This window comes from Cebidichthys violaceus, unplaced genomic scaffold (genome assembly GCF_023349555.1).
Source record: "Cebidichthys violaceus isolate CVI_PGR_0920_01 unplaced genomic scaffold, fCebVio1.0.p SCAF_3, whole genome shotgun sequence".
Classification (NCBI taxonomy): Eukaryota; Metazoa; Chordata; class Actinopteri; order Perciformes; family Stichaeidae; genus Cebidichthys; species Cebidichthys violaceus.
Genome location: NW_027176483.1, coordinates 14,135,285 through 14,207,373, shown reverse-complemented (window position 1 = coordinate 14,207,373; position 72,089 = coordinate 14,135,285). Strand labels below are relative to the sequence as shown.

General features: G+C 40.1%; 2 protein-coding genes across 3 annotated transcripts in view; both read right to left on the bottom strand.

The window, feature by feature from the left end:
- The window catches only part of pdhx (pyruvate dehydrogenase complex component X), a 25,665-nt gene extending 9,182 nt beyond the window's left edge, over positions 1-16,483 (bottom strand). Inside the window, exons 1-5 of the mRNA XM_068723742.1 lie at positions 16,331-16,483; positions 13,824-13,907; positions 11,332-11,432; positions 5,543-5,739; positions 4,799-4,897 (exon numbers count right to left, since the gene is read on the bottom strand). Of these exons, the coding sequence (XP_068579843.1) occupies positions 4,799-4,897; positions 5,543-5,739; positions 11,332-11,432; positions 13,824-13,907; positions 16,331-16,469 (620 nt within the window). The 5' untranslated portion in view covers positions 16,470-16,483. The remainder of the gene's footprint in view (positions 1-4,798; positions 4,898-5,542; positions 5,740-11,331; positions 11,433-13,823; positions 13,908-16,330) is intronic.
- A 3,962-nt stretch (positions 16,484-20,445) lies between these two features.
- On the bottom strand, positions 20,446-27,630 carry ehf (ets homologous factor). Of its 2 annotated transcripts, none has more exons than XM_068723252.1 (9): positions 27,459-27,630; positions 25,249-25,384; positions 24,520-24,777; positions 23,377-23,421; positions 23,187-23,231; positions 22,990-23,085; positions 22,861-22,899; positions 22,585-22,780; positions 20,446-20,980 (listed from the first exon to the last, which is right to left on the bottom strand). In XM_068723252.1, the coding sequence occupies exons 2-9, from the start codon at positions 25,346-25,348 to the stop codon at positions 20,881-20,883; spliced, it is 879 nt and encodes a 292-aa protein (XP_068579353.1). In that variant the 5' UTR covers positions 25,349-25,384; positions 27,459-27,630; the 3' UTR covers positions 20,446-20,880. The 2 variants fall into 2 exon arrangements, with proteins under 2 accessions (XP_068579353.1, XP_068579354.1); XM_068723253.1 differs by having other exon boundaries at positions 23,023-23,085.
- Positions 27,631-72,089: the final 44,459 nt, after the last annotated feature.

The following is a 72,089-nucleotide window of genomic DNA, read 5'->3' as shown; positions in this document are numbered from 1 at the left end:
CCAAATTATTTGTGTCAATCTTATTTGGGTCCATCTTTGTTGAAGTGCACATGGCTGATTCCCACCCAGTATGCCCCTGATAAACAGATGAGCTATGCTATTTCAAGCCTTTGGAAAACTTTTCCTTGTCATCCTGTTTTCTTCCTTTCTGCAATTTATTATTGATGGCTTGATTTCTACTGAGGAAAACTAAATCAAACAAATTTCTTTCTGCATGAAAAGTGCTGTCATTTATTTTTTTACTTCGCATTGACCTTTTTAAATGAAACAGCAATTGTATGAAAAAAGAAAAGACACTGGCATAGCTTATGACAGTACAATAATACATAATTAACCCATATGCTCCCACTCACCGAGCTTATAAGTAGCACGCTAGTTTTATCTGGTTTGTTTTTGTGTCAGGCTTGTAGAGAGAAGAAACTTTTGGTTATTCTCCAGTGGATGGGCGTCATGAGAATAATTTGCTAGTCACAGACAAACCCCATCAGGATAAGGCTAGGCAGGATCGGGTGTCAGGTGCAGCAAGGGACATGGTTATTCAAAACCTTGGCTTCATTATCCTTGCCACTGGCATGATGAGCCATGGACATCCCTACTTTTTCAAAAAACTCATTTTTTTGGTGCATAGTTACAAGATACATTTTATATCTCAGATGAGGATGAATTCCCCACTTAAAGATGATCCCAGAGCTATCTTAAATTATTAGAAGAAAACAAAAGGAATTTAAATGAAATCAATTATATCACATTGGTCAGTTAGATATAATAGTGAACATTTTACTCTTCTACTGCAACATTTTCCACATACAGCATATTTCGAATATGCCCATTTACAGCCGTTTAATAAATGTAGTAGAGGAAGTGACAATTTGATTTGATAGACAGGGAAAGAGAAAAGTTTAAAAAAAGGAGGGAGTCAAAATGTACTGAAAGATCTGCCCTGGATTTATTTCACCCATTAATTTTGGTCTTAGCATCCAAAGAGGTGGGAGGGGCAGGTATCAGGTGCGCAAGCTTGAAGCTGTCTGGTTCCAGTTCAGTGCACTGGGGTCCTCCTTCCCACACACATCCAGTCTTTTGTCTGGAGCAGCTGCCTCTGACCTCAACATGTAGCCAGGAACCGTCTGGGCCCCACAGCTATGTCCCTCTCTGAGCCGTTTCTTTTTATTTCCTCTAGCACACTAACTCCTCCCTCTCTTTCACTGATAGGAGTATTTGTTTGTGGAGGGACTGAAGCAACTTGGAAATCCCCCAGCTAACCTGAGAGAACCACATTGACTGCATTAATGATTACAGCCCACCATATAAAACACAAAAAGCCTAGCATAGAGGTTATATGTGACTTCAACTTTGAATGCTTGTAAAAAAAAAGAGCAAAATGCTGATATGCCATATATATATATATATATATATATATATATATATACACACACACACATGCCACCATATTCTTTAATGAGAATAAGTCAAATCAGCAGGAGCCTATAGTGGACACTATGACGCTATAGATACCGTTTGTGTAGCTCGTTGGCATGTACCTTTCACACCAACCATTTACACCCCTACTGACAGCCAAGGCAAAAGAGCCTCTGAGAGACTGGGAGAGTGAGAAGAATATTAAAAAGGTAACGAGGCAGCGCACACACACAAAAGCACCAACACACATGAATCAACTTTGTCTTCTACTGCCCCCTAGGACAAGCTGAGATGGGGAAAAAGGGTGGTGTAGTCATGGATCTGCTCCATTGGACTGGTGTGTGTGGTCTGCCTTTTTCAATCATGTTAAAAATACAACATATGAACAATCTTAAATAGAAATTTAGGAAATTGAAACAACCCATTATGGCTGAAATGGACTCCAGGGTAAAGAAGACTATGCTTTATATTTTTTAAATAACATTAAGAGAAGATTTCGATTTTTGTAAAAGCACTGGAGAAACAGCAAACATACACAGTAAGAACATCTACAACACATTTGCATAGCAAAAAAAAAGAAGAAATGTGTCAAAATCATTGCTTGAGGAAGTTGGCAGCAAGATGTGCTTTCGAAACACTGCAAGACATTCCAAAATATAGCAACACAATATGACAAATATGGCAGACTCTGACATGCCACTGGAAAGCAGTACCTCTTTTAAACAGGAACAGGCTAATACTCTTACACTTACGTGTTTTACTTGTAACATACTGCATGTAGGTTTTTTGTGTGTGTTCTGATTATGTTTTAACTTCAGCTAAAGCGCAGCTCTCGTGATGTGCATGCCAGGGTCAGCGATCAAGACAACCTGTCTTTGTTAATGAATACCTGTGTTGGTCAAGGTCAAACAAAACTAATCTTTTTTGGGCCAGCCCCCATTCATGTGTGGCCATTTAAAGTACTAAACTTTTATGCAGAAAGGGCATAGTGAAATAAAGAGATATTTTAATTACATATGTTGCAAATAAAGTCATCAATTTGATATGTTATTACTGAATATCTACATTTATGCTAGACTTGTTTTTAAACTAACACACACATCCAAAACAGCTGCTTGTGGCATGGCTACAAGAGGCTGGCGGCTTAAATTTAACAGGCTCTTGTTGACGTTTCAAAATGTGTATCTTGCTTTAACTAATGGAAAACTTCATGCTTAATACGTGAAATCAGGAGTTTTTTTACACACATTTTCTACTTAAATGGCAGCGTTTTGCCTGCATTTACACAGGGTACATTTTGTAGTGATGTGACCTACGGTGAATTAAAAATCACTGAAACCTTCACCCATCACTGTGCTTGCCTTGCCTCTTGGATAACATCTCTATTTATGACAATAAGGAGAGAAAAGGTGGTAATAGAAATGTGTTTCTTTGAACCCCAATCTGTATTTAAACCTTGCTGTGGATTATGTAACATGCTATGATCTCATCCCTGGGTTGCGTGACCTATTACTATTCATGCCCACTATAGAGGGGCCTCACTAGAGCAGAGGGTGGAATGGGAGGGGTACCGTTCCCTGGTTTCAGTCTTATCTGATCTGCCAAAGGACAAAGGAGGGAAATCGGGTCTATTCTGCCCTCTCTTGAAGGAGCTAACCCTATGTGAAACTATTCTCACCAAGGAGATTTGATTTCCAACAAGAACAGGACTGTTCAGTCTCACAACATAGAAGCTAGTCTTTAGGTTCAGCTATTCTGGGACATCAAATTGTCTAAAAGGAAATGGCTCAATCACACCAATACAGAAAATGCACCAACTTGCTACTTAACAGTCCCAAATATTTCTACAATGTACATTTTTCTTTGAAACTATCCTCAATAGACCACTTCCTAAAAACATTGGCCAAGGTCTTGCTGGACCATATCTGTCACTGGCTTACCTGATGTTTTGAAGACAAACTGGCCGATACATTTCTAATGGAATTTTTTAGCAAGCAGCCATCTGAGAGAAGGACACAGTTCACTCTGATTTCTGCAGAGCTTTGTGTAAAACATCACACCAGAGCACAGATTACTGATCATTTACTGTGCTTCATTGCTTCGATCTTAGGGAAAATTTTAAAAGGACATTTCTTTTTTGTTATTATATTGGATACCCTACATATTACTGATGTATTAGCATGTTTTCCCAAATAATAAACATTTGTATTTGTCAGTGTCCATTCCTGAAGTTATGTATTCAACACCCTCAAATGCACTTCCCAAAAGGAAAAGCCAGAGGAAATAATACACTTTTCATTTCCAAACTAGGCAATGCCTTAAAAGTGAAGCTTTGTATACTTCTTTTTTTGTCTGTGGCTTGGCCAGCAAACTATTTTGAACAGCACATCATTAAATTTGGAAATGTCTCTTACACACTGTTTTTTTGTTAAACCTCCTGGCAGGCAGAGTCTCTCAGCTACCTTCCTTCATGCAAATCTTTAGTTCACCGAGCCAGCATGCTAAATCAAATAATTGGGATATAATTAAAACTGCATTACTAATTAAACAATTTAAACTTCACAACCTAGAAATCATGTTGACACGCAGAACACATGTTCATTAACCTGGACAACTGATTACAGCTTAATGCCAAAATAACAAGCAGTGTTCCCTTTTTGCTATTTAAGAAAAGAAAATTCAAAATTTGCTTGAAGGGCATATAACATGCTTTCTTAGTGGTAAAAACACTTCTAATTGGTATTTATAGTTTTAGATTTATAGATAAACAGATTAAAATGTGTTTTTTGCTATATTTATTAAAATGTATGCATTAGGAGAAAAGGCTTTGCAGAATTTCTACGCGTTGTCATTCTTCACCGTGTTTGGTTTATAAAGCTTCATATATCTTTTACTCTCTGAAGACCTCAGAAGACATATGGTCTGCGTTTCTATGGTCACCAGTGGGTCCTGGAGACTGAGTTGCTATGGCGACCGAAGTTGCTTAATGAGATTCCCCAGCAGGGTGTTATGTGGGTAACGAGAGTATTCAATCAGGTCCCTATTGACAGCAGGTAACCATGAGAGCTGTGTGTGTGTTCACAGCTTTCTGTAGTGTGAATTCGCCACATAACAGGATTAAAGTAGCTGAAATCTTGACCCCCTTAGTCACATTAGTTTTTTTCACTTATCTAGTTCATTCACACTGCCTACACTGGTGCTATAACCTACCGTGCTCTGACTGACATCTCTTTTCCTCAGAGATACGTCGGTGCTACGTTGGCCACAAGGGGAATCTTCCAACCTGTGCCCTCAGACCTATTACAATGCTAAACGATCCCATACTGCTGACAAATCACTTCCTGTGCAAACAAATAAAGCAAACCCATTTGTCCATACTCACTCCTTGGTGATGAGTCCTCTTGGTCCAGTTGGTGTGGCCAAATTTGGGTCTACACCATGGGTGTCCAGAATATGTCTTGCTGCTGGACTCAGACGTAACCTGGACGAGAAAGAGAGCGTATTTACGATATAGTTTTGAATTTTGTACTTTTGCTTTCTATCTTTATTTCTTAAGTCTTAAAGAAAAGAGTAAAAGCAAAAAGGTTATTTGAAGCATTTCAGTCTAGCTTTATGATATCACTGACCGAGTGCTCAGAACACATTTTAAAAAGGACCTCTTGCTTATTCCAGATACTATCTAGCTGACTTGACTGTCTAATAGAGCCCATTCCTGTATCTATCGCCTGATAATCCCCCTTTCATCTTTCACCCATCAAGCTGATGCAGCCAAGGTGCAAATCTGAAAATGTGGACGGGCTCAGCGTAATATGTTTGCATAAGAAATAGGGCCCGTTTGTTCGGGGGCAGCTCTTTTGCGTTCCACAAGAGTTTTTATTGTGTATACAGGGGTAGGTAGGATCTCACACACGTTGGAATATGAACAGAAAAAGATCATCTTATTCAACGTGTTGTATGGTGGTAACTAGGGTAAGACGTGAAATTAGCATGGCTGGTTTACTGAACAAAAGAAAGGATATGTTTTTGTTCATCCTGCATGTATCTTTATCCTTGTTATCTACTGCTTTTCTTGGCTTTGCTGTCCCAGCGTACAACTCAGTGACAAACAGCCTGGGTCGACACTTACGGTCCTGACGTGGCTGGTGTTGGTGGAGGGGCTGGAGACGGAGCAGCAGGAGCCACAACTGGGGCAGCGGATGCATCTGTAGCGGATGGAGCAGCAGCTTCCGGAGGGGGGATCTCAACTTGCTTCCAGTCCTGCCCTTCCTCCACCATGAGGGCAATAAGAGTGCCCAGGCGCACATTGCGACTTCCCTCCTCTATCTATAAAGAGTGTGAGAGACATACTTATACAGTTAAGGGGGGACATTAGCAACACTGCTTCAGTCACTTCATAAGTACAGAGTTTACTAGAATAATGGGGAAGGTCTCAGATATTGTATGATTGTAAAGCACAGAATAAAAACAATAGATGATGTGAAAGTGATGCTGAAGTTAATCAGTTTACCAGTGGTCATTGAAAAGGTAAACATTTTGTCAGCCATTATTAGGAGACCTCTTGAAAAATCACACTGCCTCCTCATTCGCATCAATTTCTATTCTTCCATTTTCTCCCGTTAACTTGACAAATTATACACAACCCAGCTGTGGTGGAATAGGTTCTTGGAGTGCAATGGATGTGTTTTCATGCTGTCAACTATTGATTCACTATCTTGTTGCAGAGTAATCCACTGCAAGCCTCATGCTACTCTCACCAAGCTGTGCAAGGTGTTGTTCCTCAGTCAATATTGATCAGTTTAAATGAAAGGCCAGGCACAATAGACAGGGTTGGGCTGCTACACTTCATCTCTTTTCAAAAGGTATCCACTTAGTGAGCTGCCTCTTGAAGGTGCAGCTCGATATCATGAGAGAAGGAAGTAGAAAGAACGAAGGAACGGCCAAAAAATGGCAAAATAGACCCTGCTGGTGTAACACCACCACTGAGCAGCAAAAACATAATAACCTGCAAATTTCCAACAATTGACCAAATGAAAAAATAAGGTGTGATTTCACAATAAATTGGTGCAAATTGAAGCGCAAGTAGTAAATCAAGTTATCAACATGCTCCACCCAAACCACCTCTCTCTAGCAGGATAGCAAAATCAAAAGCAGCACTCTGATAATCAGATCCACCTGATTGGAAAGAACAGCAGAATATATGAACACCTGCACTCACTGGTAGAAAGAGATGCTTATTCTGGTCTACTTTAGTTCAATGTAAACCTGCAGGTTGAGGCAGGACGTTCTCACAGCAAGGCAAAGCAGCAAAGTGGAACGCTCACAACATAACAAGACTACTTTAAGATAAAGTATTAACCTTAAAAATAGGTCTGAGTAAGTGTGATGAACACAGAACTGCTATGGGAGATGATGGGTGAGTGTTAGCATAAGGCCTCTCAGGGAAATCCGGACTCCTGTACATTTCCACAGAGATCCCTCTCTTCAGGCCCAGAGAGATTTTTCCACTTTGTAGAGATGCTAGAGAAGCAATATACAATAGCCGTGGTATCATGACACCAGCAAAACTGTGATATGTTGTTACGACAGCCATCAATATATCGGTGTGTAACAGAAGGGGAGAACATACCAACAACATAACACAATGGTGCAATATACACTACCTGTCAGCTTGAGAATTTAATGCTGTTTTGCAGCGGACATTATCTTTAGCTCCACCCTCCCACCATTCAGGTTGAGAATTTATTTGGGTAGGTTGACCCCGAGGGAAATGTTGTCAAATATTTATCCTACACTACTCTAGATCAGTCTAAATGTAGACAGTGTTATTGGATGTATACCTATCGGAAAGCATGGAAATGCAATTTGTAAGGCCGTTTTTTTTTTTAAAACATATCAGGTTGAAAACCAAAGCTCTACAGTTAGCTTTACTGACAGAATGTGTAGTAGAGCAATATAACAAAACCGTTCCCAAGAAGTGAAAACATTTTGCCTACATAAGGCAATTGCATTTCTCACAAAAGTGGAAGTTTTGAAAGCCACGACAAGATACAGCATAAGCCACATTTTAATCACAAGCTGCATCAGTGGTTTCATTATAAGGCGCACCACTTTAAATGTAGTCACACACACACACACACACACACACACACACACACACACACACACACACACACACACACACGTTAGTTGCATTAGTAAATGCTTAGTACACTGTAGTGGTGTGGGGCTCAACACTGCCATCAAATGGTGATAACACACCCTGAAACCTGTGGGAAGGATTATGATGCTGTGTGTTGCAAAGCTAGTTTTACTTTGTGCTCAAAGAGCTGCTGCGGACAAGCTAACAGTAAAATCCAATCTACACAGTGAGCATGTGAGATTAGAATGAAATTTAATTAGACAATGTTCAGCATGAAACTCCTCTAAAACAGTTTCTGAGATCACAGAGAGCAAGACATAACACTAAACCACACACTTTGGTGTTTAATAGTATGTTAATATTAAGTATCGTCAGATTATGATCATGTCAGTGTAAAACATGTGCAAAAAAAATACATCGCGCATTCTGTACAATAACCCTAACCCAAACAAAAATAATATGTACTGTACGTGTATTTTTTACAAGGATGGATGACCCCTTGAGCCCTGGGTAATGTGTGATATCTGAACTTTATGTTGCCTGCGGTGACGGCCACAGCAGCAGCCACACTCTGCACCACAGGAAATGATGGTAACTCGTTTCCTGTTTCATTTACTTAGTTTAGTTTCTTTTTAGCGCAACACTTACAACACGCACATACAAACTGATAAATAACTGACATATAACAGACAGTTTTACTAACAATTTTCCAGCTGCATCACACCTGCTTAAAAGAGTGCTGATTGTAACCTGGAACGCTCCTCCTGCATCCTGGAGAAGGGCAGTGTTTTCATTATTTCTTTGGGCAAACAGTGTTTTTGATATTGTTTCTTTATCTTTGCTTAGTTATTAGGTAGCGCTATGCAGACATAGATGGTTGTGTCTTAGTCTATCCCCGTGTGTCTGAATTAACTGACCAATCACTGTATACGTTTCCCCTTTGTCTCAGTTAAGAGCGTCGGTTTGTGCTACTCAGCTCTCGTCTGTTAGTGCTTCAGTTAAGTTCTGTCATGTTTACAGAAACAAAAAAAGAAACATTTAATTATTTTTTTCTACTATGTCTCTCTCTGGTCTACCCGCTCGGTCCCTGTGCTCACAGCCATCCTTCCTCTCATGCTTAACAAAAGTGGGCCCTAAACCATGAAGAACAGTCAAGGGGCTAGACTCAGCCTTTAGCCTTTCCTATGGCAACATTCTCACTCTGAAGTCTAACAGATCTCCAATAGGGCTGTTAAGGGACCTCTCCAGAGCCCATCAGCTAGGCTAATGATATAACAAAGTCAGACTGCACCATGTATGAGGTTTAACCTACTTATTGCAAAACTGTTATCATACAGCGAGCCATACAAGCCCCCTGAGGCTATAAACAGCTTAGTTACAATAAGCTTGGCCTGGACAAGAATAAACATTCATTTTAATTTCAATTAAGAATGTTGGCTGATGTAGCTGTAAAGCCTGTGATGTAGATGCCATAAAGAGTGATTATTCCAGGTTTGTTAGTCAGTTGTTGCAGTGGGCATTAGGATCGTGGTCAAACAGTGTACAGTAATACAAATAGGGCTACAGATCAAACCCTGATTGCATAGTGTTTGACTTGCATTTGATTATCACTGGGCATTTCCCTTTATCTATTCCATATTTTATATTGCTCTCCACTCTGTTGTCTCCATAATGTATCACCTTAGTCCCAACCTCTTTCCCCAATGCCCTGCTGGCCTTTCTTAAAGGAAAATATGAACCGTGAAGTGAATCAATTTAGCATTTGTGCCAACAGTCTACTTGTTATTTACTCTCATTTTGAAATTCTAGAGCAGACTTTTCATCCATTTTTTACCTCAGAATGCTGCATGGGTAGAAAGTGATTCATACTAATTGATTTAGAGGACACTATAGCTGCTACTGTTGGTGATTAAATCTATCCCTCATATGACAGTGTGTGGAGATGAAGAGAGGTGGAGGAAGAAAATGATGAATGGGAAACTGAAAGGTTAGCCCTGCAGAATGTGTTGGATATCTTCATCAATTTATCCCTCTCTTCATTTATCCATCAGTCCTTTCTGCCATGTAACTCATTATATCAAATCGCAAATTCAACCACACTCAAATCAGTCCCCTGGGTCAGGGTAGAGCAACACAGTAAGAGTATGATGAGATACAGTAATCTGTGTTCTCGGTGCTGGTGCTCCTACCCCCAACACCCACATCCCCGATATGAGCAGAATATATCCTCTGTTCTCTCACACCCGAGAGCCATGGTTGGAAATTGGTAGAGGGCCATAGCAGTACTTGACCCCCATAAATAACCCCTGTGGAGCACTGGAAGTCCCACGTCTACTGCAGCATGTCCGGGCATTTGGCCACGGGCAGGTAATTATTGTAGCCTCTAAATTAGAAACCGGCTGGGTGCTTGGCGAGCTCCAATTAGAGACTTTTAAGACCCAATACTCTCTGACCCAGACAAAGTGGATGCCACATTGGCTGTGCCTTATAAGGGCGCACAAATCTCTGAAATATTGCCACTAGCTACTGTTTTTATTATTAACTATACACACACACTCTCTCTCTTATAGGGAGGGGGAGAGAGAGATAGCTAGGGGGCTTATCTAATGCAGACCATCTTTCTCTGCCAGCTTCAGCTCAAAAGCCCCTACCCCCAATTCTTGGGTGGTTGCTATGGAAACTACCTCATCTCTACAGTGGCAAAGACAAGGACGGAGTATAAGGGAATCTGAACAAATGGAAGCAAGTGAAGAGAAAAGCAGGGGGGAAACAAAGAGATACAATCAAATATATCATATAATTGACACTCATCCCTCCGGTAATCAATTGTTTAATTTAGCCATCTCTATGTTGCACATGTAAGAAAGGATTTGGTGTTTGTGATGTGCATTTGCTGGTGCAGACCGGCTCTGCATTTGTTATTTTGTGCAGGTTTCACAAACAGACGGACCCATCAGCTAATTAGACCCTGCTCCACTCGAGCGTCACCAGAATGTGAGCATGTCCAAAATGTACACGGCTAGGGGAACACGTTGTGTTATCAGTTAAGGCGCTCTCTGTGACATGGAGGAAGTGTTTTGTGTTTTTGTGCATCCACGGGAACGAACACAGCAACACTTCACTGCCGTCACGCGGGTGTTTTAAAAAAGGGAAGCTAAAAAAGAGAACTTAAATCTTGCTTAAACTGCGAGGAAATCCTCCCCCTTCTTCTCACATCCCATACTGTATGCAGATGTCTCAAAGATCAGTCAAACAGCAGAAGAAGATGAAACATCTTCATCTTCCTGTTCAGGGGGACGAACATGTGGTGGAGGACTGATGAAAGAAAACTGATCTCTCCGTCTTTGGCAGTCCATCAAAAATTCCACAGACAAACAGCACAATGGGGGAGGGGGGAGTGAAATATTTGTCACTAAAGACGCCTTGTCAAAGCTTTGCTGTCACTGTATAGGAAGAGCAGATTTAACAAGCGTAGCCAATTAGCATTGGCAATGAGGGAACCCTGGAACATTCACACGACTGTTAACAGGATTATAGTCCATGTGAATATAAATTCATTTAAAAAACAGACAGAACCGCAAAACTGCAAACTGTTGACTTCACAGAATTTGAAGGTATAATGAAAGAAAACTGAAGAACACTCTTGTCAAAAGGTCAAATTTAAATAAACAGCATTTTAATATTCCCTCAACCCATCACTTTTGGAGATAAGTATGACTGTATTCCTGTATCTAATCATCTCCTAGATTGGTTTGTGTGTGTTTTCGCTCACTCACCAATATCTTTGCCATGACACCATCATCATTGGACTCCATGGTAACAACAGCCTTGTCGGTCTCAATCTCACAAAGGGCATCACCAGCTGCCACCGGCTCACCTGAAAAAGTAAAGAAACACATCCAAGAACTCCGATATCAAACAAAAACAGCATTTGTCATTTTAAGCACCTAATTCCCAAACCAATCTCATCATTATGAAAGGGTTCTGACCTTAGCTAAAGTGCAAATGACTCATTTTAGTTATGATTGCAAATGCATGAATCATAATCAAAACAACTACTCTTTCACCGGGGCTTTGCGCACATGGAGAAGAAATGTGTTTCCCTAAAAATGAAAGAATTCCATTGATGGGACGAAGAGGTTATGCGAGAAAATATCTGCTCTGGTTTTGGCCTACATATCAAATGAAGGGTCTAATCAATGTTTCATGGGAAAGAATATGAGATACGGAAACACAGCGTGTCTGAAAGAAGGCAAGATCTTCGCCTATCCTTAGAATTCCAGGAGATTCCCTCTGGTTCACCCCATGAGAGAGTAGGAATATATTAGCATCTGCTTAACAATGAAAGAGGAAGGCAATTAGGAGGCATTGGTTCAATCCTTTTATGCTTATATATCAATTTTGTCCAACGCCTGTTTCGTGAAACAACTCAAATGGGGCTTCCAATGGAATAATACACAGACAAATGGACTTTATTGTCTCCTTGGACAAAAAGGAAGAGTAAAAGGAAAAAACTACTGTTGTCAGTTGTACAGCGCAGTCGCACAGGAAATGCTTGTTAGAAATCAATACATCAATGTTGAAGATGAGGCGTGTTTTGGTTATATTGTAGCCCCCAGAAATGTCCAGCCTTTAACCATTGCAGTCAATCTTCATGTAGCGAGTCAAGAGTCGTAGGAGAGGTGTGATTGAATCGTCTTTGTGACATATGTCCATGTGTTAAGAAGCGAGGAGGAGGTGAGGCATAGAAGAGGAAGGTCAGGCTTATGGGCGCGAAGTAGAGGATAGAAAAATCAAGGACAGTACTACAAAAAAAGAAAAAAAAATTGATCTTGTAAAACCTTGAATTAACACTGAAATTAAAAAAAGAGTGTTTGTAGGCTCTGTTTAAGGCTTTAACACTGTATGACCACAGGGGTTAGGTGTGATGTGCAACATTCAATATTAAACAGGCGACCTCCAGCCTTTTCACCTCTGCTCTTCAAGAATACATTATTAACAATACATTATTAATAATACATAGCTGTGCAGGCCAGGGCTACATACATTACCTGCAAATATAAGATGCTGAAATTGTTTTGATGTTTTGAAGAAAACCCACAATGGTTAACTTTGTGGAAAAACAGCTTTACCCTTCCAGCAAGCTGTTATTATTGTATTATTATTATATATATGTATATGTTTGTATTTGTGGTATTTTTGAAATTGGTCCAATATTGAGCGAGAACAAAGCCGCTGAAAGGACTGCAATGTAATTTTATTTGGCAGCTACGCACAGTCAATTTAAGTCCACTAAAATCACTTTTTTTTTTTTGCCAGGCTCAGATTGTCATTATAAGTCTGTGACAACATCATCATTAGGACCCCACAGAGAAATAAAAGGTTTTTTCTTTCCCTTGATCCGGTCTGTTTTGTATTATGCCATTATGTCATTCGTTGCCAGAATACAACGGTGGACACGTGAGAGCGAGCTGGAGAGGAGACTGTGTGGTGTTGTCAGTTTGTTGTGTTGGAGTACAAACAAAACATAGCCTCGTGTTTTCTAAAAGATTTTTAATGTCGTGGCTGAATAATTACATAATTTCAATTTTTGTGAACGCGACGCAAGAGCTGTAAAATAGGTGTTCTACACTAGAAAAACACCTCTTTAAACAAGATTCCACTGTAGAAAAAGTAATCACTTTAACTCAATCTTTTCCTAGGCTCTCTTAAAACCGTATAATGGATTTTAAGGAGTAGGAAAGTAGCTTTCCGGATGTGTTTTTTTTTTTGTTACTGAGAATATATCTGTCCCTTTCTCACTTACACACACATGTACATGTCTCACCCCAAGTCACAGAAGCACATGGCAACACAGCAGAGCAGCCAATCAGAATTCAGGATGCTGCCTCCTGATAAATGATAGTGTGGCTGAGGCGCCCGGCTGAGTTGCTAAGCAGTGATGAATAGTGACTGCCGTGTTTCCTTGAGCCAATTAGCCACCAAAGGCCCTGAGGTGCTTCCAGTGCTCAGTCCTCTGCCTTACAGAGCAATGTGATGTCATTGAGTAAACTATTAGCGCTACAGTTGGTCTATCATTGTGGGGAAAAGACATACTGAGCTGTGTTTAAATCTGATGAGCACAGATGCAGAGGGTGTTCAAATTACATACATCTACAAACAAAAAGCTAGACAAGCTAAACAGTGGATTAAGCAGGTTTTTTAGAGAAAGTCTAGCAGAAACATGTGGTAATGAGAGCTGGGAAATGACGTCTTCGGTTTCTTTTACCTTCCTTCTTCAGCCATTTAACTATGCTTCCCTCCTCCATGGTGGGTGAGAGTGCCGGCATTTCCACTTTGACTGGGCTGACACCTACAGGATAGAAAGAGAATATTGCAATTTACACCAGGGGGTCATCAGGCAGCAAAACTACAGCAGAAATATTTCCATAAAAATCCTATTCAGAGTTTTCCTTCAGCCACACCTTTCAGCATAATCTATGTGAATGTCAAAATAAATCAAGTGACATGGCCAGAAGTAGTGATGTTTGTTTGAGAGCCTCAGGGTTTTCAATATGGGACAACAGGAAGAGACGGTGCCGCTGTGACAGAAGAACGCTGGCGGGTCACTTATGTAATTGTGATCCTCGCTGACACTGCACCAGAGGCTGCAGAGGCACTCATACTCTTGCAGGCCTTTGAGCGACCATGAAAGCCCCCCCCTCCCCCCACAGTCACCAGCTGCAGTCACTCAGAAGCCAGGGTTCAACTGGCGGCTCACAGCGCAGAGGCATCACTGCTTTACTACAACTAGTCCACGGTGGTATAAAAGAACAGTCAGGCATATCGCTCAGACACGGCACAACTCAAAAGGAACATCCTCTAGTTAAATGTACAACTCTATGCTCAGTGAACTGCTCACATAACGCTGACATTTATGATGCATGGAAAGAGAATGTGGTGAAGAGACAATGAATAAGAGAAACAGAGGAGAGAAAAGGATCTTTAAAGTTCTTCAAGTTATACAGTGTACATCAATCCAATTTAATCGCCTAAATGAAGACACAAAATTGCCTGAAACGTGGTCCTCTCAACCCAGCAGTTTCCCCCCACAATTACATGTATCCGACTATAAACACATGTATTCAAGCAACTTAAAATCAAATAACGTAAATTCCACTAAAGAAATACAAATTTAAAAAATCGGGAATTGAAGCTGGCATTAATGTTAAGCATGTCAGCGGCAACGATAAAGACGTGCTTTTTCTCAAATTAGGCATTTTAGTGGCCATGTAGAATTTGCTGCCCTTCGTGTTTCCATTAAATGTAAAGTTGAGTGCTGCTGCCATCTGCTGGATATTTGACGATGTCACAACATTTGCGTATGTTTATAAGGAAGGCTAGTATTTTACAATGGTAATAATATTTTGTTAGCTTCAATATTTACATTTCATTCAGAATCTGAAATGTAAGAATACCAGTAACTGTTAAAATATGTATCTGCCTGTTTATTGTATTTAAGTGTGTGTGTATAACGAACTGACTCTTTTCTCATTAATATTAATTCATATCAAACAGCAGTAAAAAAATGTATTCACACATTATCCATACTTAGCATCAATCACTCCTGTGTGTGTGTGTGTGTGTGTGTGTGTGTGTGTGTGGTATATTGCCACAGAAGTGTACTGCTTTCACAAGTGACGGATCATTTTCCCAGCAGTCTTTTGACATTTAACAGCACTGGAACAGCAATGGAATTCATCACAACTGCATTACATTCATGTTTGCCAGTTAAATATCCCTGTGACTGTGCTTGCTTACTTACTGGCACAGTTTGGAAAGGAGCCATCGTTAATGTAATTAGTTACACCAGCGCTTTGCCTGCTGTCAAACTGTCAGCAGTAAAAATCTTCTGAAATTATGGGCAGCATATTATTTGTCCAAAAGTCATAAATAAATGGCACATTTTAAAGAAGAAAAAAGCACAGCGCGTTGTTGTCAACACCTCCCTGACGTTATCCTCTGGCTTCCTCCAACAACCAATTATTTCTGACCTGGATTCTTTCACTGTGCCTCTCACTAGTGAGGAGTACTGGCTACACGCAGTAAGCTGTTCCTGACTGGTCCTCTCCTAACAGGTAATAAACTGCTAAATGGTGTAACATACAACAGTATTCATGGAGGTATGAACACTGATAATTAACTGAGCTGAAACTTTTACTTCCCAAACCAAAATGTTGTTCGTAGCACCTGTGCTTTCCTACGGAGACGACTCAAATTAAAAAGGGCCTGTGAGTTTATGTCATTGCTCATACATGTTCTAAATAAACTGTATTTAACTGTGCAACAAAGGAACTGAGCCCACTCTAGCGTGAGAGAGTAACCGCGCAGCACAGCACAGGGTGGGATGAAACCATCTTGGACCACCAGACTGACAGTTGACATAAATGGAGACCCTCCGGTACATAACACTGTTTGTAACACTGTTATGCGCATTCACTTGACCAAAGTTAGTCCTTACGTATTCCCTACAATGTACATTTCCCCATCATTTATGGACCCGTATACAGTTCCCGTAATCTGAGGTCAAATAAAACCCTCATTACTCAGGCAGGAATGCGACATGCCAGTCTGCCCATTCAAAAGCAATGTTATTAGTTATAGTGTTAGGAGAAACAACAACAAAGCTACCAAATGTAACGTTAATGTTAAACGACTGATTGAGGTAGAAAACGATGACAGCAAATGTCAGCGGCTGCCAGCAGAGAAGCTGACAACAGCATAATGACCACTCACCGAGGATCCACGGTGACCGAAAGAAGTGTCTGACATTCTCCTGACATGGGTGCGTGGCCCATAAACATCTGTCAAAAGTACTAGATAATCTAAGGCCGAATAAAATCCCTTGACGACCCAGACGCAAGGAGGCCGCCATGTTGTCGTCCTCAGTCGGTGAGACGTGTCCATACAAATGCCTGACGGTAAATAAGAGAGGAGGTAAGCGATTGTTTAATTTAAAAAAATATTATTAAATTGTGAGAATCATCAACTCCAGAAAACTTTTTTGTTAATATTCCATTATTAGAAACCTATTTACTTTGCACAGAAAATAAATTATTGATTAATTTACAGAAAAATGAGCAGGCTAAAAAATGGGAACTCGTTTAGGTCCTCCGAGGTCCTTTACACTGTTGTTCTGTTGCTTCGAAATTGGTCGAAACCCCCACACTCACTGATCTACTGCCCTCTGCTGGGAAGAATATGAAGTGCTACTGTAGAAAGAAGAAGTTAGAAACTCTTTTATACAGTCCATGTTTTTATATGGTTAGAAACGTGTAAATAAAAAATAATTCCAGAACATTTTATGTGGAAAAAGGTGCTAATGCTCGTAATTAAAATTTAGATTAAAATACAATATACTATTAGCATTTATATTGCATCTCAAGGGCTCTGATCCTTTTCTTTCAACATGTTGATGGCAATCCGGCAACTCATGAGTGAACCATTGGGGCACGCTCACATGCACTAAAACCACGCACGGCCAGCCCTGCTATGTCAACAATGCAAGAAGAAGCTCGGATAACAATACACACAGAGGAAGAGCGACTTCATTCTCTGCTCAGGGAGACATTACTCCACCAAATCCTTACATTGCAGATAGCTGTTTGCTGCTACATTAATGTTCAGAATATTGAATACAGCTTCTTTAAACACGGTAGCCCCATTTATCACTGCTTGATGTTTATTTTGTTTTTTTTATTGAACTTATTTAGTGTGCACTATTGATATTGTTGAATATTGATATGGTGAAGGAGGGAGAGGGAGAGAGAGAGAGAGACCATTTAACTCAATCTAATATGTTGTTGTGTCTTTGCTGGAATGAAATTAAGATGCAGGTCAAGATGTGAAATTATTGTGATGCGATATAACGTTTATTTGTATCACATTGTTTTAATTACAAATACATTTGATGTTTTCAATTTAAATGTTTTTCTATTGAAACGTGGATTAAATGTGAGAAAAAAATAATAATTTGCACAAATATATTTTGCCATACAACATAACCACATGTTTGAACTTTACATTTACTTATAAAAGAGGCATATGTGGCAACATGAGCCTTCATGTGACGTTTCTGTGACGAGGAGTGCAAACAAGGAAATTGTTGCGTGAGTTATTGGTCAAAAGTGAACGGGGAAACAAACATTAATGGAAAATCCAAAGTCACAGCAGGAAATTGGCTTCAAAAGAAGACATCTTTGCATTGTCATGAATACTTCCTCATGTTTCTGTCACATCACAACATACTGTAAGTTACACTTCTTCACACAATTATCAATTGTTTATGTGAGCACAGTGACTTCAGTGCTGGTTTTTGTTTCATATGAATAAAAAATGAGTAGTTTGATTTGAACTTTTGTTCATTTTACAAAGCAATGTTTTATTTCTAAGTGGGCGGTGAACACAGTACCCCCCCAAAAAAGTAGAGCTGCATCAGTGACTCAGTTCTAATCCGTCCAACTCACAGATTGGGCTGAATGCCTCACAGGTCCATTTGAGTGTGAAGAGAAAATGATAAGCAGGCCTGATAAGCTGGCGCTGTGTATCTGCTGAGGGAACACAACTGAGAGGCATGAGACACTGGCACAAAATCCCAGCTGGCTGTCTTTATGCCCATGTTCAGCCTATCTTTCATCACTTTCCTGTTCTTCCTCCAGCATCTATCTGATTGAATTAATGCACTCCATTTAAATAATGAAATAGCCCTTGTGTGGCTCATTCAAATCTGAAAATAATTTTCTGACAATACGAGATAAAGGCACTCCTGGGCTGATATTGCATATTGTTTTTGGCAAAACAAAGGCGGCTATTATTCCGTCTGTGCAGCCTAGTGTGACACACAGTGCTGTAGGCAAATACACTTTTACCTGTAAATGCATTTTTTTGTAATCCTTCTAGACAGTTGTCTGCACTATTATTATCATAATAGTTCATGTGTAACAAAGTCACTCATCACTAAAGTGAGTCACATGGATTAAATATCTCTTCACAGATACATGAGTGTGTTTTTGTTCCTTCCCAGATCTATTACAACCGGTTTGGGTGCATGTCTAAGTGCCATCAGTGTCTGCCACGAGTGGCCAACAACCAAGTGTTGTAAATACTTGTTACGCTGGTTTAACGGTGCTTTCCCAAATCGTATCCTCTCCCAAATACAGTTGATTCTCAAGAACTATTGGAGTCATAGGCCTCAGTGAATCACACACAAAAGCTGATGTGTCATTTGAATCAGATGTCAGTGGCCAACATGGATCTTTACACTGAGGGTATGTAAAGCCTGGGTTTGCATTCACAGGGCAGCGGTCTGTTAGGAAAATCAAGCTCCTGTCTCTTTGGGCTGCATGGGGTTAGATCAGTCCAGACAATTTGCCTAACTGTATACTCATCCTCACCGAGTCACATCAAACATGTCCCCATATCACAGCTCACGGCAGAATCCACATTGTTCAAAAGTGGAACTGAGGCAACCTTTCAGACGTCTGTCTGTGCCGCTGATGATTAGACACTCTCCTCTTTGTGCCATGTACAATGGACAAAATCCTGGTTGTATGGTAGACAAATACAATGAAGCATTTGAGGCAATGGGTAAATGATACACACACTGCCTTACCGCATCCATTTGTGGCTGCTTAACAGATGCACTTTGCTACATAGCTGTCAATCTCTTATTTCCTGTCATCATTTGAGGTTTTGAAACGTATGCAACTCATAACCATAACTTTTATTTTAGTGAATCATTGAAACACAGCTACGAATTTTGTGTGCATTTCAAATTAAAAGTGCATAATATGGGTCATGATAAGTGCTGCTCCAGAGGAACCACCAAGTGTGATTTTATGCAACAACACAGAATCTAAACAATGGAATATAATGAATTTGCACTTCAGTTTGGATTGCATTACTTGCATGCTTCATGCACTGTTATATAACAATATGGCAATCAATAGCCATTATCTCAATCCAATCAGGAGCAGTCACTGATTGTATCATCCCGCCGTCCGCAATTTTCTTTATTTCATCCACTCGTCACTGGAAAACAAAATTACAGCAAACTCCTCTAATCAGAGCTGGTTTCCTGATGTCAATCATTCAGAAATTGAATCAGGCCTGACACTAGAAGATTACTTTTTAATAGTGACATATGGTTGAGTTGCTTCCAGATCGCATCATGACAGTGTCGGTTAGTGACACCGATGTGTGTGAGAGCAGGGCGACAAAACTGAAGAGGGGATGTGGCGATGGTGCAGTGGGCAAAACTTCGAAGCTGTCAGGAAAGCTTCAAAGATAACAACCGAACATGGTGTCAATCAGTCCTACGCTATGTAAAGAAGGGTTACAAAAGCCAGATAAATCAGAGTGAAGATTAGAACAAATTTGCTTGTGAACACAGACCAAAGAATGGAGTCTTGTATTGCCACCGCTTTTATCTTGTAGGCCATCGAGGTCCAGTCATTTTATCTGTCTATCTGCAGGAACCAGTGTGGAAGCTGTGGAACGCGCTAGCCACCAATTAACAGCGTTGCATTTCACACTGTAACGATGAAACAGAACTGACCTGCACTATCTCTGAGTGCATGGCTTTTCACAGCAAGCTTGTAACAGATTCAGTGGGAACAAGGCTAACAGCTGTGGATCCAAGTCACACTCTGTGGATACTCGACGATCAAAGTCACTGGCAAGAATAGTTGCAATTTGGGCGGTGTATTGAACTCAAACTGCTGATTAATATGTGGATCATAATATTTCTTTGACCCATAACAATTAAAAGTCACAGGAATTTTCCTGTTCTCGGCATAAACAATGATACCCAAAATGTACACATGCAATCCTGAAAAATTACATTCATAGAATAAAAACAACGATGAGCTTTATTTTTATCGATCATCAACAAATATTTACACACTTTCTTTAAAGCTCAAAAAAATGCGAAATATAAAATGAACCAAATGTGACCAACCATTCTGTTATGTTTATGTAAATATTTATCACTTGTTTATGCATTCTTGTACTTCACTCCACTTATGGAATGTGGTTTTTTTATTGTTTGAGTTGTTGTTTTTCCACAGTGATCAAGCATTATTCCCAAAGGATAAGTATTTTCAAAAGGCACAGTAAAGAACATCTCAGTGCAGTGTCACAAGAAAGGGATGAAAAAAATAAGTCAAGGCGATTATCAACATAGTGTAAACAGTTCAAATACATTTTTATCAAACACGCTCAGTGAAAACTACAATAAAACATCATATTTGCATACAACATCAAAGAAGCATAAATTAATGAAATTGTCACATGTCGGACTCCCTCCATCCTCTAGCATTCCTTCCAAACTTGTAAACCAGTCTGCGTCCGTCTACTCGCTCTAGGATTTCTCTTTTGTAGTAATATCTGTAACAGAGGACAGATGAACACTGTCAGACAAATTCAAAATGAGTTCATCACAGATCACCTGAAATGTGTTTGGAATTGTTATACAAAAATGCAGTGTAATACTTTGTATTGTGGTTATTTTCACTTATAGAACTTTTAAGGCTGATAAATTTGAACCGGATGAATTACAACTATTTATAGTGTGATATGAACGGATGTGTTTTTATCTTAACAAGATAAACTTTTGATTGATAACAAACCTCATGAAAAAACTGAAACCACCAAAGAATCGATGCTACTAACAATGTATCTAAAGCCTGATGTTATTAACCTGTGCCATAGATCTCCATTGTTGTTTAATAAAAACAATAAACACACCAATGAGACACACAGTTGTTCTGGGTGACATTTCCCTGAAATACAACTCTATTTTGAGAGAAAGACCAACGCGTTACTGGTTTTCTTCTTTTCATGGGATTTGTGGACAATAACAAAAATAGAGTTTTGCCAGCTTTGTCGTTTATCGTTTCACTCTTTCATCAAATATAATGTCTGTCTTCCACAACAACAACTTACATCATTTATGTTCTCCTCCATTCAGTATGAGTAATCAGAATGAATTGACTATTTTCATATTACTACGCTTTTTAAAGATTCAAGTTGTGTTCCTCAGATTACTTTAACCATATTATGTCTACTCAATCAAATATGTAATGAAAGTATGAAGACAGCGCTATCAGAAAGCGCTGGCGTATTCTTTTTTCATTCAATGTCGTCATGAAATGGATTATAGGTCATTTTGCCAGTAGATTTTCTCTGTTGTATATAGAATATGTTCTACTACTCTGAATAAAATCGCATGAACTCAAATGAAAGAAAACGTGGTTGTTATTCCTTTGCTTTTGTTATCAGGGAGCACCAATCTGTTTGGTGATGCCATCAAGTTGCAAAATCTTCTGCACAACGGTAAATAGAAAATCAGCTTTGTGGTCACAGTGACAATACCTGTGGGCACATTTTGAAGTTCCCAGTGGTTTGCACTACGATGAAATTAAGCTCATTAGATTAGCTCATTTGAATGTAAAGCTGTGACTATTGCAGGAGCCTGGGAGATTTTGTGAGGAGAAGCTCATTTCAGTTCATTTGGGAGAAAAGTGAAAACATGAGGCAGTTCAGAAATGAGTCCATTCTACTGTAGGTAATCAGCAATGGGAGGTATGTATTTTAAAGGGTTGAGTTCACTGGTTTTTGATGTGTAACTCTTAATGACGTCACCTATAAGCATCAGAAGTTGTTTCAAAGTAAATGTCTTAGTTATAACTGTTTAATTAGCAAGTGCATTATAAACTGCTTAGGTAAATTGGATTAGGAACAATGCAGTGTGACATTTCTTCCTCAGCACAGATTTCTTGAGCTATTGGTATAAAGAAACCCGCTGTGTGCATGTAGGATGTTGATAGTATTGAAAGTGTCGGAACTTTATTTCTGCTGAAATTTCACTCTGTCGGAGTGAAAAGTGGAGATTTAAAATCAGTTTCTGCAGCATTTTTTCCTCCAACAATTGATAATTTATCGTTTGGTTTTGTATTTGTCTAATCACAGTGTAATCGCTGCAGGTGTACCTCATTGCCCGGCTTAGTTTCTCGTAGGTCATGCTGCTGTTATTCTTCTTCTTGCCCCATAACTGTGCCACTGCATCTGACTTAAGGAAGCGGAAAACACCCTCCGTGCGATCCTCCCACTTGATCAGCCCTGGGTTTCGCTCTGGGTTCAGCAGAATGTCCCTGATGAACTCCCACAAGTGGGTCCCCCTTGGGTCTGTGGGGAAAGCAAGCAGGTTAAAAAAAAATCATAGCATAAAAAAAGATAATAGGTAAAGAAGTGTTGATATGACTTACTGTGTTTTTTGACCTGACGACTGAAAGACCTTTTGATATCTGAGAAAAATGAATACAACATATTGTAAAATCCTTTTATCTATTTTTTTTTTCATTTGTAAAACTTATTTTGTAGTTTCCATTACAAACCATGTTGTGTTGTATATTTCATAGATTCCTCACCAGGGCTGGAAGGGGTGGGGGATGCAACAGGGGCGACGGGGGGAATCGAAATATCGTAGATATCTAAGTTAACAGAGAAAAATAGATTAATTATTCTGTTACATGATCCATTCCAAATGAAGCATGAGATGAAATAAGGCAGCTGACTGATATATTTACAGTACCTCCAGGTGGATAGCTGACGTCTGAAAATGAACAGGAGAAGTCTACTATAGAGGGAAAAAGACGGTAAGAAGGCCATAATGATTAGATTAGATTCGATTTAGATAAACAGATAAACTGTCAACATGCCTATCTGTGGTGACATTTTTGTTTTTGTCTTCTGGACTAAGAAGTTGTTTGAGTGATTCTTACATTCTGGTTTGATTTCCAGTTGCCCTAATTCCACATGGTACTGCCCTGCAGGGATGGGAAGGAATAAGGAAGAGAATTATCAGCACAAATCAGGAAATTCAATTTGTCAGTGTTGTGTAATATGTGAAGATTGATTATTTAACTCTACATTCATGGTGAGCTATGAACCATATCTTTGCTTAAAGTCTTGACGACCTCTTTAGGGCACTAAAATGCAAGTTACACTGTGAGGTAGTCTGAAATATTCAGCAGATTTAGTAGAAAAACTATTGTGTTGCTTTATGTTAAATGCAGATACTTTCACTTTTAGAGCCCAAAACAGGATGGTTCTGTATTTTCACCGCAAACAGGGCCAAAACATGTATCACTTTCTCAATAGCAGATTGAGAGGCAAATTATTGGTGAAAAAATGACCTGTTCTTCAGAATAAAAACAGGTGAGAGATCAACAAATATGTTTCAACAAGAAGGTACACCAAATCTTAATAATCACTCGTTTCAAAATGATATTTGATGCTTAAAACTATAGCACCTTGTCCCAAGAAACTGAGGCGGTTTCTCTCAGCTTGCAGCAACAATAGCAGCATTGTGCTCTAGTTTGGTTCACCTTAAATGTCTCTGTAAACTAGAGGTTAAACCTGTTGTGCCTGGTCTTCTGCCAGCATTGTTTTGAAATGCCATTGACTCAAGACATTAGGTAAACTATGTGTTGATGTCGCTTACCACATGTTATTACACTTGAATCATTTTGTTGCTTCAATTTCCTTTTAGCTTCATTTCACACATAATAGTTATAGTTAAAAACCCAAAGGTGAAGCCTCAGGCCTATTAACTCCAGTTTCTTTACAATACCCCTCAAACTCTAATTAAAAAATAGTGGATGTGCCAGCTTGTGTCTCTGCTTCACACCCCCTCTGTGCTTTGTTAGGAGACCTACTCAAGCAAGAGCAAACAACAAATCCATCATCTCCCTCGCTTTAATCAGTCTTTCGCCCCCTCTACAGCACCACGCAGTGCGACCCTGACTGGAACTGTGATCCCTCCTCAGCAAGACTCAACTTGAATCACCCGGCTTCTCTTTTATTGCGACTAATCATCTTCTTTCCCCCTCCCCTAAGTCCCCCTATCAGACTCTCAAACGCACCGTTCCACTTTAGCTCTGTGATGCTGTGGAAGAGGATGGGTCCCACGCTGCCAGCAGCATGGATGAAGTCCTGGTAGTTCAGGCTGCAGAGTTGATGGCCGTCTATATCAAAGTTTTGGAAGGGAACACTGGAGGCATCGATCTGGTGCATGTCCATGACCTGCTGCAGCCACTCCCACACCTGGAACTTACTCCAGAACTGAGGCTGGGAATCACGAGGCCACAGGCGATTTGTGTAACCAGACGTCACCATCGGAACTGGAGACAGACATCAACGGTTATGCATTAAAAAAGCATTTGTCAGTGAATTAACTTTGCTTTAATGTAAATATGCATCTGATGAGGGAAACATGAATTCCTCTACTGGTGGTATTTGTCAATAATTAATCTGCAGAGCAGTTCACTGAAAGAGCTGTTGAGCTACTTCTCGGTCTGGAATCTCCAAATCACGCCTTGTGTTTTAAAGCTCTGGGCTCACCATGTGAGCAATACATCAGTTGTTAATTGTTGAATGATTTTAATTTTGTATATCAGTTTCATAACCAGTGAGAGAACTGGATTGTTGAACAGAGAGCAATCAGAATCCTTCAGCAGAACAAATAAGCATATTTTCTTGAGGCGTTTTAGGAATTTACTGAGACAATTTAAAGAACGGAGTGCATACATTGTGCCGCTAAGGCATAGAGTAGGCTTCATGAAGAGTGTGTTAGTGGCGGTCACAAGCCTCACCATCAGGGTAGGAGTTCGTAGGGCTCCAGGTAGCAGTCAGATGGCTGTCCAGGGTGGTGGATGGAGTTACGCTCATAGCTGATACACTCTGAAGTACCATGGCCCAGAGGCGGAGGCCACAGAGGAGTAGTTTACTCTATGGATCAATCGAAAATGAAACAATGAACTTATTGCTTTCTGTCGTCCAACGAGACACAAAATAACATGCTTTAAATATTCTAATGGTAACATTTAGATTTTATTTGAAATTGAACTAAATATTCTGGTAATGTATAAAATATAATGCACAGTTTGTTTAATTTGACTGAGTATGACTACATTAAAGTTATAATCTTTAAGATTTTTATGAAACCAAGTGGCGGAATCTGACATTCCCACGCTGGATTCAGATTCCCTACGTAAACAGGAAGGCTTCACAGGAATCGATGCATGCATGTATACTCCAGTCTCATCAGTCAAGCATATCTCATTGACATCTTCCTCATTGTTTACTCTACCCACTGTAGCAGAGTTATATTAAGTTTCTGCTAATGCAAACAGAATCATTTTGCAATCTTAAGTATTGAAACAAACTTATTTAATGTATTTATCTCACCCTGCTTAATATAATATTTATGGTAACTAAAATTTTGCAACACAAAGGAATTATGTCAGTACAGTGTATGAGTTGAGTAAGCTGCTCATAAAAAATACAAGACTATCCATCGCCACAAAACGTCCTCATCGGTCGTTTGTACAAGCAGCTCATTACAACTCATATTTACGTTTATTGTTAGGCGGTGACTTCTAGTAGCTTCAGTAATTATGACAGGATGAAAGGAGGAAGTCAAGTAACGTAGTATATAAGAAAGTCCATGGAGGATAATGGGGTTGATGAATGGGTCAAACAAACGAAGACTTTCACCCAGGAGACCGCTGTTCATGTCCTGAAGTCAACCTTAACTTATATATCATTTGAGTTTACATACTACAGCTGCTTATTTCATTGTCAGTTGATTTAGTGTTTAATATGGGCTTTACTCCCCTTCACTGTATTCATTAGAAATGGCATGGTTCAGTCTTAACCACAACATTTGCATCCCAAAACTAAACTCAGAATTTCAACAGCTCCACTGTTTTGAACAGCGGGAAGGAAGAGAAGTGTAGCACATGCACAATAGCTGAGTCATGACTGACACTGTTCACTTTCAATGATCAGTTTTATGTTACTGTTGATTCTAAATATTTGGGACATGAAATATGAAATTCCAGAATGTTACGTATTAGTTTAGCGTTCAATACTGCCGCCAAAATAGATGACTGCACCGCATTCTACATTCTGCATTATGTCAAGTGGTAACATTTGCCAACATCTGAACAAAGCTTTGTGGCTTTGAGAAGTAAAATTTATGTTTTAAACTGGACATGAATTTTTTTTTGGTTGTAAATGTTATGGAGCTATATATAGTCATCGAGCTGTCAAAGGTCAACACCCGTTTCAGATTGCTACACAACGGAACAAATTCTTTACACAGTGACCCACACCTTTTCCCTGGAAGATCTTTGTCACGTTTTTATGGCATGTGATAAACAGAACTAAGCCAAGCCCTGTCACACATTTTAACGGTAGATACTGTGCTGCCAGCCTCAGAATTGTGACATACAGACAAGCTACTTAAAGATCTGGCAATCATTTTTATAACAACGTAATGTTAAGAACCCTGAAAAAGATTTCCCCAGGAGGTAGGTGACACATGCCAACATGCAAAGGTAGATCAGCTCCTCAGTTGACAAGCTGCCAAGTCTGCTCAAACACCTAATGCTGTGTGTTAACCCTGTCTACACTGCCAAGCAGGTATCTTATGAACCAGACAGCAAGTAATGAAGCAGCGCTATAGAAAAGAGACAAAGACATGGACACAGTTATGGATCAATATCCCATCAGCTGAGCCATGATACAAAAATCACTCCACTGCATGTGCCATGGGGTTGATAAGCAATGCTTATCACCATGTCAGACTGTTAGTTTCATTTCAGTGATTGTTGCCTTACCATAGCATTAGACGTAACTAGATAAGTCCATCTGTAGTTGAAACATGTTAAATAATTTCACAATTGCGAAATGCTATTAAAACACAATTAGCCTTTTAGACCAAACCTCTGTTTGATATACTGCTTTCAGTCATTATAAAAAGCACTGCTGTTTGCCCAGTGCCAGTATAGCAACTCACCAGAGAAATAGAATGGGGTCGGATCAGGCCTGACGTAGATCCACTCTCAATACGACTGAATTGAGATAAATAGTTATTTCTGGAAATTCCAATAATCTAGAAGACAAGTGTTTACAGTGAGACGAGGTGAGTCCCTTTGCTTCCAAACAGATGAAAGCATGCAGACATACTAGGTGCTGCCCCACAATGTTTTTTTTTATCCTCCTAACTTCCTTATCCAGCATCAATTGGCTACCTGTCCAGAGTCATACCAGGCAGGTATTTGCATAATGCACACCCACACACACACACACACCTCACATAACTTTTATATTTCCTATTGGCAATGTTCCCTCTCACTTGCTCTCGCAAACTCGCAAACACACACTCACTCAGGCAGAAAAGCACACACTCGTGAGGATACACCTACACAGGCAAGGATCCAGACACTCACTAGCCCATAGAGGAAACGTTTGATTCCTTAAAGTCATTGTTCATATAGTTGCTTAAAATAGTGTTTAACCTTCAGAGACAATTTCCCCTGTGTTGGTATGTTGCACTACATTTGTTTTACTTATTCCATCATGATGAACGAGGTGCTGACAATTTAGGTAAGAGGCCCTGAGAGAATGTTTTTATTTTCCTTTTTGAAAGTCGCTGCAACTGCATGCTGGAAAAATATTAGTGTCTATGTGCTTGACAAGACTGCAGTGGAGAAATGCCTTCGTCAGGGTTACACATTTACAAATGTCTTAAATTAGTTTTCTACCACAGTGGCCTCTTTCAGTTATCAGTTAGTAAGTGAACTTGATTATTAAAGTCACACTTTGCGTCTTGTTGAGGACAAGTCCCTATTTGGGACAAGTTTATTTTAGTTTCACTTAGAGCTATGGATGACCTCACCTCATCACAATCACCCAGCCTTTGATTAACTCTTAAAATAGCTTCCACAAACATGCCGTGATCCACAGGTGTCTGAGTGGAGAATGATAGATGAAAATTACCTTTGGTGTGCGTACCACAAATCCCAGTGAGCATACCACAACAATGAAAGAAGCGGAGAATCAAAAGTGACAAATTCTTTGCCAGTGTTCATATATGCTGAACTAAATTTCCTGTCAGGTTTTGTGCATTTCCCTTGTGACATTCACAAGATGTACTGTCTTTAAAGAGGACATCACATAGCACTGTAAAGGAAATGTTATATAGAGCTAGGTCAATGCCAATACTGTTCAACTGTCCAAAAGATAAGATCATGTTTCTATTCAAATCAGCCGTTGCACACTGCACGGCTGAAGAGAATGTGAATGTGAAAGTGATTATTTGTTTTTGCCTTCAAATTCCTCAAAACATGTTTGTCCTGTTTTTGTTTTTTTAACAGTTTGCATCAGTCAAGTGCAAAGCACGTCTTTCAAATCAAAACCGAGTAGATTAAATAAACAGTATCCACGCAGCAGTAAATATGTCAAAAAAGCATTTTTACTGAACTTTGTCACCCTTCATAGTCGCTGTTGCCCTACACTGACAATGATCAGAGAGAGTTCAAACATTCTATTTTTGCTTGACGCCAATTAGGGTTTGGGCAAATTGTAACATCTTTGATCTTAGATCTAAATCTGATCTGTAACCTTGTACCACTACAATACCTCTTGGGACCAGAGGCACTAACAGTATCATGTTGATAATTGAAGTGACTTTGAGCAGGGCTGAACTGCATAATAGGCTGAAGCAGGGAGACGACTGTGAGAAAGTATGTCAGGTTTCTCTCAGAGCTGGAGTTGCATGTGGAGGGAAACAAGAGGTGACGCTGAACAAATAAACTCACTTAATTTGCTCTTATATAACATGGATCCATCCAGAGTAATAATATAAAATCACTTCCAAGTCCTAATTTTTAATCACCTCTTGAGGCTGACATTGTTGGCCTTTCCTCATTCCATGGAAAAAACGTATCGACATATACATACATGAAACCTTTTTATTTAACCCATTCTAAGTATTTAGGAGCAGTGAGCAGGGAGCATCTTGGGTATCAGAGTCTCGCTAAAGGATACTCTGACACACAGACGTTAGACAGGAATCGAACCGCAAACCTTGTTGTTTAAGGATGCTGCTCTAACCACTGAGCCACAGCTGGCCAAAGATCCCTTCGATCAACATTCTGGCTTAGTTCTGTGCTCTCTACAGTTCACACTGAGCTCACTTTGGAAGCTCTCACTCTCTCTCTGAGTGTGTGTGTGTGTGTGTGTGTGTGTGTGTGTGTGTGTGTGTGTGACTTGGACTCCTGCCCACAGCTCAGCCTCAGAGGTAATGAGGGAATTCAGTGTTAGCATGATTAGCTCTGAGAGTTCCCCTCATCCCCCCATGCACGCCAGATCGCTAGAGTCCAAATCCTACCACTCCTGATCTCCCTGTGACTCTATGACACCGTCCTAACTGCACCGGTTACGGATAAGTTGCCTCAAGCCCTCCCCGCAGCCCATCTGCTGCCTATTTGTAACACAGGTACTATTTTCTGGATTTTTTTTGCAGCAGTTTCCCATCTTCTTTTTAAAGGGTAAATTGCCTCCAGGGTGTAATTTGAGACCTAAGCCGAGCTTGGTGCCTTCCCACTGTGAATGTCTGACCAGATTTTATTGCAGTAAGATTAATAAGCCCATCAGCAGTGAACTGAAGTCACACATTTCTCATTATAGCATTGGTTTGGCCTGCTTCTCAACTTCTTTTTTTTTTTGTTCTTTCTCTATCACACTTTTTTTTGCCATGTCACAAGGAGAGCCTAGTATTTGGCATCTCATTTCATGGATCTACGTTCTGCTTTTTCAGGGTGGATGTGGGTCGACATATGCAGAAGTCCACTGGGGGAATAGCAAAAGGGAGAAAGAGAGTGGGAGAGATCAAAGTCTGTCATATCAACTGTGTGAGTCAGCCTACCAACATTGTGAGAGGCAGTGAAGACATCCTCCCAGACACAAGAAACTGTCATCAAAATGTTGGCTTTATAGACAGTGTCATCTATTTTTAAATAGAGTGTCAAGTAGAGGCTTATGTCACCCGCCAATAATCGTACACTACTGATCCATTTATAAAGAGGCTTATAACTTGCTTAGTGGTACTGTGAAATATAAATGCTTTATTTGAGGATGCAGTCAAAACTTCCCCTTTGACAGGAAAGGCTGTCAAAGCTGTCAGTCAGGAGAAACAGACAAGACAGGATGAGATGTACAGTTTGCATGCTCTAATGAACAGGAACTTATTAGCGGGAGTATGTCTATTACTGTCCCACTTGCCTCCCCTCTTTCATTAGCTGCTTATCACGCCCGTTAGTGTCTTCTTTAATACTTCACATTTTGATTAGCATATGATCCAAGGGGAAAGACGGAAAAATCATTTTATTGGTGTCAATTACTGCTACAAATGACAATTTCACTGCCTAAATTGTAATTTCATGTTCCTTCCCTGTCAAAGAACAATGTCTGTGTAATTACAGTATGAGAAGTGCAACAGGAAAATGAATTATTCACAATCCTCTTCCTTTCTTGTTCTTTTGAACTCCGCCACGTCTATTTGCTTGTCATCTGACTGGCTGTATTAATCACTATGCATGGAGAACAGAGGTTGTGCACGTCTCACAAGTTATACTGAGTTCTAGAGCATGGCATGAATGATGTAAAAATACCATTTCACCTGCACAGTGTCCAGGAGCTTGACTGTGCTTGACGAGGTAGAGTGTGGGTCTCACCTCCGCCCGTAGGTGACACTGTTGTCTCATATACTGCTTTGGATCTCTGAAAGCAAGGTTATATGATGAGTGAACAACAAAGATGTGAATTGAAAATTTGATGGCGATGAAACGTGCTTCCTGACAGCTGCTGACTACGATGCCAATGGATGGCGCTACCTATATAGGTTACAATAACCTACATACGCTATCTCTACCAACTCCTGAGGGAAAAGTCACAGAGGTGTAAGAAGGATACATGAGAGAGGAAGAGAGAGAAGAGAAGTAGGGTCGTGCAGGAGTGGGTTGTTGTGACACAGGTATACTGTACTTTGGCTTTGCCACAGTGAGTGGCAGCGGTCCTTTGTGTTTCTCCCAGAGATGTACCACAAACACAGTCCAGTTCCTGGGCATCAATGACTGCTTGTCTCTCAGTGTCCCAACTACTGAAGGTACGATACAACAATGAAACAGCCTGTCTTTTAAAGCTATACACAGAAACTTACACTGTCTGTAACCTCCAGCATTATTGTATTATGTTGTATTATGGATAATAACTGTGATGTAATCACTTTTACAATTAATAATATTTAAAGCTGCTATGAATAATATGTTATATTAACCATGAATCACAGTAATAGTAAGGGGTTATGCATATGACAAATCCACAGATAATTAACACTTGACTTTGCAGTTCCCATCAGCTCTATAGAGCGGAGCTTTCAACAGTGACTGATTGTTTTAGTTTTATACTCCCCAACATTACTGTTTTGGTTCCCTCTCACCGCTCTCATCAGTCAAATATGCAGGAAGCTGTTTTCAGCAAAAAACCCAACTCTTAAACTCACTGTATGCAACTAAACAGCAGACAGACAAAGTTTGCAGCTTGCCGGTGAACATAGTGGAGCATTTATCAAATAAAGAGCCAGATATTTCAACCAGGAGATGGTCAAGAGCAAAACTGAAGAGTGAATATTGGATTATTCGTCAAGTTGCCAGAAAGTTGACTCCAAGTGAATACTAATGTTGAACTGCTGGATGTGTGAATCATAAACAAGATCATATTGACGTTAAAATATGCCAAGGTTGTCTTTGCAACTTCTGTTGTCTGTTGAATATGAAGATAGCAGGCTTAGTTTAGGTTAGCAGAAAAACTGGAGACAGGGGGAAACAGCTAGCCTGGTTCTGAACAGAGGTATCAAATCCACCTACAGCAGCCCTAACTATTTACTGTATATCTTGTAGTTTTTAGATCAATACAATAATCAAACAACAACACGCTATGGGTGTTTGTGCCGGACTATTTCTTTGCCGCGATCCAGCAGAGATTCCAGGAAGTCACTGCACCTGGCCTAACACGAAGGAGGCATCAATCTTCATATCTACTATCCCAGTCAGCACCAACCGGGATTTAAACCTTGATTTCTAGTTGAAACCGGGTGATATTCAGTCTGAACGTGTAAGACCTATTTTCGCCGTCCTTACAACATCAAAGTGTCACAAAACACCAACTTGTTTGAAAACGATGACGATGTGTTCAGTTGTAGGTTGCAAAAGAGATGATATTGGCAACTGTGAATGTATTTCTCTAAAGTCATATTACACTGGTCGGCGAAATGTGGTCTACACAAAGGCGCGATTTGAACGCTAATGTTTCAAATAAAATGTCAACTATAGACTGTTTGCTGCCAACAAGATGCTTCCAGGACATCGTAATGGGATCAGTGTACATACATTAATGTAAAATAAGAGTGTGTATTTAATGCTGGAACATGCATGAGCAGGTACTTTGGCTCAGACTGCTTCTACAACTTTGAAAGTACCACCGGTCTGGAGACTCGGTACTGGACTTGTGGAGCGAAATGAACGAGTTGACCAAATAAACGCGAGGCTTTCCGCTAAATACATACTTTTTAAGTACTTGAACTACTGGATTCCAATAATGTAAACCGAAATCATTAGTATCATTTTATGCTGCTCACAATGCGTGTTAGGCTGCTAGCTTGTAGCCTTAGAAGGTTAGCTCGTAGCTACTGCAGCATGGATGTGCAAGTTTGTGGGCTAACTGTCTTTATGGCTGTTGCTGTAGCCCAACGTTATAAAATTGAGTTTTTAGGCCATTTCACATCTACAATACACTACAGAAAGTGAGTGGGGCTACATACAGTTTGAATGGGGAGGAAGTTGTTGTTTGGCATACAGCAATATACAAACAATATACAATATTATACTATGTAATATCCCAGTGAGCATCTTTCCATTGAAAAGACATATAAAAATAGACTATGGTCACCAGTGAAGAGACGTTCAAAAGTGGTTCAAAAAAGTTTTTTCACCGACTATTTGTAGACGTTAATTAAATGTTCTTGTTTAGACCATAATTCAACAGGATTTGCAATATTGGCTTTCAATTGAGAAATGTGGATATGGTTTCTTTGATTTAATCTAAAATGACGATATACTATTATTATCACAATGTAGAGGAGGTTGACATTTTTATGTTCAATCAACATTTTAAAAAACGTTTGAACCAATTTTAAATGTCTTTTCACCGGAAAAATGCTCACTGGGATTAATCTCTGCAAAAACAGTTAATACGCATATACTCCCAAATTGTTGAACTATTACTTTTAAGTGTTTCTGGTTTTGGATTAAAACCTCAGTACCTCATCCCATACAAATCATTGCACAGGGCAGAACAAAAATTTTAACATCATGACCAAAGAATTGGCGACACACATATTCACAAATACACTTACCCTGTTAATTTGCATTGAGACCTACACCAGAAGACCATCAGTAAAACAATATCAAACTACAACATTTTTTATTTTTAAATAGAATAACACTATAAATAACACCCGTTTGTTACAGGTTGTCAGCAATCAAAGACTGAATGAAATGTGACGAGCAGCTAAATTTGGCCAGATCAGTTGTTGAACCATAATATCACGTGAGTACCAGTTCTGAAGGTTGAGCCATACTTTCAGCTAACCCCCTATGTAGGCAGGGGACTGATATTCTGGCCTAGTGAATTAGCTGCAGTGCCTTGAGAGCTGTCAACCTTTCCCTGAAATTACTAAATACCCCTTGCTGCGTGCATATGATTCTGGTAGTATGATAATTCATGGAAGCTGCATGTTGGAGGGCAGATTAATCAAGTTTGACCCTCTCCTGCTGAGTCAAAGCTGCTATTACACTCTGGGATAATTTTGCAGTTCATTTTGCAGAGCTTTACAATATGAACACAGGGAAATAACAGAAATCCAAAAGCAGTGGGTTCCGATAACAATGAGGTACTGTGTAATATTTGTAGTTTGTGTAGCAAAGAAGATGATACAATTGGGATGTAATAAATACAACAATAACACAATCTTAATGAATAATGAACTTCTGCCAGGAACTGCTCTCAAGACCTCTAGGGTCACTGAGTGCTTGGACTCTTAATTTATCATGTGACTGGACCAACTCAAGATAGGACTTGGGGTCAATCTTGACACTCAAACCAATTTATGAACTACAAGACATTTGTTAAGGCTGACCCTACAAGGTTTTATGGCCCAAAATTTGTGGTTTTACAAGCATCTACATCCCTGAGGGACACAGAGACACATCAAATTGTGAATAACGACTTAAGGAAAATGGGTCTTGATGCAAAATAACCTGAATTGATACGTACAACTAGTTAGTCTTTGTATTTTATATATACATTTTTAATCTACCTTAGAGTAACAAACTCACTTTTTTGGTAAACCATAATATAACACAAATTGAATCTTTGAACTGTTTTGTTTGCATTTGTTCAAATCTTGTTCTGTAGTCATATAAAACTGGTCTTACATTACTGACTCACTATAGTGTGTCTTTATATATTAATTGTGTAAGTTTGGAGTTTACCAGATCTCAAAGAGTGAACAACATCTGAGTTTACATATAATAAGTATAGTTACGTCCATAATAACCAACTCTGCTTACAATTCCTTTAGCAATCCCAAAGTTTAATTGATGAATGTCAAATTTTGAAGTTTTCCCTTTTTTTTCAAAATTGGTTGGCGTCCAAAATTGAATCTAAAGGTAAATCCCCTTACTTATATTTATGCTTTCTTATCATGAGTATCATAATTATTTTTAGACTCATTCATGGGTTTATGATTCATAATTGAGTTATTAATAATAATTTACATATTTGTATATTCATGAATTATTATTTATTAAAACGGCAACAACTGCTACATTTGTCATGTTTTATTTTTGAAAGAGAAAGTGAGGAGCATATTTTTATGTAATTGTATATTGTATATACCACATTGCTTTGAGGGCACTCAATTCCCATTTGGGTGACCTGAAAGTTCAACTCTACAGGTTTTAAGAATAGGTTTATGTTTTCTTTTACACTCGCATGACCATATCTACATTGTAAGAGTTATTTGCTGCAATCTCTTGTCCATATACTGTTGAGTTATCCCTTCCTAGTGACAGATGGGGGACAAAATCCAGTGTTTGTGGTTAATGCATTCTGAAGTTCAGCTGAAGCTGAAATAAGTCTTCAAAAGTCAGAGTTAGCATAATAGAATATCACATACATTACATATATTTTCTAAAACAGAAGAACCATGACCTACATAGGTCACATAGGTACAGCGCTCCAGAAGGGACATGCAGGACAAAAAAAACTAAACGGAAGGTTGTATCAAAAAGAAAGATGCACTTTGCGAAACACCTGCAAAATCTTGCAAATTTCATTTGTTTTACTTAGGGTCCCAATGACAGCTACAGTAGCTTGGGAAGTAGAGATATGGGTCACTGAATTTGATTCATTTACTTGTTTATCAGCCCTCAAATTAGACAAGAATTAGCAAACTGGTGCACCTTGCGACCCCTCTTACTCACTCCCTGCCACTAAGAAACTACATGGCCCAGGGGAAAATGGGCGGTAGCTCCAGAGATGGACAGAATTCAGCTGCGTAAACACACCAGCAGGCTGGTAGCCAGTGGCAGCGCTGTGAGGAGGCGTTTACCCGCAATGAAAAGTGAGACAGAGGGTCTGTGGGTAATTTTTGTCTCCCACAGGGAACCCTCCCACAGGTATGCTCCATTGTCGTGGTTGTTACTCTATAAATGCAGTGGTACATGTATACTAGTCAAAAGCAGCACTATCATAACAATAATAGAAACATTTTTGTGTTTCTTGAGTTTTGTCCCTGATCTGTGTTACAGTAGCCTATTATATTTAATTAAGAATCAATTAGCAGAGGTGGGAATGGTGGCTGCAGAGAGCACCAAGTGCACCAATTCTGCGACAAACACACAATAAATTCATAAATGAGTCCACGGATTGTTCTCCATTCATTATGACTTAATGATTGAGCCAAAATAGAAAAGATAATTTTCATACAGGGCTAGATATAGTTAGTTTCCATCATTAACTGCAAATACTGCAAAGACTGTGGAGCTATGCAATTAGTGACCAATCCCGCTGACCATCACCTAATCAGTATACACTTTTGACTGACCTATTCCCCTACACAAGCAGCCAACGATGGACAATAGAGTGAGAGACAGACAGAAAGTGATGAGGGGAAGGATAAAAAGAAGTGTTGTTCCAGGACATAACACATCGGATTTGTAAAAGTGAGTAATGTCTAAGCCCTCCAGCTTGCCATTGCTATGCCTTTCCCTTTCCTTTTGTCTCACTCTCCATGTCCCTCTCTGTCTCTCTCTCTCTGTCTCCATTATGAAGTTAATAGGTTCTCAGCGGGGAAATTTGGACTGTAATTTGAAAGCTTTTCTGAACAACTTTGACAGTCTAAAAGTGGCACACTATGCCACTTTGCAGAGGGAACAAACGACAGGAAAAAAGGAGGATGTGAGAAATGTTATAGAAAGAAATGAGCGAGTAAGGGGAGGAGAGCAACAATTAGGCTAGCATTCCTGAAGCTGAATGTGTAACTAATTACGTGTGAGCATTGTGACAAGGTGGCTGTTGAGTGCGGTAATGGGATCCTTGCTGCTTAATGAACATGTCACAAGCTTTTGTCTGAGCTGAAGGAAGGAGACAATGCTTGATGACCAGTAGGTATCCTGCATTGTGCAGGTTGCATGCATTTTTGTTTGTTGTGTCTCTTTGTGTCTCTGCATGCCTCAGAGACTATTAGCTAAGGGGAGTCGTATGTGATTGATCTACTGTAGAGACATTCTGACATGTTCTCCTGCATTGACATTATTACCATTCACCATATTGTTTGAATGTTCCATAGGTACATACAGTATATTCATATTTTAGATCCATGTAGCTCTAAATCTATAAATCAGTTTATTTATTGATAGTCTATGAATGTCAATCACTGACATGCTAAAAAAAAATGTCCATAGAACTTTAGATACCTACATCAGACATCTATAGAACAATTAGAAGGTAATCATCTGTGTATGGACCTAAATCTTGAAGTCTGTCGAGACTTCATTTATTAAACGTCTATTCAACGGAAAAATGCTCACTGGGGTTGGTCAGTCCAGCAGTTTGCTCTAGAAAAAAAGAAACCACCAAAAGACCATCGATACAAAAGATAATGACATTAAGGAACAATTATAAAGGGTAGGTCTATATTCACTGATACAATCATTAAAAACCAAAAGCATTATGTGTATACATTAAATATACCTTCAGTAGCTAGTGTAGCATGAACAGAAATATCAAAAATGTAAAAAATAAATAGAAAAAGACCAACCCTTCCTTTAACCATGACTAGCATGAAATCCGCAAAACAAGCCTGATAATAAATAAAAACTGAAATGATTACACTTAACCAGTTACTTGTTGGAACCTGGTCAGAGCTCATGCTATGCTATGATTGGCCAGTCTGCCTTTAAGGGAGTGGGAATCAGCGAAGGATCAATTTTCACCCAAATCTACAGTCCCCCCAAGCTTTCATGATTTACAAGAGGCAATTTATTTTATGCTCACAGATACAACAGTTCCCTTTTTGGAATAAGGAAAAAAATAAGCAGACCTTAATGTTTTGGTGAAAATGATACAAATTTAAAACATCTGACATATTTATCAAGCATTTGAAAACAAGTGTTCCCAGTTATAATTACATATTTTATTGAATCCATGCAGTTACCCAAATCTAGCCTTTTTTTTCGCTTAATCGTCATTCCAGAGAAAAAATGCTGTTAATCTAAATTTCCAAGGTTTGACAAGTCCTCATATACGGTAATGTGTATATATATACACACACAATATAGAGAAGCTCCTCAAATACAATTAAGTCACTATAATCACTTTCTTGAGAGGACAGCGAGTAGAAAAAGATTAATGGTGTGGAAGAGGGAGGGGACGTATTATTCACCATCGTGCCCCTCTCGCTCACTTCCTTTCAGCCACCGTCCTTTTGAACAGCTGAAAAGTCTGAGATATTATTGGAGCTAATCAGAGTCGAATGAGGAAAGCGCTGAGGTGAGACAGCAGGAATTACCTCCCTCCTCAGTCTGCCTGTACTCTGTGCCCTCTTTCATTGAGCCTCTGTCCACATGTTCTCTGATAGAGGTGCAGAGATAAAAGTGGACAGAAATGAGGGTGGTGGGGTTGCAGCTGAGGTGTAGTCAAGAAGGCTAATATACAATGAAGCACAGTGAAAAGAATTGAAGGTTACGATAAAGGGTTATTAAGATTCATATAATTTCATTTTTTTTTTCTTTGTTATCCAGGTAGTGGCAGTTGTTCCAACCAAGATATCAATGACATGACATGGTCACATTTTACAATGACTTCAATCCTCAATTAGGCTTAAGTTTGGTTATGTGGGTGCTGTGTCTGTCTGTGCTGAGCTGAAAATGGATCACAGCCTCCTTTGGTTTGGGGTTGGATGTCCAGAGAAGGATGACAGGTGGGAAATAATTGAGCCTGTGCACTGGTAGATCTCCTAAATAGAGGTTTGGTGCCAGGTAGAGTCAGCAACCTTCTGCATGCCTACAGTTTTTACAGTTTTTTTTACAGATTTCCCCTTTATCGCTTTCATCATATCCACAGTTACAGCAAATCTTAACTTCCTCCTTCCTTCCTCGAAGATGTGTTTCCTCATTCCCCTTGAATTGTGTGTCGCTGTCTTCCCTCTCAGCAGAGGCTCTCTGATGCTCAGGAAATAATAAGCAGAGTGAGACTAAAGACGTAAAAGGGTTGCATTTGAGGTCTGAAAGATGATCACAGAGAGGTTAGATAAAAGTGTGTGGAAGTTTGCTAATGTGAAGCTTCTAAGCTGACGGAGAGAGTCAGAAACCCCAGGAAAAATTAAGCGACTTCAAACCATTGTTTGTGTTGTTTACTTTGTAGTTTGTTGACTGGCCGTAACATAACAGCTAGAGGTGTTGGTTTGACATAAGTTTGAGAGTAAATAGAGCAGTAGACACACCCACCCACACAGTCATGCTTACACAAAGAAACAGCATTGCTTTGCGATACGTGCACCAGTAAACTATCACCTCCTCAGTATCTGTCACCTCAGAGGATGATCACAAGGTCTAACAAAGCAGTGACAGCCCTCTCTGCCTGTTCTCATTGTCCCTGCTGGCAGCCCACTTCTCCCCCTGTCCCCTTGCATTATCTCTTTACACATGGCATTCCTAGCCTACGGATGGACAAGAGGGCTTAAAAGGTTCATTAGGATTTATTTTTGTTCATTTTGTGGTCTGCCTATGGAGCGTTATGGTGACTACACAGCAGGGCTGACCCTGCGGTTCAAACGCTCTAACAGCCCATAAACAGAGACAAGGCCTGCAGATGACAACCTGCCACTGCCGTGGCTCCGTCATCTGCAGCTCACCAAGCCCTTTAAATAGGTGTCTGGGGTGTCATCGTCTCTGAGGGCAGCCTTGTGGGGAGGTGTATAATAAAACCAAGACTATAAACCTGAATGTAAGTGGCACAGCCTTGCCTGTGGCGCATGCTGCAACTTTTGAGCAGCAGCAGAATGCAGGCTGTGTTAGTTGTAAGAGAGAGAGAGAGAGAGAGAGAGAGAGAGAGAGAGAGAGAGAGAGAGAGAGAGAGAGAGAGAGAGAGGATGAGAGAGAAGTAATGAAATAGGGGCTTTATGACATTAAGAGATGAAGGCAGTAAATCAGCATTAATGTCTGACTGATGCATTCTCTGCACATACTTCATGCATGCTAATATTTTATCGTTAGACCTGTTGTTCACCTGTGGTGGTACTGTATGGCAGATTATTAAAATATCTTATGATATGGGCATTATATGCATTTAAAAAGACTCTTGAAAATGTTGTATGATTGATTTTGCTAAACCTCATATTTCTTTGATGATAACAGCTATTTTCTCTCTCTGAGGTTCACTTAGTTGAAGGTTGTGCTCCACCACAGTCAGAGTACTTGGCAGTTCTCGCAGTCTGGCCAATAATGATGTTTGCTGTGTTCACAGTGTTGAGGGAGAGCTAGCCTGCCATGCTTTATTTTTTTTAAAGGCTTGTTTTCCAGCAGCTATAAGTGTGTGCAGCAGTTTGATCCAGGGAGAATAATAGCCAAGAGCCATCTGTCAAAACCAGAACATCATGAGCAGCTTCTGTGCTTTTATGCATATGTTGTCTTTTTTTTTTAACATAATGTTGTTGATGTCTTGACCCTCGCATCCAGATGGAAGCATTCAAGAATCTGGGAAAATAATAAATAAGGGAACGAAGGCTATTCACAGTCCTCCCGCTGATTTATGAATGCAAATGCAGTCAAAGGGCTGGTGTAGGGATTTAACAAGCTATGTGTTCTGTGTATCTGCAGAGGATGAATGACTGATGCGGTTATTTTTCCCTTCAAATCTCCTTTTTCCATGATGTGTAATGGTGATGGCAAAGGGGAAAAGGGTGAGAAAATGATGCACTGCATTGCACAACTGGTGGCAGATCTTGTTCTCTTTCAACTGCCGTATTGTAGCGTGTTCTTAACCAGCGCATGGACGGTTGTATTTGTGGTTCTTCCACCATATCTACCTAATGACCACTTTCCTGTAAAGGGTCCCTCTGACAGTCATTATCTCTGATCCGATTGTCGACGACAGGGGAAGGAGATGGATGTAAGATGACAGGCGATGTGCTCTCTGATGTCTCCCTCGTGTCTCTAGGGGGGAGACTCACAACCCCCACTCATACAAAGAATCCACAGAGCAACAAAAGTAATCAGGCCTCTTCAGCGTCAAACTCAGGGATTACGTTCTCTTTTCTGGCAAACCGCATACTTACTCATAGATGTGCGTGCTCCTTGAAGAGCAGCAGACCAGTTGTGTACAAGATAACATCCAGGTCACTGGGGTTCAGATGAAAGCCTGCATGCCACATGTTCCATGACATTTGGATATGATGATTCTATTGTGAGGGGGCTAAAGCAATTACCTAACCAAAGGGCTGCATGCTTGACGTAAGGCTTTGTTTTGGCTTTATGCATCAGCAGCCTTTTTTATTTATTGTGAAATTGTCCCTCTTTCTTTGAAGGAATCAAACAGCATAGTTCACACATGTGCATGTGTAAATATTATTGAACTAATTGCTTAACCATTTAAAACCATCAGAATGCTCAACAAATGACTTTAGCATATGAATACACAAGGGCCATACTTTTCCATGTGTACATATGTTTCATGTTGAGTTTAAATGAGACATTTCCACATTCAACCCACAAAATTCAACCTTGTATTCTATTAATTGTTTACATACTAATCTGCATTAGGGATTCAAAATTCACTGAAAAATGAAATGCCCAGAATGTATTTAAAGGCAGGAAGTAATGTGATGGTCATACAGTATAGTGCAGGTAAACAAGTGTGAGGGAATGATTCAGTTCAATTCAATTTATTTTGTATTGATCAAAATCACAAATTTGCCTCCGAGGCCTTTACAATCTGAACACATACAGCATCCTCTGAAAATGATGTTAAACTGATAGGACAGGTTTGTATCCCTTTTGATACCGATAGTAAGTATTACTATTTTTAGTTTGTAACATTGACTATGGTATGTTCCTAATCTGGACCAAGTGGTTTTAGTTGCATTAAATGAACCATTCCTTCACCATGTTTTATTAGCTATGTGAACACTTTACATCAATAAATAGCAGGGGATATTTTGCAGATATGCTCAGTAAGTTGTTAAAAAATGTCATCTAAAAGGCATTATGTCTCACCCAAAATGTATTTGCCGATGCATATGAATGTAAATTCATAGGAGAACAGGCTGGAGGAATTATGCCACCCTTGAGAGTACAGCTGGAGATGTTTGTGTATGAATTAGCTAAAATAATATGCCTTGTTTTCTTTTTACAGCTGGCTGAGTTGCTCTGCTGTAGAGAGCCATGTTTTCTTATATCAGGCTCTACCGCCAGGCTGTGCCTGCTGACTTTGTACTTTGTCAAAGTGGTTCTGTATTTAATGCCATTCTCTATAGTCAGGTAATCTGCCACTCTGTTCTGTTTTTTGGGGGCTGCATAGCACTACATTGTGCTTTGTGCTTTTCCCTCAGTGTTCAACTGAGTGTTGAAGTTTTGTTAAGCTGTGACAATTTGGTTCAGTCTCATTGGTTTGAGGGTCCTACCGAGTCACAAAGTGATTTGGTGTCAGGAATATTCCTCTCTTGGCGTTTTAGTTTTGTTGTGTTTTGAGATGTGGCCATTTTTAGCCACATTTGTTTGAGTATGTAATGGATTTGTACTCATTCATCTAGTCTGCATTATTTCCATGCACTTGCAGAATCACTTTGCAGAACTTAAAAACAATTTAAACTTTGTATTTGACCCCAAAATACCCTCACTATAAAGATGAATTAGATTCAGAACGTAAACCACTTGGTTTCAACTATTGTGACTTCTCAAGTCATGTCAGTGCTGTGTATCTGTATCATTTGCTGCATTCATGTGATGATGATGCACATAGCATTAAAAATCTCTTTGAAATTCAAAATGTTATCTTTTCATCCAATCATTATGTTTGTAGTTTTTTTTCTGTTTACTGCCACTAAACTCTTGCTTTCATTTATCTTTCCTCCGCTAGACGTCATGCAGTTATTGTATTGATTTTTGTGTTGCTGTGTGTGTGTGGACTGGACACATGCATAGCTCTCTATCCACCTAGTAATGTTTAAACTCTTATTCAGCCCATGCCTGTAAGCAATGTTCTGACTGGAGGACGTATACGTTGTTATAGTAAAAGTTAACCTAGTTTGGAAAATTATGAAAATATAATTTAGGAGAGCAGTAAGAAGATCACCAGTGAGAGGGCAATAACTGACAACCTCAGAGATAATATACATAAATTATTATGTTCAGCTGCTCAACATAATTGGCCAAGTTTGCACACTGACCTGAAACTGTTTAATCACAATTTGTTTTTGTCTCCTTCCCTAATAGCAAGCCATTGTCTTGGACTGTGTTAACAATCTGGAAATGACAACAATTAATTTGAATCATAACAAAACAAACTGAGGTAAGGTGGTGACAAGGATCTTCAACCTGATTCTTTCTCTGTGTGGCATGTTTCTGCAGTCAGTGTGATAGTCATTAGCCAGAGAGTGCAGGTTGTTGCTGACTGGCTGGGTTCGGCTCAGCTGACTATACAGCAACACTTATCTGCTTGCCAAGGAGATGGTTCTATCAAAGGCGCCAATGGGGAGCTTTGCACGGCAGAAATCAAATAACATGTGTGTGCTGAGTAGCATCTCTGCTGATTAGGCGGCTGAATAAAGGGAGAACTATGAGGGAGACAGGAACAGGTGTGAGATAAAATGGCACCCTGGAGGAACATCTTCTGCAGGCCTTGACAACTTGTTCACACAGCCGCTCATGCACATGCATTCAAAAACACACCTAATCACACACACACACACACAGACACATAGGATATGCATTCTATGCTATTCTACAAACACCTACATGTACCCGCACACACATTAGATACAACAAAAAAAAATCATGGCAGCCATATCGCTGGAGAGTATAAGAATCTATGAGATGTACGATAACAGAAGAGGGGGAGGGTAGAAGAAGAATATGCATCCGAGGCTTTGTTAATGACCTTGACAGTGACATTGTTGCTTCACCTCACTTGCCCCCCCCCCCACACACACACACACACACACACACTCATGCAGTAGTGTATAATATAAATACATCAGGCCAACAGACTTCTTGTAAATCATTGCAAGGGTACATTTATATGAAACATTAAACACTGCTTGGCTAGCTTTTTGTCCCTATTTACATGCACTTCAGTGTGACCCCAATTACATTAAGTAAACTGCTGATTCAAACTACAGACTTTTAACAGACTATAAACAATAGTGGTAATAAGCCAGATTGAGTGCAGAGTAGCAAAGGAAAAGATTTCCTTCATGATATGTTCATGTGATACAGCAACTCTCTGATGTCACATGATTAAATCATGCCACATGTCTGTTTCTTTTGACTCAGTAATGACGATCATTGACTGACTGATTAATTAGCATTTAATAAATATGAATGTTGCATGTAGAAATCTGTCATCTGAGATAAAAACACTGGACTGTCTATATTACTTTACAGCGCAACGTTCAGTTGTCCCTTTAAAATCAATTATGAAGCTAACATTTCTTCCATATCTGACAGCTGGCTTCCTCCACAGGTACAACATGTTCGGGCAAACTGAGGGTTACAATAGTGACGTGCAATTGCAAACTTAAAAAAAGATTATGTGAAGGAGTCACAAGTCTAGAATGATTTATTACCTTTTGTCTCTCTCTCATTGTGGCATTGAAGACTGTGATGTATTTTTATTCTCATGGACAAATCCATTGTCTGCTAATGTGGATGATTCTGCATGGATCGTATGGGGCGGCTGAAGTGCTGTCGAGCTGTCCTTTATTTCACACATCAGCGGCCTCTATGCCTTCAGTATTACAGGCATGATGTGAATGCTTTTTGGATGGTTGATATATTATAATACTCACAGATAAAAAGCGCAGTGCACAATTGGCTGCACATGAAATATGATTTGCCTATTATGGTATCAAGACTGGAGAATAGCATGTCATTTTAGGTCCTGCATCCCATCTACATGCTGTAGAAAAATGGATCTTCGTCAGTTTTTTAGGTAATTTGCATTAGGCTGAGATAAGTGATTGTAATACATTGTCTTCGTGGCGCTCTCTGGCGGAATACAATGAATAAATCACATTTTATTGAATATACTAGACTTTATTTGAGGCCATGCTGTTATTCATTATGCGGTTATAAAAGTTAACTTTGAGAGTGTGTGCTCTTTTTCCAATATTTAGCTTTTCAGGGACCTTCAAGAAGAAAAAGTCAACATCGGTGTGAAAACAGCTTCTGATTCCCCTGGCCTTTTTGAAGTTACCTCTCTTTTAGAAACACTGCTCTTTTTCTCACCTCATTTTATTCTGATGTGCTAACACAGCATTACTCGGCCATCACTTTCTTTGCACTCTTTCTTTGTCCCTCTCTGCACCCCTTCTTCATTGCCCCTTCTGTCACTCCCACTGCAGACACTTAATTCCTCCATCTGGTGTCCTCAAATATGCACCTGCCCTTGACCAGCAAAGTTGCCACTCACAATCTATCTTATGTCAGAAATGTAGTCTTCCACTTCCAAAATCATTGGTGCAACACCCATGTATGGCAACAACACACCATTAGTGGTCTCCAGTCAACATGTGCACTTCACAAGGTTGGAAAGGATCTCCATAGGGAGTTATGCACTCTCGATGTGTGTCTGTGTGTGTGTGTGTGTGTGTGTGTGTGTGTGATTTTTTCATTCCCTGTAAATCCCCAGAGAAAAAACATTCACTCTATAGAAACACAACACTGAGGGCTGGTCACACCTCATTAATCAACCAGGAATCCTTGTTTTTTGCTGCCATACGCCTGTATCCTTTGTAACAATCTCCACAAATCTATCAACACTTAAGGAAGATACGAGGACTGGTCTGTCTGGTGTCTCTATTCACACACACAGTGTGCAGGAGTAAGGTGAAACAAGCCTGATTTAACCACAGCTTCCACCTCTCTGTCCTTCCCCATGTTCTCCTTGTGACTACAGTTCAGGTCAGCCCAGATTTATAATTGGGTCCAGGGTGGGACACAAGTCACGTAGATAATGGGACACCCCCATCACGCACGCATACAACCCCACCTTCACCTATCATCCATTCGCTCTCTTCAAGGCTACACACAACCGTTCTGTGCGTGTGTCCCTTAAACCTATTAAGCAGAAAACTAATGTCCCATTATTCTCACCAGTACAACCACCTATTAGCCATAACGCATGTTAAAATGAACTTTGACCGTGTCATGACTCATAGCTTGGTTCAAGGCTCCTACATGTGTTCATGTGTGGTTTCCAGTCTATATCCTGGTCTCTCTCTGCAGCTGCTGCACATTCCTCTATTCTCTGCCATAAGCAGGAGGCCGTAAACAACAGGAGCTGTCTGAAGGAGAGAATGAAAGCTGAGTGTGAGTATTCACCTTCAGGTGAGGTGGTTCTTCATACAATGCAGCGAGGGAGTGTGTGTGCTTTCCTGCGCATTCCTCTCCTGTGTGTTTGCGCTTGTGTGACTGAATTATTAATACTTGACAAATGACAGCCATTTTGCACAGGACCCTCCACTCAACATCGATTAAATATAAACAATGAGCATGTGTGAGTAAATGTGTTTCTACCACTGCCAGTGGATCTGCAAGCTGCTCTTAGCTTGGGAGAGGGAGGCAGAGATTGTGCTTGATAGCAGGGGTGAAATTTATAGCACCAGACAGTCACTTGGTATGCGGGGAAGGGACAGGCAAGACTGTTTTCACATAATTGTACCATCATCATATCATATTCTTTTTTTTTTGTAGGGCTTTTGGTTGTTGTTCTCATGTGCTTCTGTGTGTATCTTTGTGTGCTTGTGAGGAACGAAAAAAGAGAGCCCAAGTGGCAGAGAAGAGGGAGTACAGAATGAAAGTGGAATACAGAGATCATACGAGTGCAAATTTATGTTTTTATTAAGAGAGAGGAAGCGCGGAAATGGCAAGAATAAGTAGAAATGGAATCTACAGTGTATGACAGCACGTTGTTTGTGTGTGTCTGCTTGTGTCTATGTGTTCACTAGTCCACGTTCACCTTGGAGGGAGAAAACTGAGAATGAGATCAAAGGCAAATAACTTTATTGGCGGTCTCCATAATTCAGCAGCTATACCAGGGGTCATAGTGTTTCCTTTGAGGTTGAGCTGCAGAGATGAATCTTTAATGTACTCCTGCCTGGGAATAATGGATGGCACAGGCCAGCTTCTACCCAGCATTGCTACAAGCACTGGGAGCAATGGGGAAATGAATGGGGGCTGGGAGGAGATTATATGGAGTATGGACAGTGGACAGAGAGTGGAGCGAACAAAGCAAGGGTCCTGAGAAGAGAGGGCAGAGTGAGGATTTGTGTTTGGTTTATTACATTTGTTTGGTGTATGTGTGTCATGTGTGCACTGCGTACTTTATCACAATGCTTTGCTGTATGTATATGGGCTGAATTTCCCCGGATGACAGTCTTTTCACAGCTGCGTAGCTCCGAGGTGCCCTTAGGGTAGAGGAATGATTGAGCTGCACAACCCTTCCCACTGTGACCCACTAAGCCTCCCTGTCCCCTGTGGTGCTCGGGCAGTCCGGCCCCTGTCCACCTGCCCTCCCTGCACCTGGACTGGAATGGCAGGCTGACTGGCGCACTCTCTCTTCGGGACCTCCTAGGGGGAAAATGAGCAAAGCTGCGACACAGCGGGTAATGCAGAACTGTGCGTTTTGTGGTTCGACACAGCAGATAATACCAGAATAGAGCTAGTGAATTTATGTTACTGATAGTCACTTTACTAAACTGTGTTTCACAGCTTCCTCTCAGAGAAGGATCCTTGTTATCGTGCCGTTTCCTGACTGGCATTAGAAAAGTTGATCTCTTCTAGATGTAGCCTCCATTTTCATTTCCAATGTCACTATGTTGCAAGTCTAAAAATAATCCCAAACAGCCATCTACTATAGAAACAGGGCAAAGTTATGTAAACGTTGCGTTACCCATATGTTATCTTCCTTTTATGCGCCTCTGTATCCATAAACAGGTCATCCTCCAAGTTTAAGTACCCCATGTTTATATCCCTAACAAATGAGCTTTAGTCCTTCTGATGTTTAGAGTGCTGTCAGAGTGGTGTCACGCACTGCACTAACATGCTAACGTACTGCATAGCTGTGCCTGAGGGGCCGAAGGAGAAACTATCACAGCGGAATAGCTAAGAGTTTGTATTTTCCTCTCACTGAACTAGTTTGTAGGTATATTGCATTAAATCATATCCACAAAGTGCAGCATATTTACTAAAAGTAATGTATTAAAAGCGGAATGTTATATTATTAGAGAGAGAGTCACACAGTGTTGTGAAACTGGGTCACCCGCAGCAGGAATGTGGAGCCAGCTCGTCTGAGCCGAAATGAGGTATAAAATACAAACAAATGAGCTTGCGATGCAATAAACCGAGCATCACACATTGCCCCTGCTCTTGCCTCCTCTTACACACACATACACACACACTTTACATTTCAGCCTGCGCAAGATTACATCTCAGCATCTTAGTCAATCAAAGCCTCCCATTCCCTCCATCATCTCGATCTCTAACCCAGCACAGGGTGGAGGTGGGGGGAGTAACAGGTTTTTTTGGATGGTGACAGAGGAAAAGAAAGAAGAGGAAAGCGAGAAGGAGGGGGGGAACAGTTGTCTACGAGCTGACAAGAGGGAGAGAGAGAGAGAACCCTTTTGCTGTAGCTCAAAATATATTCCACGTTCAGTGGGTGTGAAAGCAAGCAGCCGCATGGCAGCAGAATGCTCCGAATAGTTGAGGAGAGTTCATTATGGAATGACATTGACTCAGGCTGATTTGCTGAGACGAATCAGATTGGAAAATGAGACATATGCATTTTTTTTCTCCTCTCTATTCCCATTCCCTGGCGTGCAATGAAATATTAACTCGTCCTGTATGGCAGCCCCTTAAATTGCATACGGGGCTCACACAAAGGGCCTAGCAAATGTGCCATTACCTCATTTTAATCTGAACCATTTTCTCGGCTGCCTGCCTGCTCTCGCAAACCTAGGGGACAGATTGTTGATCTGAGGGATCAAAATAGGGAACAGAGAGACAATCCTATTTGAGTTTTAAATTCCTCTCTCACCTCAATTTAAGGACATCCATCAACTGATGCAGATTGTGTCTTTTATCAAAAATGCAACAAAATCTGGGAGATGAGCTGTCAATGAGCATGCAGGGACACGAGGATCTGCACAAAGCTTGGCTCACGATGTTCCAGCGTTGATGATTAAGATGTAGATGATTGTTGATTGTATCACTGCTGATATCACATTAACAAATCTGTAGTTTATTTGAATCCAAGAGACGGCTTTTGCTTTTCTATTTGTCCATTCACATTGAGCTACCTAGCACAATAGCGCACAATATGCTGTTCTATTTTGTGGGATGACACAGCGACTTTTAAAAAAAAATACCAAAAAGGAAGAGAGTATATGATAACTTAATCAGGTCGCAAAATAACAGTAGAATGTCTGTGCTATGGCAAATGCGTAGACACAAAAGGTAAAGGCAGCATTTTATGAAATTAGACTTTCTCAAATACAGACAGTGTGGAGATTTACTACCCTTCTACCTTTACTTTTTTGACAACTGCACTAATAGAGCCATGTCATGTTTACCTGTCCATTATGTTCAATTTCATAGGCAGCTAATAATAAATTCCAGCAACTGGTTAGGTGTAACGACGTTTACACTGAAGACAACCTTGTGTTAAAATAATGGGAGTGGGAAGGTGTTGCTTCAGGTAGCAACAGAACGTGATAGAAGATCCAGGAAGTCCAGTTTGAGTGACAGATCCATGAGTTTTAAGGATTATCGAACCGCACAGGGTCTGGCAAAAGTTGAAAATGCAATGTTGCAAAGTTTTGACAAAGCATTGGCAATCTACATTGTCCACAGATACAACAGTGTGTCTTCAAATCAATGGGGGGTCTGAACAGAGGCTTTTGCAACTTGATTAACATTAGGTACAGGCTTGTGGTCATCAGAGCTAAAGGCAAATGAACAGTCCTATTAACCATCCCGACCACAACTCCTGCTCTTTTCACTGAGCAACGTCACTCTACTGCCTTTTGCTCCTCAATTGTTCTTGGAAAATGTATTTCTCTCTGTATTTCTTTGTCATTGAAAAGCATTTTGAAAATAAAATAAACCAAAACATATAAAAATGGCATCAGTACACAAATAATCCTGTGTGATTAATTAGATGTCAATGTTTTTCTTGAATCTTAATGCCCTTCCACCATCTTCTCTATTGGTCACCTTTCTCAGGACGAATGCTTCTGCTACCTTGAAACGTGAAGAAGCTCTTCATAGGATTCCTTGACATGAACCTTCAGCAGTTCTGTAGGATTATGTGCTACCCATGCTGTTTCCATAATAGATTTGAAAGAGCCAGCAGTCTAACTTTCTCTTACTGTTATTGCCACTACCACACCTCTGGTTTCTCTGTTAATGCTTCTCTCAGGGATTTTGTTGGGGCCTAATTAGCCATGTTGATGGATTGTATAGACCGCGTGCTATGCTCCTTATGCAGGGTGGTAAGTTGTGGGCTGTGAGAGTCTCTAGTGTCTATGTTAACGCTGTAGTTCCCTTTCAGAGAGTGCTAGCCATTAGCAGGCCTCTCACCCAGCTAACACAGGGGATTATGGGAATAAAGGAATGAGACTGTGTGACCTTGGCCTCACACATTCACTCCAGCATCCACGCACCACATTGGTATTGTGTGTTTGTCTGCAGCTCTGTTTTGTGTGTATATGTTCGTGCAAGCGTGTGTTTATGATGGGAATGCACATGCTCTTATCTGAGCTGTGTGGAAAAAAATAGAAAGAGGGGTTCACACAAACACTTCCTTCAAGGGCAACAGCCTGGACCACCTATTCTCTGAGACCTGTGTGCTCTCTTTGGTATCAAGTCAAACAGGAGAACTACTGAGATCTGAAAATAATATAAAAGCTCACACCTCACAGCGCTCTGAGACACTGACATTCTCTGCAGGATAAGCTGAAATTCCAAGCGAGACAATAGGAAATGGGGAATTACATGTCAGAGTCCTCAGCAGGATGTCGTATTCTATCTTTTGGTCTGTTTCTGTCAACCAATCAATTAACGTCAAAATGGCCCCATTAAAGTTGACAGCCCTGCAGGAACTTCATAGCAAGCCTTCAAAGCCTTACTGTAGCATTACCTTGGGAAAACACATTCCAAACTGACAATGGGTTGCATGCTGGAAAGCAGGCAAGAGGACTGAAATGAATGCTCTTTTTTTATCTTACCTAGATAACGTGACCTAGCAGCAGATGATTTCTGTCGTAATTGATCCATTGCACTGAGCCCTTGCGCTCTGCTGCCAACAACTCTATTTAAGGCGAACGCCACACATCCATCACCCGCTGAGATGAACTGCTGGTGAGTACAACATTTACAAACCATTTGCTTCTTTCCTTTGCTGCTGTCTCTATCCCTCCCCTCTCTGCTACTATTCAATTTCTGTCTCTCTGTCTGTCTTTTTCTGCTGTAGCATTTCTTTCCTGCTCTACACTAACACAACACAAACACATGCACACATCGAGTGTGTGCCCAAACATGTACACCGATATGCAAATGTCAAGTTGTCTAGTGCAGATGGTGGTTGCACTGATAGCCAGTAGAGGGAAACAAAGTGCTGTAGTTTCCCCCAGTGTAGCTGCAGTCATGGTGGCCCTCATCTGCTGTTGTCATGCTGCATGTAGAGCTTGTTAATAATTTCAAACAAAATGAGCTCCAACAAACACAGAATGCTTTTATATTTACAATTGGCAAAAAAACATCATGAAATCATGCTCAACGTGAAGATAAAAAGGTGGTAAACAGTTTTGCCAGACAATATTAAACTCAATGAAGGTGTATTATGTTGCCCGGCAGTTTAAACTACAGATTATGTGGAGGGGAGAAGCTACTCTCCACATCATTCACTTGTGCACACTAAGCAGTATACGGATACAGGTGATCATTCTCCAGTCTAAAAGCTTATTCTGCAATGCATTTAAAATGAATTAGACCTGAATGTGTGAGATAGAGAGACCCATTCATTATAGTTATCGGCACAATACTAGAAAAAAAAGATTTTTCGTTCACCCTTATCATTTTCCTCCAGTATTTCTTTTATTTTTTTCCTATTCACTACTAAGCTAACTCAAATGGAACACTGTGTGTTGAAGTGTCTTGACCTGTGACCTTGTGATTTGGGCAGCAATAGAAGAGGAAGCTTGGTTAATGTTCCCCCTGGTCTCCGACTTCATTTAAATACATCAACGGAATACATTATTCATACAATCAACTTGCTAATCATCTTTTACGGAACATCATCTAGGGAATGGCTGTTCTTGCTTTGCTCATTTTGATGCCTTGGTTTCATTCACTTCCAGCTGAGCAGTGAGTGACAATACTAACAATTAGGTAGACGCACAGAAAGTAATAGGTGATGCGAATATTAAGGCAGACAACAAAATAACAGCATGATGATAGAAGTCAATGCAGATCAACAAAACCCACATCCTGAAAATAATCACAGGACTGACAGCTGTTCCCTTTACTTTGTCCACCCTGCGTGTGCAGACACCTTTTCATTTGCATCATTTGATGCTCTTCCTATCTGGCTCAAAAGTGAGGAGAAGAATGTAAAATACTACCAAGACTCGAATTACTTTGCACCTAAAACCCCCAAAAGTGTAGTGAAGAGTTTCAGGAGATGGACTAATACGTTACGACAGGTGCCAATGTCCATCATATCACTGTGATGATATGCATGCTGCTGCAGTAAGCCAACATGTCAGGCCAAGGCTTCCATCGCAGCCCCTCTACAGCTGACCAATCACTCAGCATTGACTGCCTAAAACAGCTTTTTTTCAGCATGATAGACAGTGTGGCTCGGCTCCAAAGAAATACAGTTAAAAGTTAAAACACTCTTCTGATAATGGCAGCATCAAAGTTGCGTTCAGTGTCCTAAGATTCAAGACAGCTTTGCAATGATCAAGGTGGATCTAGTTGGACTATGTTCACGACTGAATCTACACGAACACTCACATCATATAGTCTTTACAAGTTGACAAGACATAGCTCAAGGATCCTGATGAAACCTTGAAACAAAAGCAGTGTTGGCAAAGGGAGAGAAGTCAAACATGCAGCATTACTGAAAACTCTTTCTTAGCCGTGATGGTATTTTATCAGTTCTTCCTGAGTTGTTATTTCTTCATTCTGTTTGTTTCTCTGTGGTTGGTGCCAGAAGGTGGAATATTCATTAAATCTCATTGACGGGGGGTGGGGAAATGCTATTTTGCATTTCATACTTGTTTGATGTTTTCATTTCTAGTGGCTCACTCTTTTTTTTCTTTTTTCTCACTTTTTGATTTCCTTATTCCTTATATTTTTTCGGCAGGCAAAAGATTCATATGAAGGCTTAAGACAGGCTCTGTGCAGGACAGATAGCAGACGGAATTAACAGCCATTTCACGCTAGCATCTCGGTCGCCGAGCAGGGCACTGGGAAAGGGAAGCGGCTTGGGTGCAGCCGGGCCACTAACGCCCCCCGAGACACTCTGTAATTGTACTGCTCTGAAGAGCAGGTAGGTGTGCAAATTACCAAATGTGCCGTGTAAGCCCATTTCAGCCAGCTCAATCACTGTCAAGCATTTCCAAGTTTGGAGCAATTTAATTTTTGGTTCATTTCTGGATTTCTCAGTGTTGTGAATGGAGCAGAATCTTTCTGTCTGTTAAGGTTTAAAGACTACAGAGATGATATGGAAAATGTGTCCTTTCTCCCTCCTCAGTGAAAACACTAAATAAGTCACTACAGCAATTACATCAATTAAGTTTATTTAAAAATTCCTATGTCTAGCTACAGTACTGTATATATGAAGATATTACAGTTATATGATGGTCTGGCAGAATAAACTCTTTAGAACTGGGTTTATACTCCATTTCATATGACTGACCTTTTGGTAAGTCTACTCAAAACAAAAGGAAAGATGTCCTCATCTGTTGATCGGCATTAGACGTCCTTTCACATTCAACACTATCTTGTATTTCACTTCGCCACTCTGCCCAACTTTTTACTGGACAGGAATTCCTTCCCTTGATGTATTGCCTTTATATAAGAAGATGTCAAACCTGCAAGAATGTGAAAGATTGCAGGGCGACCTGAGGGCGCCTCGGGGTGGGCAAAAAATACCAGCTGATGTCACCAGGGCTTCCGCTAACAGAGCTGCAGCCTCTGTAGGGTTTGGTGTGAGAGAACAAAGGGAACACTGACCCCTGATTGTGTGACAATAAGTTGGCACTACAAAATAGTGTACAAAAAGTACGCCTTGCACTGTGTGCTAGATTTCTATCTGGCATCTCCGAGCATTCGCTGTCATCCACAGGCCACTTGTGGGGCAGGTGCCAGGACATCCAGGGCACAGGTCACGTGAGCTGTCTGGTGTGGGGAGTAATGTTGACTGAGCAGGGGTTGGGGCTGAATATTCAACATCACTGACCCGAAGCACTGGAACATTACAACAGTCCTTGCACAAGGTAAGCTCATTAAGAATCCTGTATTCAGCAATTATATATATATATATATATATATATATATATATATATATATATGTTTGCAGCCAATCACCACAAGCATTCTTCGAATGAATGCAACTTTGAAATGCCCACTACTGCAGCGTCAACGCCAGGGTTGCTTGCACCAAGGAGATGTCACGTGTCATTGGGGTACAACAGATGCGCAGTAAATTTTGGTCTGCACTCATGGAACATGAGGATGATTGATTCGTTTCACTTTTCTTTGCTTTATGGGTAAGAATTACAATTATGAAATTATTGAAAAGATAAAGGACGATAAACAAAAGGTTGTTTTTTTTTCACGCCATCCCAGTTACACAGAGCATGTGCCATACACCGTAGCTCAAGACCGGGTACCAGCCTTCCTCGATATCCTTGCCTGCACACGGTTCTGAAGACGAAAGTATCTTCATGAAAAGATCTATAACATTCTCGAAAATGAGAGTGATATTGATCTTCCGATTTAACTCACCACCACAAATTGAATAGCATATTTCCCAAAATGTTAAAGTTTTGCTTTAATGCTTAGATCTGATGTCACATCCAGTGTTGAAATCAGGTATTTATCACAAGTGTTTTAAAAAGAGCCAACATTGTAGGTATATTTTCATGTTTGGTTGTTTCATATATACCATACTTAGTACTTAATAGAGCATTTCAGCCTATTTGATATAATTTAGGATGATGCATGGTATAATGCAGCATGTCTCTTCTCCAGAAATTGAGTTGTGGGTATTTTTTACATTGCTGCAAAATTCAAGATCATAGCTTATAGAGGATTTAAAAAAATTCAAAAGCCCACAGTATGTATTTTCCTGCCTAGCTTGGTTCACTGCTACTCTGCAGCATGCAAGGGTACTTTGATCTTGTGGGTAAATAGAGGAATACACCATGACAACATCCACTTATTATGAGAATCACTGCTGACACTGTTGGCCCATGAAGCCAACAAATTCAATACAGACGCAGTGATAATAAGCCTGATGATTTTTACTTGCGCATTTATCACCATCAGAATCCTTAGTCTTGTGGGGATTTTTTTGCTGCCAATCCATCACACTGCCTTAAGCTAAAACCCAGTATAATTAATAGTGATGATGATTTCTTTATTTGTAAAAATGGCCTTAATTTAGATTTAACCAGAGAGAAATTAAATCTGTCTGTTATTAAAGTGTGCAGGTGTGCAAGTGTTATGCAATAATTAATGCATTTCTTTGCAAGCTGGAGCATGCATGACATTTGCAATTCAAAATAATATCCACTGAAAGAAGTAGGTAAAGTCTGACATTTTAACTGATGTTATTAATTATGAATCAACTGAATTCCATCCAAAATTCATACCCACATGTTTCAGATTAGTGGCTACTGTTATATAATCATAGCCAAGTTTAAAACAAAAGCAACAACAGAACCATCTGCCACCTCTGCAGTAAAAGGAGCATAATATAAGACATGATGCTAAGGTCTTAAAAGTCCCTGCTGTGTCGACTCAGGTATTATTTAAGACATTTCAAATAAGATTCTGGCGCCAACAAGAGTGCAGGCACAGAGCCGTGAGCCAGAGGACTGAGAAGAAGTAGGCTGGGAAGCGAGCAGGAAAGAGAGCACAGTGAGTCCAGATACTTTTGTCCATATGGTGTGCAAACAGGAGAGGGACAGAGGCAGGAGTCTGTTCAAGATTTTTTAGGCACAAGAGAATAATTTGCAGTACGTTTAAGGGACTCTGTAGGCAATCTTTAAAGCAGGGTTGATTGAAGATGATCAGCAGCTTGCCACGACACCATGATCCCACTCCTGTAATCAAACACATCCACACACAGACAAACAGAGAGAGAGAGAAGCGCCTGGCTAGATACAATAGAATTAAATAAATGGGAGTACATCTTCCAAAACCACCAGCAGTAAAGCAAATTCTGCCTAGATATTTAAATTAACATATAATCAAATTAATGTTATATAAGCAAAACTAATTTATCTTAGCAAGTTGTGATCAGTGTTTTTTTTTCAATGGTGCTGCCTCTCTCTAGATTTTTCACACTCTGGGTCTGGATATTCCTCATTTTCTTTATCCCATTTTTCATCTACAGTATATACCTGTCATAGTGAGACATTACAATAGAATTCCTTTGTCAAGTCATGTTGCTATGATGGCTGAATGAATTCCTGGGCGATAACAATAAAGGATAGGGACCAAAACTAGAGGAAAAAAAAAAAAAACACAACACTTACTCCAGCGCCTACATTCCGCCACATTCTGTGGCTTCGAGTGCCACTCAAGTGACACACTATTTGGAGAATAACGGTGGCCACCAGCATCTATGGCGACGAACGCACATCAACTGTAAAATTGGGCGGGCATGTTGACCCACAAGCTTCCGCTTTAGTCGCAGCTCCTCAGTATTCAGCCACCCAACCAGATCAGAGGCAACACCGTCTCCTCCACTCATCTCATAGTAGAGAGCCTCTCTGCCCATTTCACTCAAGTGCTCACGGTCCACAGCGCAGCGATAAGACAACCTGTTGACGTGTGGCACCTAACTCTATGTGTCATGGTCGACAGTGTTTTTCGTTCTGTGCTTGTCACTTTAGTGGGTGGCCAGTTGCCACACTTGATTGGTTCTTGGAGCGGAGAGAGATGCTTCTGCAGCGTTGTTGAAAAGAAAATGGAAGGAGAAAAATTGTTGAGATTCACACACCAACAGCAATCCATGTAAGAGAGTGATTTCAGCAGATAGGCTGCTCTAGTTCTACTTTGACTCATCACCCAAGCACAAAGGTGATGAATGTGGACTTGTGCCACTGTAGACAGACTATTGGGCACAAGGACTAGATGAATAGTCAGTTCTACTTTAGGCTGAATCATCTGTGAAATCGTGGACAATGCTTCATATTTTGCTATTTTAAAACTCTCACCGCTCTCACAACTCCCGTTTTCTTTTCTGCTGGTGTTATTTGCTCTGGGAACACATTGAAGTCACGACTAATGAAAATACAAACACCGGACAGCAGGCATTTAGGACTTCATACCTCATCCCTCACGGGAGCCGAATCAAGCGGGCTCTTATCTAAATGTTGACATTTGAACCTGAGAGTAATATCTCCAGGAGTTATGGTTTTAAGCCGTCCTTAATGGTCGAGCCGATGGATCGACATCAGCAGTCACCCTGTAGCAGCAGCCTTGCTGCTCCTAGAAATACTGAGAAGTGGAGAGGCTTAATGAATAATATATCCAAAAGGGAAGGCAATATGCCAGCAGGAAATTAAACACACGAATACTCTGAACCGAGGACAGGACAATCAGGACATAATTAAAGACATTGAAGAGTAGAGGGCATGATTTAAGGCCAGAGATATACTGCTTTCCTGCTGACATCAACGATGAGCTAAGGATTATGAGGGTGTGTTTCGAGAGACCTTCTGCCCTCTTATGACTCTCATAATGAGCTGCTATTTCTGCTGTGGGATAATTACCATCCTCCATGTCTTAACATGATGTAAATTTGTGGAGAAGAGTCGGCTTTCTAATAATACATGTGTTGGCAGTGAGGTCCACCATTTCAACTCACACAGACCTCTGTTGTTAAAACACTGGATCTCTTAAAAGGAACTAAACAGAAAGACATTCAGGTTTGTTGTTTTATTTAATTATGTGCAAGTACCTGAATTTTTTCTTAGTAGAACATCCTTCTTGTTTTACAGTAGCTATTTAATAGAGATGCACTACACATGACAAATGTTGGGGTGAACCAGACAATTGCTCAGAGAAACTACAGGTACAATCTATTACACAAGATAAATGAAAGAAAAGGGAAATAAAAAGTCTCCCTCTGTTTTTAGCAGCTGCATCGTACATCTCTCAGGGGGGCCCCGTGAAAAGGTGGCTCAGGCTGCTATTCGTCTTTGGTGACATGTTTATTTTTATTTACACTTAGTCTGCGGCTATTAGAGCATCATTTTATTGGCAACCGCAAGTTGTTGCCACGGTGTGTGTGGAGCCTCTGATCATAATTTGACCTCATCTAATGACGATGATATTGGGAGCCATCAGCCATGTGAGTTTCCTCAACCTTTTTGCACTTGGGCCGGACGCTGAGTGAAGTCATTGTCGTGGAAAAAAAATCTTTTTAACCTCTCTGTGAGAAATAACCGAGATGAGAAAACACATATTTAATGAACAGACACTAATAATAATTCAGCTGAATGGATAGAGCTCTTTCCCCACGGATGGTTCGGAGGCCTAACAACAATGAATAAACAAAACAGAGTATATATACACATTACCTCGTCTCCTCTCCCTTCACCCCCCTTCGCAGATGTCGTTCTCCTCTGTCTGCCGAATGCACCCACCAAGGCCAGATTCCAGCCTTTTGGTGGGAAGAGGGTTAGGTGGTGAGATCAGGATGACACTACAGCAAGCCAGAAATGCTAAAATACCTTTGATATGAGATCATTTCTTATTAGCTTTTAAATTAGTCTGGTTGGCCTCGTCTGCATTTCTGCAGGTTTTAAGCAATACAAGTTATATCTAAGAGAACGGTGTGATACATTTCTCCAACAGTCATCAAAGCTTAGAGGGAGATTTTATTGATATTTAGTCTGCATTGGAAAATGAATTGCTGACATGTGTATGTATTACACAGTGCTACATTAATAATAAATAGAAGTAGTAGTAGAAAGAAAATATAAATGGATATGTTCGAAGAAGAACTGAATTCAACCCTGCTGTTTGATCCTGCTGAGATGCTTTTGGGCATACATTTTTTTTTTGCATTTCACTGATGTTTCAGTTTGTCATTTGCTTGTCAGGTTTTTCAATTTTAATTTCGTGGAGCTCCAGCAGCGGAGCTCCAGTCTTTGAAATGGTTTTATTTGAAGGAGAAATGAGCTGTTAATGCTGAATCAGGTTTTTTTCAAATCTTGATTTTTCAAAAGGTGAAAGCTTGTTTCTGTGGCACACTTTGACGATAATCCAATCAAGCCTTGAAAATATTTTAATATTTTAGTTTTTCTCAAACAGCAGACATAATGACATTTTGAGGCTGAATTAAACAGCTAGAAACAATCAACAAATGGAATGAGAACTGATGCTTGCCTTTCTCATTGAACTCTCCTCCGATTCCACATTTCTTCTGCCCAACTGGTCCCCTCTCTCTCCGCCTCTGTTTCCTACCTTTACCTCCCTCCTGTAGATAGCGGATGTAAGGTTGATAAATGGAGCTAATTGTTTGATGGCATGGCTGGCCTGATGCTGGCAGTGCAATCAGGCTGAATGAGGAGGCCTTGGGGAGGCCATTACCCTTCTATTGTTATAAAGGACAGGAGGACGAGGCTAGGCCAATGCACTCTGGAGGGACTGGGTCACAGACAGAGACCCTCTAGCACTGTGCACTGTTGTAACCTCTCAAACACATGGATGTAAATCACCTCTAGAATTAAATAAAGGTTTGTGTGGTTCAAATTGTCCCAATGCCACTTCTGTAATGACTTTCAAAGCAATACTTTCTTCAATACAACGGTAGAAAAAAGTGTGATTTAACCTGCTTTGTATCATCACATGTCCATAATTTAGAATCACTGTCTCATTCATGTTAAATTACAAATTCAAACATGTCTTTATCAATATTTAATGATATTTTGACAATGAATCATATGATAATGTGTAATGTGAAAGGGGTCACTCATAGTGACAAACCAACAGATAATTGTCACTTAACTCTGCAGGTCCCTTCAGGGTACGGTGCTTCTAAAAGTTTAGAAGTCAACTCATTTGTTGAGCAGACAGTCATCTTTTGTCCAGCATTAATTAGCAGAGTTAGTGACCAGCTGGTGAACATAGTGGAGTACTTTACTGCTAAAAAGCAAAATATTTCCCTAAAGTTAGCAGTGTTTAGCACTGACATTCATGCAGAAGATTGTAGTTTTTGGTCTGTCACAGTTAAATTAATGTTTGTTGCTTTATTGAATAAGTAATCTAACCTTAACCATTGTTTATTTTTCCACTACTATTATATTTCCCTAACCATACCATATTTGTCATGTATACATATTGTTGGAAAAACTAGAATTACTGCCTCGCTTGTGTATGCTTCTAACAACCAGTCATGTTGTAGTTATCTGTCTACATGTAATCACTAATCATTTCGCCTCCCACTGATGAAAGCCATGGCCAGAAGTAATAGATTTGCAGGTTGTCCATCTGCTATATTCTCATGAACACAATATATCAGGAACACCTTCAGGGGAATTTCTTCAAAATGCGCCACAAACATCCACTTGAACTCAAGAATGAACTGATTAGAATTTGGATGTCAAAGTTCAAGTTCACTGTGATATCACAAAACAGACTTTTGGCCATTCAAGAATGCATATGCTAGTTATGACAAATGTCTAATAGGATAAAATTACAATATTTTGGATAGACATGCAACATTACTGGTTGGTGGAGGCCTACAACCGCCAGGCGGTGGACGTTTGTGCAAAATTTGAGAGATACAACTAGCAGTGTCCTTGACCTTTACCCTTTGGCTTTCAAAATCCAATCAGTTTATTTTTTAGCCCGAGTGGACGTTAATTACAAATTTGCGGAGTCCCTCAAAGTGTTCCTGACACATCCCATTCACGAGAATGGACCAGGCGGACCACATAGTGATTAAAATCTGTGTCAACAAATTTAAGGAATTACATCTGTGTAACAGTTTGTAACAGGTTGTTGTTGCAATCACTTGATTAACCACATTTTTCATTAAGTCATTAATGCTTTTTTAATTTTTCTGATATTAATGTTCAGATCCTCATTCTTCTACAGTTTGCTTTACTTGTTAAGATGACATGGGGTGAGATAAGGCACCAACTTCTCAAGAAATAACTATGTAGCACTTTGGGCAATCAAAATGACTGCTATCTGCTGCATTTATAATAATGACAGCAAGTGCAAAAGACATTGCAATCAGAACAATTCTGTCCCTGATGCAGAAGGTTTTACAAAATTAAATTTTTTTAAAAGTCATTTCTATCAAGGGTAAAGTCAGCAGAGCAAAAGTTGTTAAACACTGCAGGCATCTGTAGTAGCAGGATGTGGATTATAGGCAGATAGTTCCCATCCACTATTTTTAAGCACATCTTGAAATTGAGTAAAAGAAAATCTGAAGGTAAGCAAGTTCATAAAGAGTTCATATGTTTTACTGTGATAGAAAAGTTGGCCTTATGATAATGTGCTAGTGAGATTGAAATAGTTTTGTTTTTTTGTAAATAAATGAGGCCACGGAGGGATGTCTTGCAGTAGACACAGAACACAGCAACATTCATTCAACTGTTACACACCTCACCGCTGCCACTGCTTACTCACTGATTCATATATCATGAATGCTGTATTTAAAGGAATGCATTAATAAAGTGAGTTCATGGTGCTTATTTGATTACTTATTCTTTCATAACGATGCTGGAACATCTCCTCTGATGGAAACACATGTTAATCAGTATTGTCCCTTGTCCCATTTTTTTTTTTGCCAATCATCCAGGCCTGAACCTTAGTAAAGTCAAGCTTCACTGCCAAGACACAGCACCAATTGGCTACATTGGAAAACCCTGCTCTTTCAGTTCATGGCCAATCTGAACTGGGGTCAGGTGTGGCATCACATGGACAAGCTGTGGACATGGCTGGGACAATTAGGTTTCTGGGTGACAAGAGACTTGTATTTTCAAAAGCATTAAGTCCCCATTAAATCCGGTCTTTGGTCTGGTCTTTGGCCCTAGAGTGAAATTCACTTGTTTGCTTCAACCAATGTCTGCAGAAATGGCACCATTGGCCATTTGATTTTTGATTTGGTTTTTGGACAGTGTGATGGGAAAACTGAGTTGACTCTGTTTTCTCTCAATGTTTCAGCAGAATATGAACCTGGATGCTATTGTTGGCACTTCACACACACACACACACACACACACACACACTACAGGGCTTATAGAAAAGTCCTTACCTGCCAGTGAAGATTTGGACGGCAGGAGCCACAGGTAGTGGTCTATCCAGTCTTGTGCACAACAGAGGTAGGCAATCATGGACAATTAGCAGTATTGACAGAAATTAGAAACCACTAATTTACTGAGAACTATACTTGATTAAGATAAGACCCTGGTTGGTGACTTGAGGGTTAACGTGATTCCTAAAACACTAAACAAATACATTTGTAATTTTTTTAGCTGGCAGCCAACACAACCTTATAGTAACTGATCCTAGCAGCAACATGGACTCTTCGTCCCTGTTTTTGCCCAAATGTTTCTCTTCTTCTTCAATCTTTTCTGCTTATCACTTAGCAAATACTATTCTTTGGCTTTAAACTATGACTACACAAAATTTCTCACATGATTAGCTGTTTCATTGTTCTGATTCTTGTTTTTCTCACTTTGTTCCTGTTACTTGCCTGAGAAAAAAATGATATTCTCCTTCCTCAGTTGTGTTTATGTCCTTATGTACTTATGTTGCTGCAGAACAATGATTTTGGATTTAGCCATGGTAATCTCTTCCCTAAGAGACATCTAAACGAAAACATGTTTAGTCCCATTTTGGCATTGTGTTTCAGCGTTCGGTTCCAGCAGAAATGTGTTTCAGTGTTTTTCCAGTTTGGTCATTGTGTGAGGCTCAGTTGCACCCCTGTAAACCCAACCCACAAAGGGCTGCTGCCGCCAAGAGAAACACAAGTAGACCACCTTTCTTAGTGCACCAACCGTGGATACGTTGAGTTCTGTCCAGCTGTCGCCAGCTATCCAAATCAAGGCCGCACTTACCCTCAACGCAGTTTTCTCCAATCACTGGAGCCGATTACAGACATAGCTCATCAGTTTCACAATGGCACAGGATATGAAGGGACTTAGTTTGTCAGAGGGCAATCAGTGCCAAATGGAGCCCCTTCACGCTTTGGTTCACCCTTGCCCATTAGTTAACCATGATTGTCTTTTTCCTCTAACAAGTCCCCAGCACCCTTTGGCTCAGAAATCTCACTATGCAAAAAAAAAAAAAAAAGTAACTGATGTGTGAATTACATATCAATGCATAACTATATAATATGTATTGGGTAAAATGTTTAGCTTGTGTTTGCTTTTGGTTGCTAATTTGAAGTCACCTTCTTCATTTGTCTTTTCTTCAGAGCTGGAATTCAGCTTTAGAGTAGAAAAACGCAACACTACCAGATGGTGGACACGATTAAAACACATAATCGTAATAGCCTCAATACAATGAGTCCAAACCATGGCTATGGTAGTAAAAATGATATCAGTGTGAGTCTCATATGATGAAATTCATTACGACAGCTGTTTCTTTGTCAGACAAGTCACTAACAGATGTCAAGCTAAGTACAACCGAGTGTGAATTCCCCTGAAAATGTCTGTATTGTGTTTGTGGGTAGACGTAATTATCGATGGCTCTTCTCCCTGTAGACTGATAAGGTGGCCGAGCTGACAGATGGATTACTGTGCTCTGCATATCTGGGGTAGGAAACATTGATCTCTGAGATTAATGCTGGCCCCAGAGGGGTTGATGGCAGTCAAATACTGTTTCTGTAATTATACATTTACATGGGGCCACTATCTCGAAAGGTGCTGACTCGCTCACTTTAATGTTGGATACTCAGGTGGGAAAAGAATAGCCCCCTGTTATTATGTTACTTTGCAAGATAACATTTTTTTTTTTCCTAAACGCAATGATTTAAGATATTTATAAAAGATTTACGGAATCTCTTTGTATGCAATCACATCAAATTTACAATCCCAGGTGAAAACTCAGCACTACACTGGCTGCCAAGAGGCAACATCCGGTCACTATTTTATAGTCAAAATGGTTTGCTAATATATTGATAAGCTCAGTTTGAAGTTCACCATACGGTTATTCAGGCTGACCTACCTGAATCAGTGCATACATTTGTCACACTAAGCTTCATTTTCCAACTACGGCCGAAAGGATTTAAGGCACATGACTGCTTGGTCATTGCAACAGCAAGCACTAAGATCAAAGACATGGTTCTCGCAAGCCAAATATAATAATACTGGATTTCTCCGGAGTGAAAGCATAAATCAGTCGAGGAAAGTTTTTAATCAATGCAGAGCAGGTGCCTTCATCCTTCCTACAAGGGGAGGATGCAGCTGTGGGTACTCTGTGGCTTCAGATCCTCACATGGGGATAAAGAATAATTTGGCAAACTGGCCTGATTTTTGGGAAAAATAACTGACTGGCTGTCTCTTTAGGAAAGAGCAGAGAAATACACTTTAGTTGTCTCGGTTTACAAGTAATCTTAATATCTATATATAGCAACTGTAATTAAACTACAGCAGATATTTGTGTTCTTTGGTATGAATGATGATTCATTGAGCATGTACCACAAATGTTTTAAATTAATAAAAATGTGGATCATTTGGTGCAGGGGGTCCGCGACCCCTAGGAGGTCCGCGGAGGCACTGCAGGGGTCGTGACATTTTTGGTTGATTAGACAATTTTTCATATTTTTGTTATATTTTTTTCCCCCAATTTCTTTTCCAAAAATGTAAATGTCTTTAAATAAACATTAACATGAATGCAACATATTGTAGCGAATGGATAAATGGAGGCAGAAGATGTTATCTTTCAGTCAGAAATGAACACATTCAGCGACACACATATTTTATACAATATATATAGTAGGGGGTCCCTACTCAATCCCTCTATCAGTTTGGGGGTCCTTGGCCTGAAAAACGTTGAAGACCCCTGGTGCAGTATGAATGCAGCAGAACTGTTGCCCATGATGAGTTCCATCAGGAGAGACAAGTGAATGAAGTAAAGGTAAGTGTTTATTATAACAGATAATATGTGATAATAAAGTCTTGACAGAAAGTCTTTTGGCGCTTATACTCTACAGGGAAATTTGTAATTGAGGGGTGTCTGTCCTGAGCAGCAGCAAGATAAATCCCCTCATGGAGTTCAGACACAGGTGGTGGCTGATGATTCTGCTGAGACTGGTAGGACTGAATCTGAATGACGAAGCTGAAGAAGCTGCCGGGCAGAGATGGGGAGTTGGAGGGGAACGCGTAGCAGCATCATGAGCATACTAAAGTCTGGGAGAGAATTTTGGATAGATGTGACCACCTGATGAGAATAGTTGATAACGCAATTGACAGACACAGACAATGACAGCAGGACATTATAAGTGTGCATGCATGAGAGGATTGAATGGCAGTGATGCTTTGTCAGACCCCTTGGCGTCACTTTCTCATGCACTGTGGTTGCCCAGCGCACAGTCGGAGTAAAGATGTGGTTAATGTTGTTAATAACATCATGGTTGGGCAACTTAAACGAAGTAAAACATAAACAAATTTAACACCAGTACAGAAAACATAAACAAACATTACTAACATAACTACAAAATAACTCAACACCGGTCTTGAATCAGTCTCCTTGTTAAAAGTGTTTGACCAATCAACTTCAAGTGCAGGTTTTTTTCTGGTACTACATCATCCAACAAATTCCCACACCAAATCTGCAGCTTGGTCAGTGCTCCAGAGCTTCAAACTATGATGGTCTAGATACACATGTAGCATCAGTTTTGCAGTTAGTTTGCACGTCCCATACACACGTTAAAGAGACCTCTGTACGTCGGTGTCAGATGCCAAAGGCAGAGGCACTGACCAACCTAGGGGCATTGGAAGTGAGAACCGGTTGCGTCATCACGCTCATGGAGCATTTTCTCTGAGCGTCTAACAATGAAACGGATTGTTTACATTGTAGTTACTTGGAAACCCGGTGCGTCTCATACAACGGCTACGGGGCCTTGTGCATCAGTATTTGATGACCAGGAAATGAGAAAGGGCTGCCTAAAGCATGCAAAAGAATTGTCTTCGTGAAGGAACTCCCGCTAGAGCTACATTTGAATAATTGATGTTGGTGTTTGCTTCTATTAATTGGCAGAGGGGCAGCTAACACTGATTCCTGTGAAGGACAATGATGCAGTGGCTAAAGATAAGCTTTCTCAGTAATTACTATTGACATTGCTTTAAAGGAAAGCCATGAAAGAGTTCTTGTGGGGTATTGGTCTTGTCTTTTCTCAACAATAATACAACAGTAGAGAAAAAAGACCATTTCGGTTAAACAACAAGAACAAGAGCAACAGGAAAAGAGATGTACAGAAAATAAACAAAACATCATTATACTCTGGCCACACTGGTTGTCAGTAGAAACTCCATCTGAACTTGTCACAATTATAAGTCGATAAATGGATAGATCAGGAGTGAAATGTATAAGTATACACAATTCAACTGGGATAAATGCCAAAAGTGATTATTTCTATTCATCACATTATTAAATCAGTATTTGTTTATTTCTGAATTATAATTTTTCTTTTGTTTCTCTTTATTTTTCCTTAGTTCTTAAAAAAAAACGGATCGCAGCAGATCAGGAGATGCTTTACTTGGTGTATCAGCTTCTTTATTAGATAATGATTTCAAAGATCTAAGCTATAAACCTTTTAGATATTTCCCAGTTTATAAAAACATCCTACACAATGCACAGCAAAATTTTATAGTTGCACAAATAAGAACCAAGACAAAGAGTCAAAACCCATGCTTGCGGGTCTGTGAAGCTGTATTAAGCACAGTGGTGCTTTGAGCTGAAACAGCTTGTCATGGGAATGAGTTCACAATGGCAATGCTAACATTCTGATCTGTAGCGAGATCATGTTCAACATGTTTGCTATATTAAATATGTTAGCATCCTAACATATACAATGATGGACAAACAACATACTGGACAAAGTAGAAATTTCACCTGATGTTGGCACTAGAGGAAAATTCAGTGAATCACTTAAGTCATTAGGAGTAATCCACTGGCAAACATGACCGTCTGTACAACATTTTGGGTAATTTCTTGTATTTCTTGGTAGTTTCTTGTCTTCCGACCACTCAAAGTACACTTTACACTACATGTCAACATTTGACCATTCACACACAAATTCATACACTGATGGCAGAAGCAGCCAGACAAGGTGCCAAACTGCTCATTGGATCTAAACTAATCCTTCACGTACACTCACACACTAATGGCACAGCCTTGGGAAGCAATTTGGGGTTCAGTATCTTGCCCAAGGACACTTCGACATGTGGACTGGAGGAGCCGCTCTATCCTCCTGAGCCGCACCCTCCCTTGCATCTTATGACAATCCACCCAATAGTTGTTGAGATTCTTAAGTCGATACCAAAGTGGCTGACCGACATAACGTTAAAAGAAAAAGGTAGATGGGTACTTAAAATTGCAAAAGAATAAAAGACAGTTGTATCAGCTATTACTCAATAATTGGATAATAAAACCAATATCACAATTCATCCTGTCAGAACATGACCAACAGATCCAATACTACTCTAATACATCCACTAAAGTCCAATGAAACCTGAAACATATGTGAGTACACAAATATGGATGCTTAGAGCTATATGTTGATTTTTACTCTTTGCTGCATTCAAAGGTGTGTCACCTGAAACACTCAACATGACACTGATGTAAGCTGCAGTTTCACTGTGTCACACGTTTCACTGTTAAGCACAGTGTGGTAGGCCGCAAGATGAAGCTGTCATCTTTACAGTAATTTGTGCTTCAGATCTGTCTCTCAGTGTCATGGCTGCCAAGTTTGATGAGTCTCTTGCAGTATTGCCCCCTTGAGGACACAGGTGTTGCCATGTAGCTGTTGATACAAACTGATTAGCAAGAATAAAATAATATATGCTATGTTATATAGATAATGTGTCTGATGTAACAATCAACACTGCTACCCTGGTAAATAAAAATGTAAATGCATTTGCGTGCCTCTGTGTTGCACACTGTTGTACAGAATCCGTCTGGAGTGTTTGGTCATTATGTTGTTAAATTTCTGCTTGGATGAGCAGAGCATCCTTGCAGCTGGGTTTAAGGTAGGCTACAGCCCACTGACTGATAGGAAACTGTGAGGCAGTGAAGTGACTCACATCACATTCAGCTGAAGGGCCCTTTCCTGTCAAGCTTGATTTACCATCAACTGTCATCCTTTTGTAGAGATAGGTAATGCCACTTATTCTACCAAATATGCATGTATCAGACTAGGTGACAGAAAATAGTAATCAAGGCTGGCTGTGGGACATCACAACAGCGTGTGAATGCCCTTAAGTATCGCTCACATCAGGTGCAGTTTGACTGGAATAGGCAGTTGGGCAGGCATTTCAGGCTGATGTTATTGACAACTGAGTGAGTTAAACTAAATTGATATTGTCCCAACATTTTTCTTGATTGTGTTTTGTTTATGTTTGCCTTTGGACCTGCACCATTAACTCATTGTCCCTATCATTATGGTGCAATACTATTGCCGTGTGTGAGGCATATGCTTCCATCAAACTCTCATTAACCTTGTGTCTGATTATGTCCTGCATGGTGAGATTACTCTCTGAGATTCCCCTCAACACAACAGAGTGGCCATTTACAGCTTGATGATGATTAACAGTCCAAACAAACAGCTGCCCTCCAGGCTGAGCTCAGACAACTGTGACTGCAATGTGGTCTTCAGATCCTGGAGAAAACAGAAGGCATGTACAATATTTCAATAAGTAGGAGAGCTAATCATTTTAAGTTACTCTGATATAGGCTGCAGATCCTGGTGATGTGAAAGGAAAAGTTTGATGTTTTGTGAAATATTCTAATTTGCATTTTTGCCAAGATTGATACCATTTTTATACATAGCTAGTGTGGCTCCTAGCCTCCTCACTTCCTCTAAAGTAATTAACATATATTATCTTGTTTATCTGTACAAAATCCACGACGTTACCCAACCAAGATATAGTCACACATATCCATCGTAAAATGGTGATTTGCCGTCTTTACACTTACACGTCTTTTCTTTTGAACAGATTAGACAAACGATATGTAATATATAATATGTGAATTAGTGAGCTTTGAAGTGCTCGTAGGTTTTGTTACCCTCATGCAGAACCAAAACAAAACCGCATCTAACTCTCAACCCCCTGGTCTGAAAAGTGAAGCCAATGAGGACATCCTTTGAACTTGCATTCTTTCTAATAGCCAGCAGGAGAACTCCTCTGGTTGCAAAAGGAAATTTGATTCAAAAGATGTGTATGAGAAAATGCCTATGATGATGTATGTGGCCGACTTGTGATTGATATAAAAGGTTACAGTTGATTCATGTTTTCAGTTCATGAGAGTTAACTGTAACCTTTTTGGTCGCTTAAAAATGTCTTCTTCAGCCAAAGACAAGATGGCGATAGCCAAAAACAAAGATGGCGCTACCAAAATGTTGAACTCGAGGGTTCAAAACAGCAATCCACTAACCAATGAGTGACGTCACAGTGACTACGTCCACTTCTTACATACAGTGTATGGTCTCAGCAAGAACTCCTATGAGCATATTTCCTCAAGATGTCAAACCTTTCTCTTAATTAATTCCGACTGTGACACATAACTTTAAGCTGCAGAGTGAAACACAATTTCAGCAGTTAGATTATATGCATCTGCCATGCAAAAGCAGCCTATCGACTAAAGGGCGTTTTGTGCCAATTGCATTTACATTTCACACAATTTCCATAAAATGCACTGCTTTTCCACACTCAATTGCATTTCTTCACATTTGGATTTTCTCCTCTCTCGTGATTCACAGATGGCCTATGAACAGGTCTATTAACACTGTCCAGAGAGAGAAGCTGAGATGAGTTTTAAATGCTCTAAGATGGAGAGCCATCTAGTTTTATCGAAGGGCAAAGTGTGGAAGGTCAACAATTGCACAGCTTGCGATGGGTCTAACTCCTCTTTCCTCAGGCAACAAACAGGTGATGTGTGTATACAGCATCTGAATAGATGAAATAAAGCAATTTATGCCACCCTATTTAAAATTCAAATTGACGTGGATAAATGTGGATGAGGGTTCTCCAAAATGGTGAGCTATCTGTTTGCACTCATTACGAATCTAATAAAGTTTGCTGACGTGCCAGCATGTGATTAATATTTGTTTTAATTTCATTCGAGTTAACACACAGCAATCAATATTTAATGTTTTCAGTGAATATTTATAATTACGCTGTGAGAGAGTAATTGGTTAGCAGCAAAATGGCCCAGATTCTCTAAGTGTGTGAGCAAGGAAGAGTAAACATTTCCGCCATCTATTTCAGTGAAGACAGGGCATGTTGAGCAAGTTTCTTCAAGAATCAACAACTTGCAGAAGTTGTTTATCAGAGCATAACAATGTAAATGTAGAGTATTCATGAACTGCTGTCACACCTGTATGTCAAGCTGGGTTTTTGTCCTGTCTCCACGTTTGTTTTGTGACTTCCTGTTTTATTTTGGAAATTAACTCTCCTCTCGTTTCAGGTTCCTTGCCCTTCCTCATGTGTCACCAGTCTGATTGTCTTCCCTGATTCCTGATTGTGTCCACCTGCTCCCCCACTTCCCTCATGTGTACTTATAGTCTGTGTCTCCCCTTGTCCTGTGCCAGTGTGTCATGTCCTTTTGTCTTGCACACCCGCCCTATGCTAGTATCAAGTCCAAGTCATAGTTTTGTCTGTCCCGAACCTTGTTATAGAGTTCTTGGTTGGCCTTGTGCCGTTTATTGCTTCACAGCCCTTAGAATTATTTCAGAGCCTTTTTGTTAGTGACTGATTATTTTCTTGTTTCCTCGGTAAGAGAGATTTTGGTTTTGCATTTTGCCTTTTCGACTATTCAGCTCTTCGAGTTAAATCAGAGCATTTTTACTTGTAGTTTAATACCTTCCTTGAGAAGAGATTTTTGGTTTGGCTTTTGCCGTTTTGACTTTGCAGCTCTTTGAGTTAAATCGGAGCATTTTTAGTTCTACTTTGTTATTTTCTTCTTTCCTCACTAAGAGAGGTTTTTGTTGGCTTCCCGTTATTTAATATTTCCCAGCTCTATTAGTTTAGCCAGAGCATTTCCCCGTTCATCTCTGTTCGGAGGAATTTTTTGTTTCCAGGGATTTCCCTGTGTATTTTTGTTGGAAATAAAAGACTGTCAGCTGAACCTCTACTCTGCGTCCGAGTCCTCCTCAAGAGCTCCCTTCGTGACAACTGCAGTGTTAATGTACCAGGTTCTGTCAATCAGTTACAAGCTAGGTCAAAATATGCCATTACAGTATATTTTGAAGGAAAAAAAAACACAAACACACACACACACACACACACACACACACACACACACACACACACACACACACA

What these genes read in the sequence shown, in the direction of transcription:
- ehf (XM_068723252.1), bottom strand. Translation starts at nt 25,348, where the DNA reads ATGGTACTTCAGAGTGTATCAGCTATGAGCGTAACTCCATCCACCACC. An exon ending in GAAATATACAACACAACATG is followed by an intron (nt 22,900 to 22,989) that starts GTTTGTAATGGA and finishes CATTTTTCTCAG; the next exon opens with ATATCAAAAGGTCTTTCAGT. An exon ending in AAACTAAGCCGGGCAATGAG is followed by an intron (nt 20,981 to 22,584) that starts GTACACCTGCAG and finishes CCTCTGTTACAG; the next exon opens with ATATTACTACAAAAGAGAAA.